Genomic DNA, 72,089 nt, shown 5'->3' on the forward strand with positions numbered 1-72,089 from the left:
CAAAACAGAGAGGAATGATAAAGAGTTAATTTCCAATCTGAAGCATTTATTGACACACAAGACAATTCCTTTTCACTGAGATGAAATACACAGGTGGATTTTTAGATTGTGTTGATGATTAGATATTCAAAACAAAACTAACTTCATGGAATTGGCAACTTAACTTGAGATTGGAACAAGTCACCTTTATTCAGTAAGTGAAATTCTGATGTGATTAAATGGAACACATGATGTTGACTTGGACTTGGATACTTCATTGCAGCTCATGCATCACCAGGTCGGATCAGGTGCTGATTTAATGCAAAAGGGAAACTTTTGGGCTGAGCACAGCCTGGCTGAGCCTGGGCCCAGGCTAGTGCTGCTTCTGCCACCAAATCCCTGCCCTGCATCCTGTGTCTCCCCAGGCTCAGTGTGATCAGAGAGCAACGTGGATGTGTGGAATCAGCTCAGGGTGGATCCACATTCCCTGCTTCCCACAAGCCTTAAGAACAAGTCAAAGACCATTCAATAGGTGGGAGATGATATGATGAATGTCCACTCTGCAGGAAGCTCTCTGACAACCTGAAAATCTGTGTCTCTGTCTATGAGGCTATTCCTTAGTGGGTCATAGAAACAAATCGCAGGCAAATAACTGGCTCCTCCCTTTGGGGGTGGACGTTTATCACACTCACATTCTGTGTACCCTCCTCTTGCATGGGTTGAGTATGGTACAAAGTGAGACCTTGGCTCTGCTGGATCCCATAGTTAAAATTTTGACCTTCTCTACTCGAGACACTTTATCAACCATAACAGGTAGGGAACAGAGAGGAGGTAGGAGCTGTGCTGGAATTGGCACCAAGGAAGGAAGGACCAGAAAGGGTGAGAATTTGGAGAGCTGGCTGGGTGCTCAGGAGTGCAAACAGGCTCTGATCTCATGAGGTTGGGATCTCACTTGAACAAATTTCCAATGCTAGATTTAAAATGTGTTCTCTCATATTAGAATTAAACATAACTTTCATTTAAGAGAACTGGTCTCATGAGATAGGGAAAGTATAAGAGAAATTCTCATGCTGTCCTCTTATATTAAAGAATCTTGATATGCAAATTATCATTCAAGTTACAGATTCAAATACTTCCTCTGGATGATGGGAGCTCATAGAACTCTCCAGAGACCTGGCTGGAAAAAGCTGAACCCCTGTCTAGAAAAGGAGCCTGCCAGGGTTTTCCTGTTCCTGGGGACAGCTTTCTGAGGTAAATATCAGTGTGGTCCAATGGACCCTGGTGGTCATAGTGAAAGCAGGGGACCACTACGTATGAATGACAATTGTAAACATGTGTGATGTCTGAAATGTAGCTACAGGAGAGTGAATCTGGCCTGTTGAAGCCCTTACAGCTCTGTCCTTTACCTGCTCAGTCTCTGGATTCCCCATCATATGCAGTGCTTACCAGTGGCACTGCATCAACCAGACTTTAGGGAAGAGGTGTTAGTGGACTGGAAAAACAGTTTATGATGGTGTCAGAAAGTACAGTCCTTCTCTCACTGGCTGCATCTTCACCTACAGAAAGAGAACCAAGAAGTGTTTTACCTGTAAATGACCCCTGGGGAAAGGTCCATACATTATGCATACATTATGCTGTGAGACACCCAGAGAGCTCCTCCTGGTGAGCCCAGAATCGAAATAAACTGAAGAGATGCTTGGGACCAGCAAGAGGTACCCAGCAAACATGGAGCACAGAAATAAACTTTTAGAGCAGGTGAGAAAAATTCAAGGATTGTCTGTCCACTTGATTGTTCTCTTCCCAAAACACTTGTGCTTAGAATTTCCAGGGAAGTCTTCTGTTTCTAATCCTAGAATGTTGTGTTTATGGAACTAGATTTATTTTTTTAACATCTAGCTCATAAGAAGATGCACTTAGTAGTTTTCAGTGAAATTATTTTGTGCAACCCAGGTGATTGAACTTTGTAACTCATTGTTTTGTTTAATAATACCTTATTATTAGTGATAGGGGCACATCCACCATCCACCATCAGATATAGCTCTCCATCATTCAGCCCTGGTGCATCAAAGCCATGTGCTCAGAATGTCTGGGGAACCATCTCTGTGTGGGTGTGTTGTACACACATTGCTGGAGGAACTTTTGCTTCCTCTGAGGACTTGACACAGGTCACAGAGCATTCAAAATGAGAAGACTCACCTGTGACTCAGTAACACCTTCCAGGCCATCCCCAAGCTCATTTTGCTACCTGTCTCCCCACTCCCTGAGGCCTGCTCTTTCTGACCCTGCCTTTCCCCAGAGAGTCTGTGGGCAATGGCCCGTCTTCTCCTGGCCACACTGCTGTGTAGATTTGATCAGCACTGGCATGCAGAAGAGATATAGAATTGCAAAGACAATTCTAAGTAGCAGAGTCAAGGCAGGAAGCACCACAATCCCTAACTTGAAGATACACTACAAAGAAACTGGTAAAATCAACATGATACTGGAATAAAAACAGAGCGGAAGATCAATGGAATAGATTAGAAGATACAGCCACAACTACAAACACACTCAACCACCTTATCTTTGATAAAGGGGCCAAACATGTTCACTGGAAGAACGACAGTCTCTTAAATAAATGGTGTTGGAAAAACTGGCTCTCCATATGCTGAAAACTAAAACTAGACTGATGCGTATCACCATATACTAAATTAAAATCTAAAGGGATCAAAGATCTGAATATTAAAACAGAAACCCTAAATATATTGGAAGACAAATTGGGTAGAAATCTTGAAGACATAGGAGTAGGTAAAGAATTCATGAACAGGAATCAAACTGCACGGGAAACACTTTCCAGAACCAATAACTGGGATCACCTCTTATTAAAAAGTTTCTGCATGCCAAAGGAAATCTCCAGCATAGTGAAAATAAAACCCACAAACTGGGAAAAAGTCTTAGTGAACTGTCCCTCAGACAAAGGACTTCTCTTTAAAACATATAAAGAATTAAAAAAGATCAGACCCCCAAAATTCAAAGATCCATTCCAAAAATGGGCATCTGAGATGAATATAAAATTCTCCGATGAAGAAATACAAATGGCAAGTAAGTACATGAAAAAATGTTCATGATCATTAGTCTTAGAGAAATGCAAATTAAAACCACACTGAGATTCCATCTCACTCCTGAAAGAATGGCCAGGATCAAGAAAACTACCAACAACAAATGCTGGAGAGGCTGTGGGGAAAAAGTTACTCTCCTGCACTGTTGGTGTGAGTGTAGACTGGTGCAACCATTGTGGAGGTCAGTCTGGAGATTTCTCAAAAAGCTGGGATTGGAAGTCCCATTTGTTCCAGTTATTTCACTTCTAGGCATATTCCCAGAAGAACTGAAAGCATCATACCACAGTGATATATGTGCACCCATTTTTATAGCAGCACAATTTGCAATAGCCAGATCTTGGAAACAACCTATGTGTCCATCAACTGAGGAATGGATCAAAAAGTTGTGGTATTTTTATACAATGGAATACTACTATAAAGAATGATCACATTGATATTACATCACACTTATATATTTATAAATAAATGTGTGCACTTTGAGACCATAATCATTAGCGAAATAAATCAAACTCACAGGCATAAATACTGAATAGTTTCTCTAGTGTAAGAAATGATAAGAATATGTAAAATTGTTTGGTAATCATGATTCCCCATTATACTGCTTTGAAGCCTTATAGTATTTTCTTTCATTAATTGGAATGGTTTTATTCTGTATTGTTTCATGTTATTGTCTGTGATGGTATGAACATTTATTTTGAAGAAAGCAAGACATCATAATAGCTAGTACTGATTTAATATCATCTTGCTTTGAAGTCCCATCAAGCTTTTGTTCTTCTGTTTCCATCAGTTTTATCTTACTGGATTTTATTATATGTGACAGTATAATAAAAAATTTTTATAGACAAAGAGATGATATAGAAACCATTGTTCATTTTCTGATAGCTGGTTCTAAATGCCCTGCAATACTTTCATTCTCTTGAATGGTTTTATACTGTCTTGATAAATTTGATGCTATAATATACGAAGTTATACTCAAATATTTCAAAGAAAGAGACACTATTAGTAACTACTGTTATGATGGGTTATCTTGCGCTGAAGCACTAAGTTGCTTAAATTGTTCTGATCTGTGTTGTTATGTTATTATGACCTCTTTTATCTTAGTCTAATTCTTTTTTTTATTTTTTAATAAAAAAATCATGCAGTCACTCCCTCCAACAGCACTCGCACGGGGCAGCACTGCTGTCATTTTCAGCTTGCTCACAGTATGAGGAGATTTAAATCAATCATGTATGTCCACATCCATTTCAATAAGTGAAGCCAAACTAATCAGGACATAAGCATTTACAGAACCATGAGGCTTATGGAATAGACCTACCTGAATGTGCATCCAATTATCATTTGTTTTAAACATTTCATCCAGTTTTTCTTATGGTTGTATTTTTTCTTGTAAAAATATTTTCAAGAAAATCTGCAGATTTCTTTTTACTAATCAAAGCGTGTAATTTTTCAATAACCATTAAGAAACCATTTTAAGAATTATACTGAAGTGTTTTCTCACCTTGTTCCTATTGGATTGCTCATATTCTGTTTGTTTTTGCCTCACTGGGAAAGAAAAGGCCTCACAGTCAATAGGGAAAAAGCATGCCACTCAGCTGTATCCCAGATCTCCTTTCATGTCTTGGGCAATTAATTAGCACAAATATCTAAAAATATTGACTCACATAATCACATGCAAATGTTTCCAATAAATGTCCTGTGTCTAGCATGACTGTAGTGATAGGGTATGTTGTTTTTTTAATAAATGTTGAAATAGGGAAGTTTATGTAAAGCAACCTAAAGATGACCAAAGCAGGAGGAAGTATTGGAGGGAGGGATTACAGAGACTCTCTGCTTGATTGGTGTAAGTGTTCACATGTGTTTATACTTCTCACATGTGTGAAATTTGTATATGGGCAGGTTTGTGTTACATCAATCTCAGATAAGCACTACCTCAGAATAAGGACATGGAACATAGTTCAGTCACACAGCTGATGCTTGGCAAGCTCAATGCCCTGCATTAGTCTTTAGGACCAGAAAAAACTCTCAATTTAAAAACACACTGAGTTAATGACAGGTGAAATTGAGAGGGTCTGATTTCTCTCAATAAACAGCAGAATGCAGCAGTCACCCATATTATCACCCACAGAAATAGGGGGAAGAGAATCATCACCAGGTGTGTGTGCTTTGTCCAGGAGCTAGAACAGGAAGAAGTCATTTGAAAACTAAGGGGAGTATAGGCCCCAAATCTGGGGGAACATTTATAGCACATCAACTCCTTTATAGAAAAGGACAGAATTTGTCACATTCTATAAATTTTTATTCTCAAAGCAGACCAATAAATTGCAAAACTGTATGTCATTTGTACATGAAAAATAAAGGCAGGCAAACAGATAGTTAAATACCACTGCATTGTCTCATAATCAGATTTCAAATTCTCTTGAATCAGACCATTAGTACCAAATTTCCCTAAGACACATCAGAGTTGAGCACTACCTTCTCTGAGGTTTCCATTTGCAGAACTGACTTTATAGCAGGAGGCCATGCATATAGGGTTTCCCTATGCTGATGAAAACCATCCCAGACTGACCAGGAGTCTCCGAATTAGAGTGAAGCCTCAGATGCCCAGCTGTTGCTAATTAGTTATCAGTGTTGAACGTAGGCAGCTCACCACAGAGCTTGGGCTGATACTGAGTGTGTGAGTGGACATGAGTGTGACAAACAGGGGACATATGTGATAGTTTCCTAAGTAAGATGCCTCTGTGTTTTCAGGAGTCCAGGCTGAGGAGCAGCTGATGGAATCTGGGTAGGCAGCTCACCATGGAGCTTGCCCTGAGCTGGGCTTTCCTTTTTGCAATTTTGAAAGGTAAGTTATTCAGAAACAAAATTTAGAGCTTGTCAGTGGACATGAATAGGATAAACAGGGTACGTCTGAGATGGTTTCCTGAGAAGGATGTCTCTTTGTTTGCCAGTGTCTTGTGTGAGGAGCAGCTGGTGGAGTCTGGGCAAGGCTTAGTGCAGTATGGGGTTTCCCTGAGACTCTCCTGCATAGCCTCAGGATTCACCTTGTGTAGCTACTGGATGAGCTGGAACTGCCAGGCTCCCAGGAAGGGGTTGGAGTGGATCTCAACTATCATGACTATAGTAGTTACATATAGCACCCAGATTCCATGAAAGGCCAATTCACCATCTCCAGGGACAACAGCAAGAATACACTGTATCTGCAGATGAGCAGCCTGAGACATGAGGACACTGCCATATATATTATTGTGTGAAAGAAACAGTGAGGTAAAGTCAGTTTAAGCCTAGACAAAAACCTTACTTTAGGGACCCTCAGGTCCAAGAGTGTTCACTGTGACCCATGGGGAAGCAGGCAGTGCCAAGATCAGGTTGGAATGAAGAAGGGGAGGAAAGAAGAAGAGGGCTTTCTGGGGCCCTCTGGGGTTTTCTTCTGTATTAAATCACAGGACTTAAGCAGACCCGGCAATGCATGAACTGCATTGAAGTATCCTAGCCCAAGTAAACGTCGTCTGTTCCATTTAATTGCATGGGAGTTTCACTTCCTGGGTAAACATCACTTGTACTAATCTGAAAATAAATTGTAAATGTTGTTAAGTTAGTTTTCCTTTGAATGTCTGATCCAATAATCATCTGAAAATGAACCTACTTCTTTTCCTTTTCTTGCTTTTGCTATTATTGCCTTTGGAATCTATACTGCCATAAACTGCTGCACTTCTGCTTTACCATCCTGTCTCAGAACCAGCTAATTATGCAACGAAACCTGCACAAATTGGTTTAGATTCAGCACTTGTTCCTAGTGTGCAAGACTGTGACAGAAACTCAGAGGCTGATGCTTGTCTACAGATTTGAATAGAATAACTAAAGCTTTTTGACAACAAGTTTCAAAGTTGTAAGTATGATAAACAGAGAAAGAGAGATTATACTTTCATAGAGACAACAAACGGGATGGTAGAATCCAGTAAACACTGCTTTGGGTTTCTGTAGATTGTTAAGGAGCAGAGTGATGCAGAGATGCATGCAGATGGACTTGTAGGTACCATGAATCCTGTGGAAGTGTATCACCTAATCCCTCAGAAGCTGTGATCAGTACACTCCTTTCTTGGCTGCCTCATATCCAGGCAGGGGACATTCACGCATAGTACCAGTCTGAGGTGTTCAAGCCATGTCAACTTGTCTACAAATACTTTCACATAGTTTTCAGGATCCAGCATGAAGGTCTCTTTGCTGCTGCTGAATTCCATCAAAGCTCCTCGTCCTTAGAGAGGTTGAGAGATTCTTCTGAATCTGCCTCAGTCTTGACCCACAGCAGCCTGGGAAATAGCCCAAAGCACCTGGACACCTCAGAGCCACAGAACTCCTCCCTGTCCAATGGGACAAGTGATGTGGACCTTTTTGATTTACCCAAGAAGAGATGGAAATGGGGAGGCTGGCTTGGTTCAGGAGCATAAGTAGTGTCATTATGCACCTCCTGTCACAGTTTAGGCTGGGAATGGACCTCACTAAGGCAGTTCTTCCAATGTTTATTCTTGAAAGAAGATCTCTTACAAAAACTTATGCAGACTGTTTGCATATTGGATGTGTGTGAGCGTTAGTGAGCAAAAGGAACCCAGCTAACAAATGGTTGACGTCATGAAATGGTACCTTTTGGGCTTCCATGTAGGAAGGAAAGTATCAGTTGCCAATAAGCAGTAGAATCCCATTTTTGTGCAATCTTTCAGGGTCACTGGATATTAACAAATGATGCTGAGGAGAACACAGAGCTATTTTCAGAAGGGCCAGGTCCTTGGGTTTTTAAACATAGTGTAACATTCATGCTGAACAGGTTTCCCTTCACCCATTAATCTCAGTATTTTATCCTGAGTGTTTTAAAAAGAAGATACAGTGTGCTTCTATCTGGGCCAAATTAAAATTCCTTAGGATGTCAGTTGGGTGTCACAACATAGGGTAGGTTTGTGTCTCATGTTCAGGCTACGACAAACATTGCGACCTCACATTCCTTAATGGTTGTGGAAGCTCTATCCTCACAGTGCTGGGGATAGTTAGGAGGAGGGTGCAATATTAATTCCTTAAAAATGGGATACAGTACAACTTTATCTTCCATACTAAACTTTTCTACAAGAAACAGAATTAGGGCTGACACCTTTTGTTAAACTGAAGGGAAAGAGAATGGTATAATGTATGCAAAATATACAACACAGAAAATACAGCCTTTGTGGATATTAACAAGTAGACAAAACGAAGACAAAAATGAGGTTGTTAGAAGGTCAGTATGAGTGTATTTCCCACTGCCTGTGGAATAAAGTCATTTTAAACTTCAAGTAAAGCCAGGACTTGAAGAAAGGCAAAGAGCAGAAGCCCGTGAGAGGAAGGAAAAAGATGTTCAGTGGGACATGAGGTTATTCCATCAAGATGGAGAATACTGGGTCTATGATGGACCTTTACTGAAATATTTTGGTGCTGTGAAGCTTGAGGCTGGGAAATGCTAATGTTACAGCTGAGAACAAAAGCAGGGGCCAAGGGAAGCACAAATCAACCTTCCTTTGGGAGAACCTATTGCTCTTGGCGACACTGGACTTTCTAATGCAGATGGACAATTAAAGCAGGAGGAGCTTCTGCTCTCCTCCATGGCTATTATAATTCTGAATTCAGTCCTCAGAAAATCTCTAGACGATGAAATGAGATATCTCACTCTTTTCAAATCTCATGCTTTGAAAAAAAATCTATAAGCCCAAATCTCATACTCTGCACTCCAGTTCTGTACCTTGGGTTCTGCATATATACACACACATGCACAAACAGCTATACCTTGATGGGAAGTTATTCATGAAGACTAATTGTCAGCACTGGGTCCTCAAGAGTTGTTTTAGACTATTAGTGTGATATATTAAAAATCAAGTGTTAGAAATTGTCATGAATTCATCTAAACAAACGTTTTTCAGATTGAAAAACTTAATTTTTAAAAAATAAAAATGAACCTATTAATTTAATCTTAACGAGAATGAACTATCTCTGCAAAAATTGATGCTTCATCTTAGTAAATTAAATCCTTCATCTCCATTTCCCCTCTATGTGAGCCCAGGCAGCAATTTCTTCCTCTGGAACAGCAGAGGATGTGGGTTAGGCAAGCTCAGCTGCAGCACTGAGTGGAAAATAATTTCAAATCCTAAGGGACTGAAAATATATTTCTCATCTGTTTCTATTTTGTAGAACTTGCTTTTAGCATTTCCAGTAAAGGACCTCCCCCCTTCCCTTACTGAATACTGTCTTGCTTATATTTATGAACTGGAAATATGAATTAATATGCAGGAAACAGACTCAGACAAGTTCTCAGGACAAATCATAAAGAACACAAAATGAGTAAACCAAGAGTGGGGATGTGAGCAGCCATAAGTGTCTCCTCTGTGTATCCCAGGCTCTGATTACTGAGGAATACAGCACTGAACAAGATTAGAATTTCAGAACTGAAACTGTGGTGTGGAATTCCAACATCCATCCTTCACTGTAATGCACAGTCTCAGCCTGAGCAGAGCATGAACCCCAGATCTCCTGTGTGCCCAGAAGAGGTAGGGAGCCTCCTGTGGTTCAAGTGCAAAACTCACACAGTTCCCATGAGACCTAATGCAGGACAAAGCATGGGTTTATCACAATCGTAAATAATGGGTCAGGAATTAATGAACCCACAGCTATTTTGTCTTCTTACACTGAGAAAGAATTATACTAGAATATATGATGTGTTCCATGTGTTGTTCAGGAAAGAACAATTCTGGGTGCTCATGGAGACCTGCATGAATCACTCCCTGTGATTAGATTTAGAAATTGTGTGAACAAAGACAGTAATTGTCTTATTCTCAAATCAATTGATGATGGATAGTATTTTAGTTATGGGAAAATACTGACTAAACTGCTCTCAACCACTGACTTTCCTTGAGGAAAGAAGGTTTTCATCAGCATATTCATAAATCCTCATGATATAAAAGCAGAGGATCAAAACTGGCTCCTTTAAAAATAGATGAGAGCAGCGCTTGGAGAACTGTGGAGTTTCCAGCAAGTAGGCGGGTGCACACTATCCCTGGAGCACAGCCTATTTGGGACTCCTGCACCTCACCATCGGTGTGCAGAGCAAGGGCTAGGCGGATCTGGGGCGCCTGCATCTGCCTCCCCGTGTGCCTGGAGGACTGTGGATATCTCAGCAAGCAGGGAGGCATCGCAGATTCCAGAGGCCCTGCAGCCTGTGGTAAGTGCTCAGTGCACTCTACACAAAGCCCAGACTGTTCGGGACCCTCCAGGCTTCCGGGTGCAGTGAAGTGGATAAGTGGGTTTGAGGCATCTACATCCACCTCCCCATTCCGGCTGCACTTGGAGAACTGTGGAGTTTCCAGCAAGTAGGTGGGCACACAGTGTCTCTGAAGCCCAGCTTATCTAGAACTACAGAGTTCTAAACAGGCAGAAGAGGGCCAGTGGTGCTACAGGCCTAGGGGCTTGGGGTAACTGGGTGCCAGAGTCTCAGGAGCTGCAAACATAAAAGGGGATTTCCAACAAAACCTGAGGAAGCTTTCAAATAACATTTGAAACACAGAAATATAGGAAAATGACAAAATGAAAGACCAAATTACAACTTCAAACCTCCAGCCCATATCAAGAAACCCTAGGAGCAGTGTATATAGAAGAAAATATATGCCATTCAGCTGAAATATCAGACATAACAGCTACTGAAATTAACAAGCAACTCCAGGAAGCTTTAAAGGAATTCAAACACCAAATAATCTCCCAGGTAAAAGAAGAAATGATAAAAGAAATGAAAGAGATTCTGAATATATCTAAAGAAAACACAGTTAAAAAATTGGAGGAACTAAACAAAAAGATAGAATCCCTAGATGAACAATATAAGAAACAAACAGAATACATAATGCAGATGCACAGGGATATACAGGAAATAAAAAACTCCACTGACCATTGTAAATATCGCCTCAATGAAAGTGAAGATAGAATTTCAGACCTTGAAGACAGGATTGCAGCTAGTGAACAGGAAAGATCTTTTAAAAATAACAAGGAATCAGGAAGCAACAATTCAACAACTGCAAGATGATGCAAAGAAAAATAACATAAGAATGATAGGGATTAATGAAAAAGAAGGAGACAACATAAAGGATGTCAAGAGGATACTTAGAGAATTAATAGCTGAAAATTTCCCAGGCATGAGATCAGAAACTGACATCAGGATCAGTGAAGCATATAGAACTCCAAATAGTCATAACCAAAATAAAACTACACCCAGACATATAATAATCACCATCAGAGAAATCCAACACAAGAATGGATTACTAAAAGCTGTCAGAGAGAAAAGACAGATCACTTATAAAGGAAACCCCATCAGAATCACAGCAGACTTCTCAGCACAAACAATAAAGTCCAGAAGAGCATGGAGTGAAGTATTCCAGATCCTAAAGCAAAATGATTTCCAACCTAGACTAATGTATCCTGCAAAACTATCATTTAAAATTGATGGTGAAATACAATACTTCCATGACAAAGAACAGCTGAAGAACTTCATGAACACCAAGCCAATCATGCAAAAAATATTGAAAGACAGTTTAGATACACAAAGGAAAAAACCACTAAGCAAAGCAGATAAACAGAACAGAGAGATAAAGATGCAACAGCAGAGAGATAACATGTCAACAATAAACCAGCATTTATCAGTAATAACCATTAATGTAAATGGTCTCAATGCACCAATCAAAAGAAACACACTAGCAGAATGGGTCAAGAAACAAAATCCAAACATATGCTGTTTACAGGAAACCCATCTAACCCAGAAGGATACTCACAGACTGAAAGTCAAAGGATGGAAAACAACACTTCATGCAGCAGGAATCCAAAAACAAGCAGGAGTAGCCATTCTGTTTGCAGACAACGTGAACTTTAAACCAACAATGACCATAAAGGACAAAGAAGGTCACTACATACTCATTAGGGGAAAACTCCAAGAGGAAGAGATAACTATCTTAAATACATATGCACCAAACTCCAGAGCACCCAGTTATATAAAACAATTATTAACAGAAATGAAAACTCAAATTATCAGTAACACAATTGTAACAGGAGACCTTAATACGCCATTGACACCAAATGACAGATCAACCAGACAGAAAATGAGCAAAGACATAACAGAACTGAATAACACCTGTGAACAAATGGATTTGATACACATATACAGAATATTCCTCCCAACAATATCAGAATACACATTCTGCTCAGCAGTGCATGGATCATTCTCTAAAATAGACCATATATTAGCTCACAGGACATATTTAAATAAATGCAAAAGAGTTGAAATCATCCCTTGCATGTTATCGGATCATAGCGCTCTGAAATTAGGAATTAATGATAAAAGATACTGCAAAAATCCCACAAACACATAGAACTGGATAACACACTCTTGAGTAATCAGTGTGTCACAGAAGAAATTAAAGAAGAAATTAAACAATACCTAAAAGAAAATGAAAATGCAGATACAACTCACTGAAATCTGTGGGATGCAATGAAAGCCATCCTCAGAGGAAAATTTATTGCACTGAGTTCCCACATCAGGAAAACAGAATGAATACAAATAAATAACTTGATGCTACACCTCAAACAGCTAGAAAAAGAAGAGCAAGTCAAGCCCAAAGCCAAAAGAAGAGAGGTAATTATAAAAATCAGAGCAGAAATCAATGCAATAGAGACTAAGAAAACAATCCAAAGAATCAATGAATCAAAGAGTTGGTTCTTTGAAAGAATAAATAAAATTGATAAGCCCCTGGCCAACCTTATTAAAAAAAGGGTAGAAAAAGCTCAAATTCATGCAATAAGAAATGAAAACAGTGAAATCATTACAGACCCAATAGAAATACAGAAGATCATTAACACCTATTTTGAAAACCTCTCCTCTCAAAGGTTTGATAACACAGAAGAAATAGACAGATTCTTAGAAACATATGAAGTACCAAACCTAGATCAGGAGGATGTAAAACTGTTGAATAATCCAATCTCTGTTAATGAAATTGAACATGCAATTAAGTCCTTACCTACAAAGAAGAGCCCAGGCCCAGATGGATTCACTGCAGAATTGTACAAGAAATATAAAGAAGACCTAATGCTGACACCCCTCAAATTTTCAATGAAATTGAAAGGGAAGCAATCCTTCCTAAGTCATTCCTGGAAGTAAATATTACTCTAGTACCAAACCCTGATAAAGACCCAACTAAAAAAGAGAACTATAGACTGATCTCCCTAATGAACACAGATGCAAAAATCCTCAATAAAATATTGGCAAATAGGATGCAGCAAATCATCAAGAAGATTATACACCATGACCAAGTGGGATTCATCGCAGGAATGCAAGGATGGTTCAACATATGTAAATCAATCAATGTAATCCACCATATCAATAAAGCCAAAAGTAAGAATCACATGATCATTTCTATAGATGCAGAAAAAGCCTTTGATAAGGTCCAACATTCATTCATGATAAAAAACTTTGCAGAAAATTGGAATAGATGGTCTTTACCTCAATATAATAAAGCCCATTTATGACAAACCAACAGCCATCATCATACTAAATGGCCAAAAATTCAAAGCCTTTACTTTAAAATCAGACACAAGACAAGGATGTCCTTTATCACCACTCCTATTTAATATAGCACTGGAAGTACTAGTCAGAGCAATTAGGCAAGAGAGAGAAATAAAAGGGGTAAAATAGGAAAAGAAGAAGTTAAATTATCATTGTTTGCAGATGACATGATACTCTACATAGAAGACCGCCTATATTGCATTGAAAGTCTCTTAGATATAATAAATAAATTCAGTAATGTAGCTGGATACAAAATAAATACTCAGATATCAATAGCATTCCTATACACTAACAACAAAATCACAGAGTGGGAAATAAGAGAAACCACACTCTTCACATTAGCAAGCAAAAAATGAAATATTTAGGAATTACTCTTATGAAAGAAGTGAAAGACCTATACAGGGAAAATTATAATACACTGAAAAAAGAATTTGAAGATGATCTCAGAAAATGGAAAGACATCCCTTGATCATGGATAGGAAGAACAAACATTGTGAAAATGGCCATTCTCCCAAAACTGTTGTACAGATTCAATGCAATCCCAATAAAAATACCATCAACATACCTTATAGAGCTAGAGAAATCACTCCTAAAATTCATCTGGAACCAGAAGAGACCTAGAATAGCAAAGGCAATTCTAACCAGCAAAGGCTAGGCAGGAGGCATCACAATCCCTGACTTGAAGTTATACTACAAAGCAACAGTAGTAAAATCAACATGGTATTGGAATCAAAACAGAGTCGAAGATCAGTGGAATAGATTAGAAGATACAACCACAACTACAAACACACTCAACCACCTCATCTTCGATAAAGGAGCCAAGCAGGTTCCCTGGAAGAATGACAATCCCTTTAATAAATGGTGCTGGAAAAACTGGCTCTCCATTTGCCAAAAACTACAGCCAGACCCATGCCTATCACCATGTACTAAATTAAAATCTAAATGGATCAAAGATCTGAATATTCAAACAGAAACACTAAATCTATTGGAAGACAAATTGGGTAGAAACCTTGAAGACATGGGAGTAGGTAGAGAATTCATGAACAGGACTCAAACTGCATGGGAAATACTTCCCAGAATCAATAACTGGGACCACTTCTTATTAAAAGGTTTCTGCATGTCAAAAGAAATCTCCAGCATAGTGAAAAGAAAACCCACAAACTGGGAAAAGATTTTAGTGAACTCTCTCTCTCAGACAAGGGACTCTTGTCTAAAACATATAAAGAATTAAAAATACTCAGACCCCCAAAATTCAAAGATCCAGTCCAAAAATGGGCATCTGAGATGAATATGCACTTCTCAGATGAAGAAATTAAAATGGCAAATAAATACATGAAAAAATGTTCATTATCATGGGTCTTTAGAGAAATGCAAATTAAAACCACACTGAGATACCATCTCACTCCTGAAAGAATGGCCAGGATCAAGAAAACCAACAACAACAAATGCTGGAGAGGCTGTGGGGAAAAAGGAACTCTCCTACACTGTTAGTGGGAGTGTAGAATGGTACAACCTTTGTGGAGGTCAGTCTGGAAATTTCTCAAAAAGCTGGAATTGGAATTCCCATTTGTTCCAGCTATTCCATTTCTAGGCATATTCACAGAAGAAATGAAACATCATACCACAGTGATATATGTGCACCTATGTTTACAGCAGCACAGTTTGTAATCCCCAGATCTTGGAAACAACCCAAGTGTCCATCAACTGAGGAATGAGTAAAAAAGTTGTGGTATTTCTATACAATAGAGTATTACTCAGCTATAAAGAAGGATCACATTGAGATATTTATCAATAAATGGGCACAGCTTGAGACCATACTCATAAGTGAAATAAATCAATGTCGCATGTGTGAATACTGAATAGTTTCCCTAATGTAAGTAATGTTTCAAATATATAAAAGTATGTGGTAATCATGATTCACCATTATGTGGCCTTGAAGCCTTATACAGTTTTCACTTATTAATTGGAAAGGCTTTATTCTGGGCTTCTTGAAATGGAAATATTTGAAGCAATAGTATATGAAGTTATATTTAAATATTTCAAGGAAAAAGACAGACACTATGGTAACTATTATTAAATCAGGTTATTTGGTGGTGAAGCACTAGCTTGCTGAAACATTCATACTTTGACTTATATTGTTATGTTGTTGTGTCCTCTTTTATCTCAATCTCTCCTTTATTCATTAAAAAATTAGTTATTTTTTATGGTTTTTCTAATTAAGGGGAAAATTAAAAAATTAGCAGGGTATATTATAGTAACTTTTTTTGATTTCCTATTAACTTGTTTTGAAGTCCTGTAATACTCCCACTACCTTGTTTTGACTGATTAGACTCTGCTCCATTCTGTATGATAGTATCAATTTTGGGGGTATAGGCAACTACTTTGAAGGCAGTAAGATTCACTAAGATGCCCATTCTGGTTTGACTGTTATCTCCTTTGGAAGTCCTGTAATGTTTACAATGTTTAAGTTTTATTGGTCTTCTTCTCTACTGTTTTGTTCAACTTTATAATATCTAATGAGATAGACAATTCTTTTTAAGGAAACAAGAGACATTATGGTAACCATTGTTGATAACCTTGTACTCTGTTCTTACATCATGTACTATGTCTATCCTTGGTTTTGACTGACAGCTTTGTTTTGCCATATTTGACTTTATTCTTTTCAAAAAAAATAGTAAGAACTAAGGAGTAATAAAACCCAAGATGTGTAAATTTTGTTGTAAAAAAGAGAGGGGAAAAAGTGCTCTAAAGGATACAACAGCAAGTGTGTTTAGGGGTGTTAAATAGCTGACCATATTAATGTTTTTGGTTGGATCATTGAACAGAACTGTTTGAAGTCTCTCTGTTTGAATGTTCACTTTGTATGCTTTGATACTGTGACTTGAACAACTATCTCTAAGACAATAATGTGTAATCTATTAACTGGTGATTTCTTACTTTTTTTTTTGTAGTTCTGTATTACTTGTACCCTTACACGGCTTTGTTTTGTTTTTTTCTCTTTTTCCTTTTAAATCAAATTTAAAAAATAGAGGAGAGCAGAGGAGATGAGGAGCACTGTCCTGGTGCTCAGGATTGCACAGGGGCTCTGCAGCAAAGGGCAGCTCTTCTCCTGTAGCTGGGATCTCACCTGCACAATCTTCTGACACTTCATTTACATCTTGTGCTCCTGTAACAAAGTTAAACACAACTTCAATTTAGGCAATCTGGTCTCACAACACACAGAGAGAATAAGAACAACTCTTACTCTTTCCCCTTGTATCATCGAATTCTCCTATGCAAATTATTACTGAGATTCTCTTGTTGGGCAGTGGGAGCTCACAGTCATCTTCTGAGACCTCGCTGGAGAAGGTAGAGTTCTGGTCTTGAAAAGGAGACTTCCAGGGCTTTTCCTGTGCCTGGTGACAGTTCCTGAGCTGATTATCAGTGAGTTTCAATGGATACTGGTGGAGTTTGTGAAATAATGACATTTGTCCACAGGTGTGAGGTGCCAGGAGCCGCTACATCAGTGTAGACCTGTCCTGGATACACACCATACCTCTCATGTATTTAGTCTTTGAATTCTCCTTCAAAACTTGTGCTGACTGGTGGTACTGAATTTGCCAGACTTCAGGGAAGAGGCTTCTTGGAGAAGTAAATTATTATGATGGTGTCAGAAAGTACAACCCTTCTCTCACTGGCTGCATCTTCATCAGCAGAGACATTCTGATGCACTTTTCCTACAGCGGAAGTCTCTGACCCGTGAGGATAGGCCCACTATCTCCACAGTGAGGGGTCCTCAGTGTGAGCCCAGACACAAAAGTCCCTGCAAGGATGCTTGGGATCAGCAGCGGATGCCAGGGCACAGGGATCAGAGAAATCAATTATAGAGAAGTTGAAAATTGTGAAGGATTTTCTTACATTTGATTGTCCTTTCTCCCAGGACACTGGGGCACAGAATTTCCAGGGGATTTGTCTTTCTCTAATTCTACAATAGTTTTGTTCATAGCTGTATTATTTTGCTTTTTAACATCCACCTTATAAGAAGATACACTTAGTTGTTTTGGAAGACATCCTTTTTTCACAACTCAGGTAACTACATGGAGTAATGCACTGTTTGGTCTAGAAATATTTAATGATTGTTGACCCCTTTAAGCACATCATCTGCCTTCCACCATCAGGTGAATCTCCACATCATGCAGTTCTGATGGAGAAAATCCCTGTTGCTCAGAATGTTTCTGTGATAATCTCTATGTTGATGTGTTTGTTCACAGATCATTGTGCTTTTGAAAAACTTCTGTGTATGGTGGGTAAAACTGAACCAGCTTTTTTTTGTCTGTTAGAAAATCAGATGAGGCAATTTGTGGTGGAATAGAAAATGGAGATAAACTTAAACCCCATGTAAACTGAGTGAGCATGGGACTGAGTGTAGCTGGTCAACCTGAGGAAATTTGCCAGCATAAAAAGAGATGTGCAGGCTGGGAGTTTAGCTCAATGGAATAAGCCCCTGCCTTGCAAGTGCTCAGTCACCAAAAGAGAGAGAGAGAGAGAGAGACAGACAGAGAGAGAGAGAGAGAGAGAGAGAGAGAGAGAGAGAGAGAGAGACAGAGACAGAGACAGAGACAGAGAGAGAGACCTGCAGTGGAAATGCATTGTGGGTTCTCCTAAGAGTTGTTGCTGTTTAAAGCGACTGGTTCTTCTGGAGGAGCTTGTCATGCAGGCTCACAAACATGAACTTGGCTGTGACTATCAGAGGAGCTCTGTACTTTGTCAGTTAGGATATCTGTTGTCCTTTTTGGGAAGTCCTGGTTTTTATTTTAAAGATCACTTCTTAGCTCCAGATTGGAACCCTCAGCCTAGTACCACAGATCCTTCACTGCACCTGCATAGATTTTCTAAGTTTCAAAACTGACCTTTGGGACCTCCCAGCACATGTCCATAAAACAAGCTTCTATGAGTCATTGTCATGGTCCCTAGGACCACAGTTGGGCATATGGTGGAAATGCTGATAGGACTTAGGTTTTCAGATGCACTCATGCATGTTATTGTCATGGAATCCAGGCTGTTGGCTGCACTTTTAGGTGTTTAGTGTGTGCACAGATTCCTTGCACTTTCTTTGTATTGACTCTTGGAGTGACTGTTATCAATAATACTATTATTGTGTGTCTTGTATTGTCTTGCCCTCCTTGAAAACTCTGAGCACAGCGCTGTGTGTTTTCTGGTGATAATCTCCTCCCCAGGTGCCTGTTTGAGCAGAGCTGATAGAGTCAGGCCTCAGGTAGGAAAAATGTTTTAATGGTTTCCCAGTTTTCTACTTTCCTTTAGGATCATTATTCAGGTCTTAGTTTTTAAAAAGTGCTGTAACCTCAAGTTGCTGTATTCACAACTTCTCTGACTTGTCACCTGTGAATGATGAGGCATGGAAAACCTGAGTAACTTGATGTAGTGCACAGATCTCTCAGATGCAGAACTGAAGTACCCAGTGTGTTTAACTGTGAGGACACAGCTCCACCCAGAGAACCTGGAGTATTTTTCTGTGTAAGTTCGTTATTCTGCAGGGCTCCAGTTTGTGCACACAGTGGTATTTCAAAGCTTTCTAATACTGAACAGAGGAGACAGTAAAATATTTCCTGTTTTATAGAGATCTGTCAAAAATATAAGCTAGTGTGCACGTTGGTGAACAGTGTAGAATGCAACCATCAATTATATCTTTCGAAGAGGAAATCAAGAAACCATTTTTTACAGTGCCATTCCCTGGGCCATGCATCCTCCTCCATACTGTGAGTAGGAGCCCATACAGGCATAGTACTGAAATGGAAATACAGGTTAATGAGCAAGAAACACACTAACACATGGTTTTAAGCTAATCCATAGAAAACAAAGGGCAACATGTAGAGCAAAGCTAGGGGATGACATGGTGTTAGCATTACTGGTGTCATACCGGGAGTCCTGTCTTGCCCACAGAGGACTTGAGGAGGTGAACAAATTACAGAGATTTACACTTGAGAGAAGGGCCCAGGTTTGCAGTCCCACACATATCCCCTCTCTGAAAACCATGGACACACATCTGCCTGTGTCAAGGGCTTGGACACTAGTGCTCACAACAAAAGAGGAAAAAGGCCCATCATCCATTGTGAAGATCCCAGACTGAAATTATTAAATGTTTTCCTCACAACACAGCACATATTCTAGGTGTTTCCTGCACACAAGTGCAGGGATTGAAGATGCCTCACTAATAGTTTATTGACAATGTGAGTATTCTTCATGTTATTCCAGAAGGAAACATCAAAATCTTTCATGAAAATTTGCTGAAATAAGTCAGACATGAGCTGTTTGTTTTGGTTCGGATGTTCTGTATATCTATAGAGTGAATGTCTGTTCTTCAAGGCTCCTAGATGGGATGAATTCTGTTAGTCTTGTTGGTGATGAAATCATTAAGTGGATCACTCCTATCCATCCCTGAAGATTCTCTCTGTCAGATTTGTGTGGATCCTGAAGCTGTTGAATGTGGAATAGAAATATGGAACATAAATGTAAAAACAGAGCTTTGTCGCCAGGGTCTAGAACTAAATTTGTAATGACTACTAGAAGAAGATGAGTACTGCCACTAAACAGGGACACTGGGACACATGCACATTATCAGCAAATGGAAGTGTGAGGAGACAGAAGCAGAAATCCAAGACTAGGATGAACTTTTGAATTTGAAACCCCTATCCCCAAGAAAGAACAAATAACATATACATGTTGAGCCATGCATGTTGTGACAAGCAACTAGTTCTGGCACTTGGAAGAATAAGAGAAGAGAATCATAACACATTTCAGGCCAGGTTTGGCTACCAGAGGGCAGCCTAAGTCTTAGCTCCTGGACTTCAGAGTGGTGCTGTCTTTAAAAAATGTGAATCAACATAAATAATGATGAAGATAACATGGTTAGCAAGTTCTAGTTGAGGTTGAATTTTAGGGACAATGTCATTGTGTTCAAAGTTTCTGTATGACATTATCATTCATAATTTAAGGTTACCATGAGATAAGCATTTGAAGTTTAGGAATAACCTCAGAGAAAAAGATGGGAAGCTGAGCCTAGAAAGCAAGTATTCATCCATCAGCTACAATTGGTCATGTGAGGACATGTCCTTTCACATGAATATCCTTCTTTTCCTCTCCAATGAGTTAAACTGTCTTTCTAAGGTAAGCACAGACCACAAACTCCTTTTATAGTTTATGCTGGGTATGATTGGGCGGGGCTTGGATCACAGGATGATTTAGAGCAAGGAGCAATCACTCTCCTGACAGCAATCACTTTGGAGTAAGTTCTCAAGCAGCATGGATGGTCCTGAAGGAGAGAGGTCAGAGAGACACAAAGGACTATATGCTCTTGTTCATCCTGAAGTTGCAGCAGCACAGGCTGAATGGGGAGTGACTGAGGCTGGGGCACAAGTAGGGAGAAGAGGCTGGAAGACACTGATCTTGGATCAGGAGGCTGAGGCCATCATTGCCCACTTCTCTTATTCTTCTGAATCAAATTCCCACTTATCACAGTTTCTAACCCAACCAGAATTCAGCATAAAAGTTTTCTCTCGGCACAACAGAAGAACAAAAAATGTCCTGACATCAGTTTCCCCTTCACATAGAAAATGGGCTCCCACATGCAAATTCACCACCCAACACTAGATTCGATATCCACTCAAGGGCTGTGGGAGCTCATAACTCCATCCCCAGATAGGGATGAGATCTCTCAGGAAGGCAGGGCTATGCGGTAAAAGATGAGATTGCTGAATCCTCTCCTGTGCCTCACTAGATTCTCATGGTGAGTGTACTTAGTGTGGGACTTGGTTCCACGGGAACTCCTAAAAGCAATTATCTGACATGAAGGTCTTTTATATTCTCTCCAGGTGTCCTGTCCCATGTGCAGCTGCAGGAGTCGGAGGCTGGCCTGGTGAAGCCCTCACAGACCCTGTGCCTCACCTGAAGTCTCTAGATTCTCCATCACAACCAGTGCTTATGACTGGAGCTGGATCTGTCAGCCCCCAGGAAAGAACCCAGAGTGGATGTGTTACATAATCTATGATGATAGCACGAGGTATAACTTGTCCCTCCAGAGCCTCATCTCTATCTCTGGAAACTGGGGCAAGAACTAGTTCTCCCTGCAGCTGAACACTGTCACCATGGAGAACACAGCCACCTATCACTGTGCAAGAGACACAGTGATTTCTTATAACTGAGCCCAGACATAAACCACCCTACAGGGAAACATAGGATCAGCAGGTGATGCTCAGCACACACTGCTGTAGGGAACTAACTTCACAGATCTGTGGTGACAGGGATAGAAGGTTTTCTCTCCACATGATTAACATCTCCATCACTAGCCCAGTAACAGAAATCCCAGGGATCTTTTACATGTCTGATCCTACAGAGTTACATTTTCATGAATCAGGCTTTTGTTTCCCCATCTGTTTCCTTACTCATTGCACAATACATTTTTCTGTGGAACCATTTTTTACAACTCAAGAAATTACAGTCTGATGATTTTAGCTATGGATTTATTTCTGTGTTCACTGCCTAGTCTTTCCCCCACCATTGGAGGCATCTGGAGGATATGTTATCTAGAAGGTCACTTCCCAGTTCTTGTTCATGCAAAGTCTTCTTCTCCAAATGCCTGGACACCTTTGTAAACATTGATCTGAGTGCTCACCTATTATTAGAGCTGTTCATTTCCTCACCCTTGCTGATATGATGCAATGCCTCAAATCGCTTTGGCAGACAGCACTTCAGAGTTTTTACAGTAGACACCATCGTGCTCTTACACAATTTACCATCACATTTCACTGCCTGAGCAAGTATTTCTCATGACCTATATGTCAGTACTGTCCAGTCTCAAAATCTCTGATGTACATTCTCAATCACTGTATCTAACTGTAACTGAAAGAGGATGTGTTATATTTACATTACTCTCAATATAATTGGGACATCTACAAGTTCAAGTTTCAACATGATTTGGGGTGCTGTTTTCTAATTCATATTCATCTGTTAGTTTACCTTGGAACAGGAAGTGCAAGTACCATGACTCCATAAAAGAACAAGATACAGAGCAGAGAGCAAAGCAGAGTGAATTCCAAAGTCTTCCTACATTCGAGCAAAATGCCAATGCTCTCTTCTCTCCTGAGGCTGTGAGGATGATACTAGACTAGGACTCCAGCTTTGTGTGAACTGACAGACATCCTTGGAGTCACAGGGATTGGACCATTGGAAAATATTGTTGAGATGATTTCCTGAGATGCTCAAAACAAGATAGAATCCACAAGATGATTCCCTTCTGATTGATTTTCTCAAGTCAGTCAACTAACAACACTCCACTGCAGAATTTGCTTTTTCTAAAAAAATTAATCTTGCATGAAAAACACAACCTAATAGTCTTTTCTGTGAGTATTTTCTATAGCAGAGTAACATTTGATGTTTACTCAGCAGCCCTGGAACACAGTATAATATTCGTGTAGAAAACTAGAAACAATTCAAATGTCTTTCCAGGATGCAGCAGTGTATAAATTGGAAAATGTTCAGAAAACATTCATTTTAATGCTTCCAAAGCAGACCAACATATTAGAAAAATACATGTTATGCGCACATGAAAAATAAAATTAGACACACAGCTAAAAAACACTGCATCACCTCACAATGAGATTTCACACGGTGAGCTACCAAATTACAGCTACCAAACTTTGCCAGTGCACTCAGAGTCCATTTGAGCATTGTTCTCTCTGAGCAATCCATTAGCAGAACTGGCTATATAGCAGGAGACCATGCAAATAGGGCCTCCCTCTGCTGTTATAAATCAGGCTGGCTGGGCCCTGCAGCTCTAAGTTAGAGCGCAGCTTTGGATGCCTGCTCTTGTTCATTAGCGGTGAGAGCTGAACACAAACGGCTCACCATGGAGCTTGGGCTGAGCTGGGTTTTCCTGTTTGCAATTTTGAAAGGTAAATTATTCAGAATAAAAGATATTGAGCTTGTCAGTGGACAAGAGTGGGATAAACGGGGGACGTCTGAGATGGTTTCCTGAGCAGGATGTCTCTGTGTTTGCAGGTGTCCAGGATGAGCCGCAGCTGGTGGAGTCAGGTGGAGGCTTGGTGCAGCCTGGGGGGTCCCTGAAACTCTCCTGCGTGGCCTCAGGATTCACCTTCAGTAACGCTGGCATGCACTGGATCCGCCAGGCTCCAGGGAAAGGGCTGGAGTGGATCTCAGTGATCTGGTACGATGGTAGTAAAATGTACTACGCAGACTCCGTAAAGGGCCGATTCACCATCTCCAGAGACAACAGCAAGAACACGCTGTATCTGCAGATGAGCAGCCTGAGACCCGAGGACACCGCTGTGTATTACTGTGCAGCACAATGAGGGAACATCAGTGAGAGTCCAGACAAAAACCTCACTCTGGGGACGGTCCCGCCAGCAGGGGTTGCTGTGGTTCAGGGAGAACCAGGCAGGGCCACAGGAACAGTTGCAGAGAAGGAAGCAGGCACGGGGTGAGGGCTTCCTGGGGACCTCTGAGGTTTTCCTTCTGCCTTAAATCAGAGGATCTGAGCTGATCCTGCAGTGCATGAAGTGCAGTGAAGTAGCCACGTCCACGTAAACATCATCAATGCCATTTGTGTAGGAATTTCACTGAATACCAATCTCATAATAAATTGTAAACTTTGAGTTAGTGCTTTTTGAAACGTCTAATCAAGGTCATTATCTAAAAATGAACCTGCTAATCTAATCTAATGGATAAGGCATTGCTTCCTGCAAATTAAACGTTTCAGATTAATAAATTAAAACTTCTGCATTCCTCTCCATTCTGTCTGAAACCCTGCAGATTTCTTTTCCCCAGAGCAACACAGATCAGCTAGGCAGCTCTGGCCTGGCACCACATGGAAGATATTCCAAATCCTAAGGGACTCCGGAAATCACCTTGTCTCTTTCTATTTAGCAGACTGTGCATTACAGAAATTTTTATGGAAGAGGCACAAGTGTCGCTGTCACTGCCCACTCTCTCTCCACCCCACCATCAATATGTGCAGCCTTGATGGCTTAGAGGACAAGAACATTGCTTGGAGTCCTGACTTGGTTCAGTCCAAAAATGCCACAGCAGCTGTGTTAGGGAATGAGATGGTATATGAGCCATTTGTAGTTGTTGATTTGGAACTCAAGGGTGTGAGAAGGAATAATGAGAAGCAAACATTTCCTCTGGAGGTTTGGGCACAAGTTAAGGAGGGAGGAGGTCATGTGTTACTGGACATAGGTCCTTCTATTCAACCAAGTTGACAGGGGGCTGTGTTAACACGATGCACTGAGGAAATATTTTCTGAATACAACTTGCTTTCAATCTTCTGACTGTTGTCTGGAAGATCTTCTGTAACTTTAGCCCATTTATTCCAGGAGCCCTGAACTTTTGTGGAGCAAGTCCATTCCTCTTTGTGCACTGATTGTAATCAAGCTTTGTCCAGGGTCTCCCTTCAGTTTACTCTGTTTCATTTCATAGTTTAGAATAGGCAGACCTGGGAAGAGTACAAGGGAGAGGGTGTTGGGTTTGATGCAGGAAGTATGTGATGTCTTCTCCAGGAAGGGGCCTTTGGATACACACACAAAGGAACCTTACAACTGCAAAGGTTATTCTAATATGTGTAAGAGTGCAAATATGAAGACTGAGACCAAGATTAAGCAGGAGTCAGTCTCATCAAGATGATCCAGTGTAATGCTGTGAGCCTCCATTTGAACATCCTGAGGTTGGGCCTGAAGCCAACCCTGGAGATTTGCAGTCTCCATCGAGATTCTTCTGAAAGGCACACTGGAGTACACAAACTCGTCCCAATACTCAGAATGACTAAAGGAAACAGAAATAATGCACATTTATGCAAAGCCCAGTATCAGAGTTAAATTGACTGTGTACTCATAGGATTCAGTGTTTGTCAAACCAGTTGACAGTAGGCTCAAAGGTGAAAAGATTTTTTATAATTTTTTCATCAATGTGTGTTGCAGTCATTAATTCTAAAGCAAGATTTTGGAAGTAGCCAGTCATAGCTTGAGCACTTTTGATTCAGGGAGTTAAGGAAACCACTGTAGTCATTAAAACATTTAATGTAATTTAATGTAATGTAATTAATGTAATGTAATATGTAATTTAAACATACACTAATATAATACATATTTTTAAAGCAGCAATCTGACTCTGTCTCTGATCAATAATGTATTTGACATTGCTCATTGCTCATGCTTTTCACCAATAATGCTCTGATGTTGTCTTTGCCTAAATTCCAACTTTAACTCACTGTACCACTAGGGATCCCCCCAGCACCTCCCCCACACCTGCCTGTCCCCCTCTCTGCAGCCTGTCAGCCCAGCTTTGCCTTTCTAGGCTTGACACTGCCAGGCTGAACCTGGGCTCTGGCTAATGTTGGTTCTGCACCAAGGATGCCTGCTCTGCATTCTGCATCTCCCCAGCCTCAGGATCATGCTGGGGATCAGAGAGCATCACAGAGGCGTGGAATCAGCTGAGGGCAGATCCACAACCCCCGCTTCCCACATGCCTGAGAAACACCAAATGTTCCACTGAGAAAAGGTGTATTTATCAAAGCAGCCACTGAGTGGGGGAAAGGCTGCAGAATGTGATGAGGGACTCAGTGAAGAAGGGCAGCGTGGGGCCATGGCTATACCTGTCAATGGAGTAGCATCAGTGCTGGTCTTGTTCTTGGAAAATCCTGACTTCAGCAAGGATCACAGTGGAGCCCAGCACTCTGAAGCTCAGGAGAGGAGAGAGGCCCCAGTGCTGGTTCTCCCTGAAGGGCCCTACTGTGAGGCTCCATCCTCTCCACACACTGCAACAGGCAGTGACTGACCCCACCAACATGTGAGACTGAGATGGGCCCTCCTCCAAGCCATTCCCTGCAAAGGAATAATGGTCTCACCCCTTCCCTTAGGGAGAATCACCTTTACTGTATTACTCAACTGGAAACATGAATTAATCTGTAGAAAACAGATTCCACAATTTCTCAAGAGAAATCATGAAGGACACAGAGAGTAAATCAAGGGCAGTGAAGTGAGCAGCCCTGTGACTGCTTTAGGCATCCCAGGCCCTGATTTTCAAGAAAATATACTGTCAAACAAGCTCAGAACTTCAATCATGAGAGAGTGGTATGGTATTTCACCATTCCTCTTTCACTGTAATGGATACATTCCTACTTCATCGGAGCATGAATTCCAGCCCTTCTGGATGCCCAGGGCAGGGGAGCCTCTCTCAGTTCAAGTCCATTTCTCTGACAATTCCCATGTAACCTCAATGTGCAACAAGCATGAGGTTACCAGAGTCTCCAATCCCCCATAAAGAATTAATAAACCCTCATCAATTGTCTCTACTTCATTTTGAACATGAATTAAACCATGATGGGTGCAGGGTGTTGTTCTGGAAAAACTATGCTGGGTTTCCAAGGAGACCTGCATGAAACATGGTAGAACCACTTCCAGGGATTTGATTCATAAGTTATCCGAATGTAAACAGAAAACATGTTGTCTTCAAATCAGTTAGTAATGATTACTACTTTAGTGTTCTTAGTGAAATATTGAAATATGCTTTGCAACCAGTTGATTTCCTTGCAGAAAGAATGTTTTCATTAGGATTTACTTCAATTCTCATCTGCCTAACCCAGAAAATCAAAGTTATCTACTTTGAAAGCACAAGGAATGACATTGAGTGGCATGGAGGCACATTGCTTGCTTTAATTTAAAAAAGAAGAGTGAAGCTACTATCTAAGGTTCTTGGCTAAGGGCCAATTTTAGGTTTTAGTGACATTATCACTGCACACAAGGTATGAGTTCTGAGTGAACTTCCAGATACTTCAAACTATGTTAAATGAATAAGTTTAAATTTAGGATGTCATGTGTAGAAGTGAAGTTGAACTTTGAGTTGAAATTCTTCATTAGGATAAAAAAGTGGCATCTGTACAACAGAGCATTTAAAAAATTACTGCTTTTTCTTTCCAAAATGTCTGTGATTATATTTCCTGGTGAAACTCAGGACAGGCCTATTCTATCCAGCTTGTCTTCTGTTCAGAATAAGTGTCACAAATAACAGGATGTGATAGTGAAGGAGAAATCCTGGATTTTCCATGACAACAGCCAAGTGACAATAGAAGAGGATCTCTGTGTACCTGAGGACCAGACTATATGACAGGGAACAAAGAGAGGGCAGGAACTGTGCTGCCATCAGCACTGAAGATGCAAGGATCAGAACCAGCAAACATATGGAGAACTTGACTGGGGTTCTGGACTGAAAGAGGCTGAGCCACAAGGAACTCTGATCTCATCAAATGTGATATCATTTGACAGTCTTCCAAGACTGTATTTTGAACATGTGCTATACTGTTAAACACATCTTCAATTTAAGAAAATTGGCTCTGAGAGACAGGAAAAGTATAAGAGTAAATCTAACTCTTTTCTCGTCTATCAAAGAATACACATTCTCAAATTATTATTCAAGTTCTAGGTTCAGATCCCCATCTTGAGCTGTGGGAGCTCCCAGTCCTATGTCAGGTCTGGAATGGAGGAAGCAGAGCTCTGGTAAGAGCTTGCTGAGGTGAATATCAGTGAAGTCCCATGGTCACAGGTAGAGGTGGTGAAGCCAGGTGACTCAAATGTACTAATGAGGCTTGTCCACAGTTGTGATGTCCCCAGTACATCTGCAGCAGTTTGGACAAGAACTTGGGATGTCCTCAGAGACCCTGTCTCTCACTGGCTCTATCCCTGGATTCTGCACCGACAAGTGTGTATTTGTGTCCCTGCATCTGCCAAACATCAGGAAGGAGGCTTGTGCAGATGTGAGAAATAGGTTATGAGGGTGTCAGGAAGTACAGCCAATCTCTTCTTATGGAGACTGCATCTCCAGTACAGAGACACAGCCAATAGTAAGGTCTCCTATGACTGAACCCTGTCACCCATGAGAAACATACAGAGGTGTCTTCATGTTGAGCCTTGATGCAAAATTCCCAGTTCCGGCTGTGATTGGAGAACTGTGGAGTTCTAAGCAACCAGGCAGGTGCTCACTTTCCCCAAAGCCCCGCTTGTTTGGGGCTGTGGAGTTCTAAGCAAGCAGGCAAGAACCACTGGTTCCAGAGGCCTGGCAGGCTGGTGGAACTGGTGCCAGAGTCCCAGGAGCTGCAGGCATAGAAGTGGATTTCTAACAGACCCTGAGGAAGCTTTTGAATAACACTTAAAAGACAGAAATATAAGAAAATGATAAAATGAAAGATCAAATTACAACCTCAAATCTCCAGCCCATCCCAAGAAACCTTAGGAGCAATGTATATAGAAGAAAATATATTCTATACACCTCAAATATCAGACATAATAGCTACTGAAATAAACAAGCAACTCCAGGAAGCTTTAAAGGAATTCAAACTAGAAATAATCTCCCAGGTAAAAGAAGAAATGACAAAAGAAATGAAAGAGATGCTGAACATATCTAAAGAAAACACAGTTAAAAAATTGGAGGAACTAAAAATAAGATAGACTCCCTAGATGAGCAACATAATTAACAAACAGAATACATAATGCAGATGCACAGAGATATACAGGAAATCAAAAATTCCACTGAAAGCTGTAAAAACTGCCTCAATGAAAGTGAAGATAGAATTTTCAGACCTTAAAGACAAGTTTGCAGCTAGTGAACAGGAAAGGAAAGATCTTTTAAAAATAAGAATCAGGAAATAAAGATTCAACAACTGCAAGATGACTCAAAGAAAACCAACATAAGATAGGGATTAATGAAAAGGAAGGACGTGACATAAAAGGATGTCAAGAGAATATTTACAGAAGTAATACCTGAAAATTTTCCAAGCATGACATTGGAAACTGAAATCAGGTTCAGTGAAGCATATAGAACTCCAAATAGTCATAACCAAAATAAAACTACACCCAAACATATAATAATTACCATCCCAGATATCCAACACAAGAATAGATCATTAAAAGCTGTCAGAGAGAAAAGACAGATCACTTATAAAGGAAAACCTATCAGAATCACAGCAGACTTCTCAGCACAAACAATAAAGTCAAGAAGAGCATGGAGTGAAGTATTCCAGATCCTAAAGGAAAATGTTTTCCAAACTAGACTGATGTACCCTGCAAAACTATCATTCAAAATCGATGGTGAAATACGATACTTCCATGAAAAAGAACAGCTAAAAACTTCATGATCACCAAGCCTACCCTGCAAAAAATATTGAAAGATAAGTTTACATATACTTAGGAAAAAAACCACTAAGCAAAGCAGATAATTAAACAGAACAGAAAGATTAAGATGCAACAGCAGAAAGATAGCATGTCAACAATAAGCCAACATATAACAGTTATAACCATTAATGTAAATGGTCTCAGTGCACCAATTAAAAGAAACAGACTGGCAGAATGGATCAAGAAACAAAACCTAACCGTATGCTGTCTACAAGAAACCTGTCTAACCAAAAGAATACTCACAGACTAAAAGTCAAAGGATGGAAAATAATACTTCATGCAACACGGACTCCCAAAAAAGAGGGAGTAGCTATTTTGTTCACAGACAATGCAAACTTCAAACCAATAATGATCAGAAGGTATAAAGAAGGTCACTACATACTGGTTAGGGGAAAAAGAGGAAGAGATAACTATCTTAAATATATATGCACCAAATTCCAGAGCACCCAGTTATATAAAACAAGTATTAACAGAAATGAAAAATCAAATTATCAGTAACACAACTGTAACAGGAGAACTTAACACGCCATTGACACCAAAGGACAGATCAACCAGACCAGAAAATCAGCAAAGAAATAACAGAACTGAATCACACAAATGAACAAATGGACTTGATAGACATATACAGAGTGTTCCATCCAACCTCGGAATACACATTCTTCTCAGCATTACATAGGTCATTCTCTAAAACAGACCATATGTTAGCTCACAGAACATATTTAAATAAATGCAAAAGAATTGAAATTATCTCTTGCATGTTATCGGATCATAGCACTTTGAAATTAGAAATTAATAATAAAAGATACTACAAAAATCCCACAAACACATGGAAACTGAATAGCACACTCTTGAGTAATCACTGGGTCACAGAAGAACTTAAAGAAGAAATCAAACAATACCTAAAAGAAAATGAAAATACAGATGCAACTTACAGGAATCTGTGGGATGCGATGAAAGCTGTCCTCAGAGGAAAATTTATTACACTGAGTTTCCACATGAGGAAAACAGAATGAATACAAATAAATAACCTGATGCTACACCTCAAACAGCCAGAAAAAGAAGAGCAAGTCAAGCCCAAAGCCAAAAGAAGAGAGGAAATTATAAAAATCAGAGCAGAAATCAAGGCAATAGAGACTAAGAAAAAAATCCAAAGAATCAATGAATCAAAGAGTTGGCTCTTTGAAAGAATAAATAAAATTGCTAAGCCCCTAGCCAACCTTATTAAAAATGGGAAGAAAAAGCTCAAATTCATACAATAAAAAGTGAAAAAGGCAAAATCACTACAGACTCTATAGAAATACAGAAGATTATCAACAGCTATTTTGTAAACCTCTACTCTCAAAGGTTTAATAACACAGAGGAAATAGACAGATTCCTAGAAGCATATGAAGTACCAAAGCTAGATCAAGAAAATGTAAAACTGCTGAATAACCCAATTTCTATTAATGAAATTAACAATGTAAACAAGACATCATAATAGCTAGTGCTGATTTAATACCATTTTGGTTTGAAGTCCCACCAAAATGTTGCTCTTCTGTCTCCATTCGTTTTATCATGTTGTATCTTACTGGATTTTATTATATGTGATAGTATAAAAATTTTCTTATAGGCAAAGTGATAATATAGAAACCATTGTTCATTTTCCATTAGCTGGTTCTAATTACTCTGTAATATTTTCATCCTCTTGAATGGTTTCACACTGTCTTGATATGTTTGATGCTATAGTATACCAAGTTATATTCAAATATTTCAAAGAAAGAGACACTATGGTAACTACTATTAAGTCAGGTTATCATGTGGTGAAGCACTAGGTTGTTGAAATTGTCATTCTTTGATCTGTATTGTTATGTTGTTATGTCCTCTTTTATCTCAGTCTCCCCCTTTTTCATAAAAAAGTATTTATTTTATTATTATTATTTTTTAATTAAGGGAAAAAATTTAAAAATAGCAGAAATATTATAGTAACTTTTTTGGTTTCCTATTAACTTGATTTGAAGCCCTGTATTATTCCCACTATATTGTTTTGACTGATTATACTCTGCTCCGTTCTGTTTGATAGTGTCAAGTTTGAGGGTATGGGCAACTATTTTGAGGAAGCAAGAGGCATTATGGTAACCATTGTTGATAACCTTGTATTCTGTTTTCTCATCATATGTTATGTCTATCCTTTGTTTTGACTGATTGCTTTGTTTTGTCATATTTGGTTTCATTCTTTCAAAAAAATAATAAGAACTATGGGAGTAATAAAACCCAAAATGTGTAAATTTTGTTGAAAAAAGAGAGGGAAAATGTGCTCTAAAGGACACAACTGCAAGTTTAGGTGTGTTAAGATAGATGACCATATTACTGAGTTTGTGTTGTATCATTGAGCACAACTATTTGCAGTCTCACTGTTTGAATCTTCACTTTGTATGCTTTAATCCTGTAACTTGAACAACTATTTCTAAGATGACAATATGTAATCTATTAACTAGTGATTTCTTACTGTTTTTTGTAATTCTATATTACTTGTATCCTTATAGTGTTTTTTTTTTCTTCTTTAAATTAAAAAAAAAATTCCCTACAAAGCTGCTTGGTACCAGCAGAGGTGAACAGAACATATGGAGTGCAGAAATCAAATTTAAGGAAGCTAAAAAAAAATAAAATATTGTTTCTTCACTTGACTGTTCTTTCTCCCAGGATACCAGGCACTGAATTTTGATGGAACTTCCCTGTTTCTAATCCTACAGTGTTGTGTGTACATGGATGTAGACATTTTGTTTTTTAACATCTACCTCATGACAAGATGCACCTATCATTTTTCTATGAAATCCTTCTTTATAGCTCAGGTGAGCACTGAGGAACTCATTCTTTGGTTTAGAAATACTCACTGATTCTGACTCCCCGTGACTTGCACATCTGCCATCCACCATCAGGCGCATCTCTACCTTATCTTGTCCTCATGCATGCCAAACCCTGTGCTCAGAATGTTTGGGTACCAATCCCTCTGTTGATAAGTTTGTCCTCACATGACTGGAGGTACTTTTCTGTCCTCTGAGGCCTTGACTGAGGATATGGAGCACCCCAATGAGAGTGTTCACTGCCAGACTCAACTGTACCCTCCCAGACATCCCCATGATCTTTCTTCTCCCAACCTCCCTCTTGTATCCTCTTCATCCTAGTTCTGCTCCTCATCAGTGCAACAGTGGAACGTGGTCCATGTGCCCATGGCACACTTCTCTTTGCATATGGTCAACACTGGGAAGAAATAATCCAAACACTCCCTCCAATAGCAGATGCATGTGATAGGACCACAGTCATTTGAAGCTAATTCAAAATATGAGAAGAGTTAAATCCACTGTGTATGTCCTAGTCTGTTTTAATCTATGAGGAAAAACAAGCAGACAAACATTTCAGCAATTTCGAAGCTGATGAAGAGGATCTGCCAGAATTCCTTATATCAGACCTAGTGTTAATCTGCAGATGCAGCCTCAGGCAGTGCATGCATTGAGCCCACGCAGAGCATTGGGGAGCCCTGTGCTGCAGATCAAAGGTTTGCATTGCATGAAAGCCTCCTCCACATAGCAGTGTGGGCTCTGCTTTACCTCACCAGGTTCTGCTCATCCTTGCTGACAGTTACTATACCTGTGCTTGTGAAAAAATTCCCTGTGTGGTGGACCAAATAGCAGTGGCAGTGGCTTCTTTACTGCCCATTTAGAAAAGCATATGGTGCCGGGTGTGTTTCCTGGTGAGGATCCTACCCAGGAGCCCATCTAGGTAGTGCAGCAGGATTCAGGCCTTTGGTAGGACACACAGATTTCAATGCTTTCTCACTTTTCCATTTTCCCTTTGCCTCATTATGCACAGTTTACATCAAAGAATACATTGTACCTTTGAAGTATTCCACAATTTCTTTGATTCATGACTTGTGACTTCCAGGGCACAGAAAGATACCTTGATGTAGTGCACAGATCTCTCACATACTTACATGAAGGACCCAGGGTATGAAACTGAACATACAGCTCTGCCCGGAGTGCCTGCGTTGCCCTCCTGTCCACACTTTCCATGCTGCAGAGCCCTTGGCTTGTCTACAAATTCTCATTACATTGTTTCCTACAAATGTATACAGGGAACAATAAAATAATTTGTCTTTAATGTACATCTGCCTAAAAGCAAAAACAAGTGTATGTGTAAGTACAGTGCAGGATGTGCCAGTTATGTCAGTTGAAGTGGAACTGGAGTAACTATGTCCTACAGAGTGATTCCTTGTGGCCATGCATCCTCCTCTGCACTGGAGTAGCAGCCCATCCTGGGAATATTACTGAAATAGAAGCCTTGGCTAATGAGCATCAAATGTACTGCCTCATAGTTTCAAGGAAAAGTGTAGAAAACAAAGGGCAGAAGGTGAAGCATAAGATAGGGGCAGACCTGGGAGTTAGCATTGCTGATCTCACACAGGGAGCCCTATCCTACCCACAGAGGATCTGAGGAGAAGAAAAAACTCCAGAGTCTGAAACTTGAGACCAGGGCCCAGATCTTCAGCCTCCCTCACATCTCCACTTTCTAAACTATGGACAAATGTCTGCATGTGTGGGGCCTGGAAACTGGTGCCTGACAGGAGAGGAAGAAAGACCAGTCATCCTCTGTGGAGATCCCCAATGAAATCACCACATATTTCCCATCATGACCCAGCAATTATCCTGGGTGTTTGCTGTACACAAGGGTATGGAATTGTGGTGCCTTGCAAATTATGCATCATGTTCTCTGAATGGGATATGGAAGTGACATTATCAGTGTTCCTTGTGTTCACCTGGAAGGAAACATCAGAGGCTTCCAAGAAAATCTGCTGAGAGAAAGCCACATCTGAGCACTTTGCTTTGGTCCAGAAGTGATGCACACCTGAACAATGAGTGACTTGTCCCCAGTGCTCTTGAATGGGATGAGCTCTGTTAGTCTGGTTAGCAAAGAACTGATCAAAAGGACGTAATTTCCCAATTCCTCAAGAATATCATTATCAAGTTTAATTTAATTCTGAAGACATTAAATTGGAATAGAAATATGGAACTTAACAAGAAGAAAAGGAAAGTCAATGTGGTCTGTAACTAAATTTCTAAGAGTGATTAGAAGGAGAAGTATGGAGCCACAAAACAGGGGCACTGGTTCCTAAGCACAGAGCCAGAAACTGGAAGTCTGAAGAAATATAATCACAAAGCAAAGCGTAAGGTGAATTTTGAAATGAAACTCATTTTTATAAAAGAAAACAAGGCAAACCCATGTTTTTCACCAGACATTGTGATACCAGCCTCTAATTCTGATGCTTAGGAAGATGAGGGGAGAGTATCACCTTACATTTGAGCATTGGCTACCTATGAGTTCAGGGTCAGCCTCAGCCTTAGTAGCTGGACTACAAAGTGGTGCCTTGATGAAAAAGCTGAACCAACATGAAGGATGATGGATACAATGTGATTAGCAAGTGAAGATTTAGGTAAAATTTTAGGTGTATTTTTATTGTGTACAAGATGTCCATAATATATAATTATTCCTAAATGGATAGTTAGCATGAGGTAGATATTTTGTATGTAGGAATAACATCCAGAGAACAAGAGGAGAAGCTGCAACTAGAAGGGGAGTGACCACCCAGTAGCTTCACAAGGTTATGGGAGGACAAGACTTTCACACAGACATCTTTTTTCTTCAATGACCCAGAACATCTCTGTGAGGAAATCACAGAATACTCATCCTTATTTCCAGTTCCTGATGGATCTGGTCAGACGGAACTGAATCACAGGACATTTCAGAGCAGGTGGCAAATGAACCTCTGTAGACAGCAATAATGAGGGTGAAGCAAGTTCTGAAGCAGTATGAATGGAACCGAAGGAGAGAGACCGGGGAGACATAGAGGGACACAGAGGGAGAAAAGGTAGAGCTGGACTATGAGTCAGGAAAAGAGGTTGGAAGACACTGATCTAGGATCTGGTAGTTGAAGCCATCACTGCCCTGCTTCCATTATTTCTCTGAATCAAATTCTCATTTATCTAGATTCTAACCCAACTAGAATTCAGATTAGGAGGTTGTTCCTCCAGCACAAAACAAAGAAAAGTGGCCTGACATCAGCTTCTCCTTCACATATGAACTGTACAACCCTACATGGAAATTCACACTGGAGCTTGAGACTTAAAATTTGCCCGTGGACTGTGGGAGCCCACAGCTCCATCTCTGGACAGGGCTGAGGTCTCCCAGGAAGATAGTGGTTTGGTCTAAATATGAGACTTCTGGGTCTTCTCCTGTGACTGGTAACAGGTCCTCATGGTGAGTATCCTTGATGTGGGACACGGGTCTATGGCAAGGATTGGAAATCTAGTGGCTGACAGGAAGGTTTTTATTATTCCCAGGTGTGTCTTCCCAGGTGCAGCTGCAGGAGTCCAGACCTAGCCTGGTAAAATGCTCGCAGACTCACCTGCTCAGTTTATGGATTCTCTATCACAACCCATGGTTACTATTGGAGCTGGATCCGTCAGCCCCCAGGAAAAAGCCTGGAGTGGATGGAGTACATATGTTCCAGTGCTAACACTAAATACAGCCCATCTCTCCAGAGCCACATCTCCATTTCCAGAGACACAGGCAAGAACCAGTTCTCCCTGCAGCTGAACTCTGTCACCACAGAAGACACAGCCACTTATTACTGTGCAAGACACACAGTGATTTATTACAACAATGAGCCCAAACATAAACCTTCCTGCAGGGAAACTCAATATCAGCATGTGTCATTTGACACACACTGCTGTAGGAAAGCAGCTTCTTGAAGCCCTGCGGTGATAGCCTGCAGAGTTTCTCTCCACGTGATCAGCATCTCCACCACTAGCCCAGGAACAGGATCCCGGGGACCTTTTACATGTCTGATTCCAAAGGATATTGTTCCCTTGAATGTGGCTTTTGTTTCCCCATCTATTTCCTTATGACTGCACAATAAATTTTTAATGGAGGCTTTTTTCACAATTCACCTGATGACACAGTCTCATTAGTGTTTAGGTGCAGAATTATTTAACCATGGAAATTACCTCTATTGATGGCAAGTCTGCCCTCCACCCTTAGATGCAATCATATAGTGTTTTCCTCTGAGGTCTCTTCCCAGTTCTTTATGCAAAGATCTGTTTATCTAAATTGCTAGACATCACTGTGTATGTAGAATTGAGTGCTCACTTGTAACTGGAGCTGTTCCTTCTCCCACTCAGGGGATGGAGCTCACTGTCTTAGAGATGTGGGTGGATTTCTCTGCGGAGGATGTTGTGTGGACAACTCGTTGGTGGAGACCTTCATGCTGTCCATATCTTGCAATCAAAGGGCACTGCCTGAGTAATTCTCTGGAGCTAGATATGAATAGTACTCAGTCTCAGAAATTCTGATGCAATGTCTCAAACTTTCTGTGTATCTGTATTAAAAGTAGATTTGCTATATTCACAGTGCCCTCAGTAAAATTTGGAGATTTACAAAATTTGGTCTCAGCATTTTGGGGGACACTGTCATCCACTTCTTGCTCATCTCTTAGTTGGCTTTGGAAAAGTTAGTATAATGGCCATACATGCATGAGAGAGAGAGAGATTCCGATTGTAGAGTCAAGGTCAGAGAGAAGGCCAGAGTCTTTCCAGACTGCAATGAGGACATCAACTCTCTAAGGGATGGTCAGCTCTCTTGCAATGGGACAATTCATAGTGGGCTATGACTCTTCCCTCGCATGAAATGACTGACAGCCTTGGGATTAGGAACACTGAAAAAATTCCCTGAGAGGCTCAGAACAAGACATAATGTACAAGGCCACCCCACAGTGACTGGTTTCCTCAGTACAATCAACTGACAGAACTGCACTGGGGAGATTTTTCCTTTGTCTCAAAAACTTCATCTTATTCTTAATATGCAGCCTAGAAGTCATTGTCCTAAGTATTTAATACAGCAGAGTAAAATTTCATGTTCTGTCAGCAAACCTGAAACACAAGGAATGTAATATTGATTTTGAAACCTAGAAAGGGTGAAAATATCTTTCAAGATATAGCAGGTGCACAAGCTTGAATAGGCTCAGAAACTAATTACTCATTTTCTGTAAAAACAATATTTATTAATGCATATGAATATCTAAAATCTGATAAAATTTATGACTTGTGTGGTTTCTGAGACAGTTTTGTGACCAAATCAGTGAAATGACAGCATGAACTGTTGGCCAAACCTTAGAAAATGCCACTTTTAAAGAAAGGAAATGGGGAATGAAAATTGATGGAAGGCAGGACACTGACATGCATGTGTGTACATGCACATACCCTGTGATCTGAGCTGTGTGTCATGCACATGCTCCAATGCACTTGTGCTATCTGTACATCATAGTGCTTTAACCCAGGAACTGTGTCAGGATTTTCATATTTCAAAGTTGTTTTTCATCTGCAAACACACTCAGCTATCTGGCTTGCTTTCCCATTGCCTGTTCTGTCCTGGAGTGGAAGAACCTGGCCCTCAAGCAATGAACCTCATGGTCCCCACTGAGCTCTTTGGGGGCTGTCCTGGTTTATGTTTGTGTCCCCCAGGCCTCATGAGTTTGCATTGTGCATTTGTGATTGGTTCATTGTCTAATGCTTTGATTGATGGTGTCAGTACTACACCCACTTAGGGGTAGAGCCAGGATGTGATGTAATGGCAGGAAGGTCTGTTTTTCTCTTTGCTGGTTCGAGCTTGCTGTCGGTGGCCACCATGAACTGTGGTCCACCCATGCCTGCCTGTCTTGGAGCCAACTGAGTGTGGACTGAAACCTCCAAAAACTGTAAGAAATAAACCTTTCCTTTCCCAATTTGAGCATCAGGTATTTTGTCTCAGCGATGAGCATAAAGCTACTAAGACAGAAATTTGGTACCGAGGAGTGAGGTCGTTTGCTGTGACTATACCTGACCATGTTTTTTGAGAGGTTTTGGAAATGGCTTGTGGGCGGAATTTGGAAAGGTTTGGACATGTCGCCTGGATGCATAGAGCTGGAGCAGCTTAGGCTGTTCTGTAGAGGAGATACTGGTCAGAGCACAGGAGACCAGCAGGCTGATAGAAAGCCAGATGGTAAAGACCAGGCTTGGGAGGTTTCTGCTGGGAAGGACTGCATTGGTCATTGGACTCCACATGATGTGTGTTATGGCTTGGCAGAGAGTTTGTCTGCATTTTGCTCCTGCCCAGAGACTTTGCCTGAGACTGAGACAAAGGGCAATGGACTGATTAATCTTGAAAAGGAAATTAAAAAGCAATCAAACATTGAGGCTGTTGCATGGCTATTGTTGGGGGCTTTCAGCCAGCTTTATGTTTCAAATCAGGAGCAAAAAGCCCAGCAGGATAATGTACAATGCTGTGCATTTGGCCCAAAGGAAAATTCCAGGAAGGCTGTGGATTGTAAAGACAGAGTTGAGATTTTGATTCCTGAGGAGAAACAGGGAGATAAGAAAGATGGCCCCAGGGCATCCCAGGAAGCAGGTTCCCATCCTGTGCAGCCTCACAGCAAATATGAAAAAATTTGCTTAGAGGGAAAAGCTGCAGAGTGCCATGTTCCAGAATGGCGACGGCAGCCAAATGAGGTTCCAAAATGGCAGCAACATAGAGAAGCTTTTTCTCACAAACAGGTAGACAGAGCCCTACGATTCAGGCAACTGACCCCTACAGCCGAGAAGGAGAATAGCCTGGCGACTGCTTCAGCTAGCAGCAAACCTTGGCAGCATCCACAAGGTGCTGATTTTAGGTGCAAGGAAAATGCACAAATTCTGAGGGTAAGACAGCTTCCACCTTGATTGCAAAGGACCTGGCTGGCCAAGCCAGCCTGAGAGGGCAATTTGTGAAGATGTATGTGTGAAGCCGAAGGTGCAGTGGAGACCCCAGAAGTTTGGGAAAGCCAGCAATGTGCATGATCCAAGGGAAGCAGCAAAAAGTGAGCAGAGAAGATTTAAGAGAAAAGCTGTGGGAGTTGAAATCGCTGGAAGTGTCCTGGGGGTGGAATCACCCAAGCCTTTTGGAGCTTGCAACCAGATTGCTTCAGATGCTGAGTGTGGAACTCTAGGACTTAATGTTTTCCCTGCTGAATGTTGGACTTGCTTTGTTTCCAATGCTTTATATTCCCCTGTTTGTAACTTTTGGAATGGTAATGTTTATCTTGTGCCTTTGCATTTCAGAAATGTTTAACCTTGTTTCATTTGTACAGGGGGTTACAGTTAAGAGTTTGCCATAGATCTTGGAGGAGACTTGGGACTTGGACTGTTCAGCAATGCTGAAACTTAGGACTTTGGCAACTTTTGGAGGTGGACTAAATGTCTTTTGTGTAAAGGATGTACATGAATCCTGGGGGGCCAGGGGTGGAATATCATGATTTATGTTTGTGTCCCCCAGGCCTCATGAATTTGCATTGTGCATCTGTGATTGGTTCATTGTCTAATGCTTTGATTGATGGTGTCAGTGCTACACCCACTTAGGGGTGGAGCCAGGATGTGATGTAATGGCAGGAAGGTCTGTTTTTCTCTTTGCTGGTTCGAGCTTGCTGTCGCTGGCCGTCATGAACTGTGGTCCAGCCATGCCTGCCTGTCTTGGAGCCAACTGAGTGTGGACTGAAACCTCCAAAAACTGTAAGAAATAAACCTTTCCTTTCCCAACTTGAGCCTCAGGTATTTTGTCTCAGCGATGAGCATAAAGTGACTAAGACAGGGGCTCAGTCAGTATCCTCCACCCAGAGGAATATCCCAAAACTTTCTCATCTCCTTTAGACCTTCCTAAACAAGAGTGTATCATACATGCAGATGCTTCACAAATTATCAGATAAACTCTTCTTGCATATTGGCTTAAATTCCACTTGTAACTCTATATTTAAGATGATGTCAGAGATTCTAAAGTCTTTAATGACCTAGGACTGTGCTGTCTCCTTCTTTCTCTGGTAGAGTTCCAAAATGTAAGTGTTAGAAATCCCAGAGGATGATAGGTAGATATTGCCTCTGAGTTCAGTACTCACTGTGTCCTCTCATTGTCCTGTCCCAGGTGCAGCTGCAAAAATTAGACCTAGCCTGGTGAAGTCCTCATGGCACTTGTCTCTGAAGTCCTAAGTCAACTCCTACACCAACACTGGCTATTCCAGTTGTGACACATTGTTTCTTGAACTGTATGTTTTGACCCACAGGAAGACAACTGAGTGAATGTAGCAAGATGATAACAGCAGTGATGCAGAATAAAATTCAAACCTGAATAGAGTTAGAATCTCTAAAGAAATTGGCACACTCCATTTGTTCCTGAAATTGTCCTCATTATTCATAGAAATCACAGTGGTGCAGTATTGTCCAAGACATACCCTTAGGGGATACCAGTGTACACCCAGGCACAAATGTAATCACTGGTTCCTGGGAAGCAGCATGACATCATAAGGACCAACTGGTGGAACCCAGGACAAAGAACGTGGAGTTGCCTGAAAGCAGGAAGGGATGCTCCAGGTCAGTCCATGGAGCTCTGGTACAGGACAAGGACCCAGGAAACTTCACAGGATCAGGAGTGGCCTGAAGAGAAGAAGCAGAACAAAAGATGAGGCTGGAGCCTTCCCATCCATCTACCTTTCCTCTGTTAGCATCATATGTATGCTGGGGGGTACTTACTGTGTCTTCACCAATTCTCACAGGACATTTTCAGGCTCCAGAGAATAGAAGGTGTCTGTACATCTTCATCTCCTTCACAACCTGTACATCCTGAGAGGAAGACTGAATCTTAAAATCTCAGATGCTTTGGTATTCCCACTTATCATGAGCATCACCATCATCATCATCTAACATTAAATTGCTAAATTTCTTCCCACAACAAGGCACAGACTCATGTAGTAAAAAATGTCTTAATTTAGGAAAAGCTAGAATTCAAGTTACAGCAAGGGTGTTTGTGGAAAATCACCAGATAATTTATGAGTATGGCTCCATTCCATATCATGAACAAAGTCACAATTTTGTCAATAGTTCATAAATTGTGCACATATGTTAGAATATCTATCTTGGATTTTACACTCCCACTGACACATATTAAACCATATATGTATCATGCAATTTGCAGTATAGTGTTGAAAGTTGAGGTAAGAAGAGATGCCCAACTCCTGAACACAGTCTTGAAAAGGACGCTGTTGGTCTGTTCACTTAGGAAGATACTGCAATGCAGGACGGTAAAGACTCCCTCAAGGACCAACTCACCACCTCCAGAGCCATCAGCAGGAGCACAGGAGTCTGAGATTGAGCCATCTGAGACCTGATGATTGGTCCCTGCACAGCAGTCAGTGTCAGACACAACCAGGGAAACCTCTGTGTGACAGGACATACCCTTCATGCAAGAGGGTTATGACCAGCAGAGAGAAATCACAACCAATAGTCGTGCTGGGCATTTAAATCACAAAGTTGGGTCAGGCACATAGCTCAGTGGCAAATGAGCCATTCTGGCCAAAGCAAGGCTCTGAGTTTGATTTCCAGTAAAAAAAGAAAAAAATAGAATAGAGTGGAATGAAATGGAAAAGACAGAGTCCACCCCAAGAGCACATTTTATAAAACATTTTTAGGTTTGATTTAATATTTATTACAACAATGCTATGAGGTAATGGAAACAGCAAAGAAGGAAGGAATTAAAATACATACCAAGTAAAATCATAACAAAAAATCTCAAAATGAATGATTCCTTGGCTAACTAAATGCTCCCAAAGACAAGAAATCTAGTATAATATAATAGTGCATAACAATTACAGTTTTCACTTACCAGAATTGGGAATTTTGCATTTTGTATGATTTTCTCAGTAAAGAAAAAGTTACTTTCATATGTTACATAATATTCATAAGTAAGAAGATAGAACATTACAATACAAACTTGTGGTGATATATGCAAATACACTCTCTTACATGTTTTTCAGCAGAAATTTGTTTATCAGAAATACAAAACATGAAACAATTACACTAGCACAGAATCCACAAACTGCGAATCAGCTATAGAAAAATATAGCAGAAGCAACATTCTCATCCCCTACACTGAAATTTTACATAAGACTCTCATTTAAGGCTTTAAAACTCCTCATGTTAATAAGAAATAAATTCAATACAAATGATGACACTGAGAATAGGAGCTTTCAGAGATTTCCATGTTTATGCCTTTGTTTCAGTTGATCTAAAAATTTGTCAACTGATTTTCAAAAGTTTATTTTGAGCCAACATTACTTTAATCAGTCATGTTTATTAATTCATACCTTTATTTTCTTTCTCACACAAGAACATAGATCAAACATCTAAAATATTCAGTTACATGAGGGCTCAGATGAAACTGGATCAAACATTTTCACTATCACCTCTAGTTTAGAATGTCTCAAATGTACTCAAGGAAACATGATAAAAACACAATGGCACAGCATATATTGTAAATAAATCAAAACAACTCTATTCATGACAGAAAGACAAAACAGTCATACATGAAACTAAAGCTAGCTGAGTAAAAAACAATGACTGTCTATGCAAACCAAGAGACAGTGGTTCTAGGGGAGACAAAATAATCGTGAGGCTACTATGGAGGTGAAAACCTTTAAGACTATTATCTCCAACTGAGAAAACTCCCACTGCATCCCTCTTCTGCAAATAGAATAAAGCTCCCATTACATCTATAATATTTGTTATGACATTCAGGTCTTACAGAATTCTTATATCAGATTCGTTTAGACTAACACTAACGTTTGTAGCAAATCAAAGTTATCAATCATGATGTTTAATAGAAGAAGATTTTAAAACTAACTAGTCTGATATTAGAAAAGTTATCAAATTTGAGCACAGCAGCAGAATTGCCAAATTTCCACTAAGATAACATGGCTAAAGGGTCAACTCATTTATCCCACTGCTATCTTTGTTCACACATAACTGTGTGACTGAGTGACCTGTGTGAACTTTGATTCTTAGAGAGGAGCCAATTTCATGGACACTGAACTAAATGACCAGCAAGGAAAACAAGGCTCTTCTTTTTCGTCAGAATTATTGCAATACTTAAAAAGTTTAAAAAGGAAGACCACAGACTCTTTTGGTCTTTTTAAAATAACTACCAGAAAACTTCTTTTAAAGAGATAGGTTTTTCTTCAATAACATTTGGAATTATAAAGTATTGTATTTTCATTATACATATTTGTATTTTAAACATACATATGTTTTTCTTCAATAGAAATATCCCATAATATATATATACCTTTTTCTCATTTGTTTCAATGCACTCCAATTTATCTCCAATTTCACTCCACATGTACAGCCCAGAGCACATTTAAAGGAAGATGAAAGGTAGTTTCCTGTCAGGATTAGTTTCCTGTCAGGATTCATATTTCTCCGTGTGATACTTTTTGCCAATGCTTTGATTTTATTTCTTTCCTTATCTTTGAAGTGTCAGCTCATTTTTAAAGGAGATCATGTTCTGAACTCTGCAAGGATGAAATCATCATTTCTGTGAATTAAGACTGTGCTATGTTCATCTGGCCCAGATCCAGGTGAGGCTCAGGGAACCCGGTAACAGTCGGGATTGAAGCTGGATCCACAGTGAGGAGCTGTCAGTGTGAGCCCAGCCACAATCCTCACCTCTTCAGGGATCAAGACCCACAGACCCTGTTCTCATTCCCAGTGTAGTTCCTTCAGTGCGAGCCGAGGAGCACTCACGGGATCACACTGCCCAGGAGCCAGCCCTTCCAGGTCTCAGCACAGGAGCAGCTGCATGGAATCCCTGAGGGAACTTAGCTGCTGAGACCCTGCTCCTCCTCACTCCTCATCATCCTGTGACCCACTTTCCACTATGTTTGTAGAGTAATAATGGTCCCTGTGTGTCTTTCATTACATCTTCTTCATACAAGTGAGAATATATAATTTTTTATAACTATAAATCTGAGAATCTCGTTTGCCAGCAATATGTACATGTACGAACAACCCTGTTTGGTGGCCCCATTCTTCTTCTTCTAAAGATCCTAGGAAAATTAATGCCATCTGCAGTGACTTCCCTCTGTTTTCATCTTTTATGCTCCGTGTTCCTATTTCACATTTAATGTTTTCAGGGTTTAGGCAAACCTGCAATGATATTCATCAGGAATGGAGAACTGAGATCCATTTAATGAATTCCTCACCAGCAAGACTAACAGAGCTCATCACATCCAAGAGCTCTGAGGACAGTAGACTCACTATTAAGATGCACATAACTTCTGGACCAAAGCCAAGTGATCACACGTAGCCTTCATTAAGCAAATTTTCAAATTTTCAGGAGTCTTTGATGTTTCCTTGTAGAACAGCATGAAGAATAGTTAGAATGTTATTATCATATCCAGTTCAGAGCACAACATTCAGAGCTAGCTAAGGACCTTGAGGCTTGACCCTTTTGTGCAGGAACCTGCTCGTATATGTTCTGTGTTGTGATGAGAAATATCTAGTGAATTTATTTTGGGAATTACCCAAAAGCTGAGGGAGTCTCCCTATCTGTCTTTAGGAGCAACCCACACCTCTGCTCATGCCCCACTCTGGCAGATACTTTTCCATGGTGTGAAGAGTTGGTGGTGGGAGGAGGAGTGAAATCCCAGGTCTTTGTTACACGCCTAAAGCTTTGCAGCTTGCTCACTTGCAACTCGATGCTCAGGTGTGAGCATCCTGTGCGTGGTTTGCAAGTGTCACACACATGTCTGCTCCTTTCCTGTGCTTGACCCGTGCCAGCAAATGAGATTCTGAAGAGACACAATCATGATAGCAAGACTAAGATTAACTTCAATATTAGAGCCATTTTCACAAAACAAAAGAAAGCCAATATATATTTTGAGCCAGCCATGGTGCAGTAAGTCTCTAATGGTGGCCTTCAGGAAGATGAAGGGAGAAGATCGCAATACATTTTAGCATAGCCTCAGCTACCTTGTGAGTTCAAGGTCAGCCTCATGCTCAGTACCTGAACTACAATGTGATGCCCTCAGGAAAACAAATGAACCAACATGAAGAATAATGGACACAATATGATTAGCAAGTGCAGGTTCTGATTGTACTTCTAGGGATATTGTTATTGTGTGCAAAATGTCTGTAATACATAATTGATCATCAATGGATAGCTAGTGGAAGATAGGCATTTTGTATTTAGGAATAACCTCCAGAGAACATGAGGTGAAGCGACCTAGAACGGCAGTGACCACTCAGTAGCTGCACAAGGTTATGGGAGGACAAACCTTTCACACAGGCATTTTTCTTCCCCAATGATTCTAAACATCACTATAGAATGTGCACAGAACTCACATCCTTATTTCCCATCCCTGCCAGATCTGGTCATGTGGGACTTGGATCACAGGGTTTCTTAGAGCAGGTGTGAAATGAACCTCTGCTGACAACAGCAATGATAGTGAAGCAAGAGCATGGATGGCCCTGAAGGAGAGAGACCAGGGAGACAAAGAGGGACCTTGCAGCAACACACCCTGGATGGGGAAAGACTCAGGCTGGGGGAAAATTTGGGAAAAGAGGGGGATACTGATCTGGGACAGGAAGTTGGAGTCTTCATTGCCCTGCTTTCGCTACTCCTGTGATATCACTTATCACAGACTCTAACCCAACTCGAATTCACAAGACAGGTTGCTCTCAGCAGCACAAAAGACTACAAATGTCCTGACCTTATTTTCCCTTCAGATATGAAGTGTGCATCCCATATGCAAATTCACCCTCCAGCTCTAGATTGAAATTCACTCATGGGCTGTGGGAGCTCACAGATCTATCCCCAGTCAGTGCTGAGGTCTCTCAAGAAAGAAGAGCTATACTGTAGATGAGACTTCTGAGTCTTCTCCTGTGTTTGCTGACAGGTCCTCGTGGTGAGTATACTCTTTGTGTGAATTGGGTTATTTTGAAGGTCTGGAAAGCAAGTGACTGACAGGAAGGTTTTCATTGTTGCCAGGTGTCCTGTCCCAGGTGCAGCTGCAAGAGTCAGGGCCTGGCCTGGTGAAGCCCTCATATACCTTGTCCCTTACCTGCTCAGTCTCTGGCTACTCCATCACTAGTGGTTACTACTGGAGCTGGAACTGTCAGCCCCTAGGAAAGGGTCTGGAGTAGATGGAGTACATAAGCTACAGTGGTGGCACTAAATACAACCCCTCTGTCCAGAGCTGCATCTCCATCTCTAGAGACATGGGCAAGAACCAGTCATTCCTGCAGCTGGACTCTGTCATGCCAAAAGACACAGCCATCTATTACAGTGCAAGAGACACAGTGATTTCTTACAATAGTGAACCCAGACATAAAATGCCCTGCAGGGAAACTAAGGACCAGCATGTGGCGCTCGACACACTACTGTAAAGAACCAACTTCACAGCCTAGTGGTGACAACCTGGAGGATTTTCTCCCTGGGTGATCAGCATCTTCATCACTAGCCCAGCCACGGGATCCCTGGAATCTTTTATCTCTCTGATTCTCAAATTTTATGTTTTCCAGAACTAGGGTTTTGTTTTCCAAATATTTCCTTATGGATTGCACAATAAATTTTCAATGAAACCATTACTCAAACGATTGTACAGTCTCATTAGTTTTTAGTTGTAGAAACACATAGCCATGAAAATTATTTCCATGTTCACTGCAAGTCTTACTTCCATCCTCAGATGCATCTGTATGTCACCTTATCCTGAAGGGCACATGCCAGTTCTTGTTCATACAAAGCCCTTTTTCTGAATGGCTGCACATCATTCTCTATGTTGATCTGAGTGCTCCCCTGTTATTGGAGCTGCTTAATCCCTCAACTCTGATGACATAGGGTGACGCACTGGATCATGTGACTGGATTCCTCTGTGCAGGGGCCTCTGTAGGCCACTCATTGGCAGAGACTGTCATGTTGTCACACATCTTGCAATCAAATGGCCCTGCCTGAGCAAGTTTTTCTGTGGCCCTCAATGTTAATAACTCTAATGTAATGTCGGAAACACTGTCTGTTCTATAACTATGTTTCCCTGAATACTATTTGATTGTCTACAAATCCTCATTTCAGCATGACTGGGAGCACTATTGGCCAATTCTTTTTCATCTGTTAGTGGATTTGGGAGTGGTGAGAAGAATGACCATACATCCATGAAGGAGGAAGATGTCCATAATACACTTAAGACCAGAGACAAGGCCAAGATCTCCCCATGTAGGAACTAGGATGTCAGGTCTCTCAATCCCTGAGAACAAGGCTGGGTCAAGTTGGACCAGGACTCCCCCTCTATGTGAACTGACTGAGGTCCTTGGGATCACAAGGATTGTGCCAGGGGAAGCTGCTATTGAGGAGATTCTCTAAGAGGCTCAGAACCAGTGTAGTAAAGGCCACTCCCCAGTGATTTATTTCCTCAAGTCAACTGACAAAAATAGTCATTACTAAAGTCACAATGCAGTTCATGTCTGATGATACAATGAATGATAACAGCAACAGCTTAGGGTGGAATATTAACTCAAAGGAAAAGAAAAACTTCAGAAATTTCCCTCACTATCCATGGTGTCATAGCTATCCATGAAATTTATGGGAGTGAATGCTGATGTCGGGTGAAGAGAGCATGTGATGAGGACAGTGGCGGAGACTGAGAAAAGGCAGGTGCTGCTCAGCAGAAAAATAGAATGATCCCAATTGTATTTAGCATCTGTCTTTCTCGCCACCTGCCCAGAGTGCAGCGACTGGAGGGCCAATCAGGGCCAGAGAGGGCCAATGTGTGACCTTGAGTCTCATTTCCCAGAGTGTGCTCAGGAGTCAGCCCCATTCATTTGGGGCCATCTTCTTCATGGATGACAAGTGTAGCTTCAAGGATGAGCAGTGTGAGCCACAGTGGTGACAATGTAGAGAGTATGGACTGTCTATGTCCTCAGTTTCCATGGGCTCTCACTCTCCAGATACAGGAATTCCAAGGGGTATGGTACATAGATGGCTCCATCTGGCTTCCAAAGCAAGCCCAAGAAACCTGCAGGTGTAGGCAATGAGCTCTGCAAAAGTGAAAGCTTCAGAGACTACCCAAACAGGCAGCACAGCAGAAGGGTGGGTGAAAGGTAAACAGGGAGGCCTCTTAGCCCCAGACCTTGAAGACCTGTGTTCACCCTTTTGCCAGGACCCCAGGCTGCAGTGCCATCAGCAGAAGAGGGAGTTCTGTGGGCTACAGTTCACTCCCATAGTTACACTGTGTCCCTCAAGACCTGTGGATGGGATCTCCATGACCTTATGAAGCTGTGAAATAAAGTTATGATGACACAAGGTCCAAGGAGGTTAATCAGAGTCTTTATTAAGTATAATGTTGATCTCTTTAGTCTATTTTTTTATTTTGAAGGTAGTAAAAATACAACAGAACAGAGCCATTCAAGACAATGCAGTGAAACTGTTACAGAACTTCACAGCAGGATACTAGGATAACAGTAATAAGTACTATAGTGTATCTCATTATCTTCACAATAGTTGTCCAGTCGGTTAGGTACAGCAAAATGAAACAAAAAATGGAACATTATAAAACTATTCAAAAGAGAATATTTAAAAAACAATTAAGCATAATAAAACAAAACAGTGATATAAACATTTACTTTCAAACAGAAAATGGAAAGAGATTCCCATATTTGCCATGTTGCATATGGGTGAACCTCTCAAGTCATGTTTAGACCCCAGTTGCTAACCTGGGCATTGGGGGTTTGTGATGTTTGATTTCTGGCCCACATGCTGGTAGGCTCATGGGAGCTGCTGACTGGGTCTGGCAAGTTGCCTTCTTCTGCAGCTGCCTGGATTCCACCATGACTGAGTCTAGTTTGTTTAAGGTTTTTGTTGTCACTTTTTACTTCTTTGCATCATTCTTTCTACATTGAGAGTGTCCACCCTATGTCCAGCCAACCATTGTATATTGGAAGCACTTAATTTGTTTAATTTTATAAATGTATACTGCAAAGTCACACCTCAATTCTCACATCTAATGGAATGTATACCAGACTTTTAAATTAGCACGGAAAAGATTTAAAAATTTGGGACTATTTCCAGGGAGTAAAATGACTTTTATGTGTGATCTAAAAAGGACAGATGACAGGATGGAAAACTATGATTTGAGGCCAACAACTCCTCTGTGTTTCTACACACAAACTCCTCTGTGCCCTGGAAGGTTTCATGAACACATGACCTTTTGGGAAATTCACTTGGAAGGACCTGTGTTCCTTTTAGAGACTAAGGCTCTTGAGACAGGAGCTGATCCCTTTAATTCACTTTCTGCAGTGGAAGGACACAGTGTGCATCTTTTCTGCCACCTGAGCATGCAGAGAGTAGACAAGATCTGGAGGCACGCAGGCATCCATGACAGACACCAAATCTGTTGCCTGTTCCTGAAACTTGGGAGATTCAGAAATATGAAGAAAATCTGTACATGGTAAAGTAAATTGTTCCTTGTGGGTGTATTTGTGTCAGCAGTAGCAGACATAAACACCTCTCTGTTTGCGGTATGCTGTATTTACAATCTGATGCTTCAACACACACAGACTTTAGAAGTCCTTGGATTTCTTACAGGAAAATCTTCCAATCACATGGCACAGGCTGACCTAGATTTTGGGCAGATGAGTCTTGATGTTGTTTAGGGAAGCCTGGTGTTCCACATTATTAATTTTTGTTTGCCTTGCAACTTCATTCATTTTATGAGCTTTAAATTTAATTTTACAATTTATTTGCTTTAAATATTGAATCAAATTTTTAAATTATTGTTTTTGTTTGTTGTAAGAATTGATCATCTTTTTATCATGTGTCTACACTTTCCAAATGATGAGCAGCTTCCTTTATGATAGCAGGAACTTATAATGTTTAAATAAACAATAACAGACATACTGAAGAATTAAACTGAATTGCATTATGTCTCATTTCTGTTCGATGGTTCATTTTCTTTTTGGTTTTTCCTTACAGGGAATGAAAAGGTCTCACAATCAATAGGCAAGTAGCCTGCCACTGAATTGTATCCCCAGCTTCACACATTGGTAAATGCATCAGCATAATTATCCAGGAATGCTGACCCACATAATTATATGCAGGTATTTCAAAAAACATTCTGTGTCAAACATGATCAACATGATAGGTGGTGTGAAATAGAAAAGTTAGTGCAAAGTGACATGAGGATGGTCACAACCTGCCTGAGGATGGGGTGCAAGAGGGAATCAGGGGATGGAAAGACTGCAGAGGAGCCTCAGGGCACATTAAGGATGACACATGTCATCAACCACAGACAGTGTCTCAACGTAAGTGCCAGGGCTTTAGGTCAGTGGCACAGCCCCTGCTAGAAAAATACAATTCTCTGAAGTGGATTCCTAGTAAGAGAAAGAAAATAATCTCCTTACAGAAACACAGTGAGAAGATCTATGACAGCAGACACTGAAAGGGTCACTAAAAGATACCCACATGAACTTCAGTTCTGTTTTCTTTCAGCAAACAGCAAAATGCAGCAAAGAGATGCATGTTCTCAATATAGGAAGAAGGGGAAAGAATCATCATCGGGGCGTCTGCTTGGTCCACAACCTGCAACAAGAAGAAGCCTTATAACACTTAGAGGAGCATAGGCCCAGAGAGTGGAGAAATATTTACAGTACACCAGCTCTCCTATAGGAAAGGAAACAGTTTTTCATGGTTACATAATTTTTGTGCTTCCAAAGCAGACATATTTATTAGCAAAATACATGTTCTGTATACATGGAAAAATAAAGGTACACCAATAGATTGATGAATACCCCAACACCATCTCACAATATGGTTTCCCATTTTCTTGAATCAAATCACTGGTTCCAAAGGTCCCCAGCACACAGAAATCCGATGTGGAAACTGCCCTCTCTGAGTTGTTCATTAACGAAACTGGGTATATAGCAGGAGGCCATGGAAATAGAACCTCCCTCTGCTGATGCCAACCAGCCCAAGGTGGACTCTGGGACTCTATGTTAACGCTCAACCTTGCATGGGCACTGTTCCCACTGGGTGACCCAGAGTGAGCACAGATGGCTCAACACTTGGGCTGAGCTGGGTTTTGCTGTTTGCTGTTTGAGATTTGGAAAGGTAAATTGGTTAGAACAAAAGATACTGAGCCTGTTAGTGGACATGAGTGGGATAAACAGGGGACCACTGTGACAGGTTCCTGAGCATGATGTCTCTGAGTTAGCAGGTGCCCAGGCTGAGATGCAGCTGGTGAGGTATGGTGGAAGCTTGGTGCAGCCTTGGGGTTCCTTAACTGTGTGACCTTGGAGTTCCCCTTCAGTATCTATGCCATGGGCTGTATCCATCAAACTCCAGGGCAGGGGCTGGAGTGAGTCTCCCTCATCTATCACGATAGTAGTAAAATAAACTATGCAAACAGTGTGATGAGCCAATTCACCATCTCCAGAGACAATGGCTGGAACATGCTGTATCTGCAAATGCACAGCCTGAGAATCAAGGACACGGCCCTGTGTTACTGAGCAGCCTACACTGTGAGGAGACCTCAGTGTGAGAGACAGATAAAAAGCTCTCTGTGGTGGCACTCACATCCAAAAGGGGATGCTATGATTAATGGAGAACCAGGCAGGGCCAAGGAGCAGGTGCAGAGCAGTAAGCAGGTAGTTGGTTAGGGCTTCCTGGGGCCTCTGTGCTTTCCTTTCTGCATTAAATCAGCAGCTGAGCTGACCCTGTCATGCATGAGCTGCAGTGAAGTATTGAAGTCCAAGTTAACATCATGTGTTACATTTAATTGTATAGGAACTTCACTTACTGGGTAAACATGACTTGAATCAATCTCAAGTTAAGTTGTAAATTTTGTGAAGTTAGTTTTTTTTTTTGAATATCTAATCATCATCGCCATCTAAAATTCCACCTGTGTCTTCCATCCCAGTAATAAGGAATTGTCTCATGCATCAGGAAATGCATCAGATTGGAAATTAACTATTTCACATCCATTTCCGTTTTGAGAGCTTGCAGCTCTCTCGTTCCTGAGAGCCACAAAGGAGATCCATGAGGCAGGCTCAGCCCTAGCCACACACAGAATATGACTTCAAGCCCTAAGGGACTCCAGAAATCACCTTGTCTCTCAGTGTTTTAAGATATGCTTTTAGAGAAGGTTTGTGTGGACAGGTGCTAAGAAGAGGCACAGCTGCCCTCTCTCCACCTGAGCTGTCACAGTGTTCAACCTTGGCTGCTGAGAGGACAAGAAAGATTACTTTTGGACATGACTTAGTTTAATCCAAAATGCCCACAGCAGCTGCTTATGTTCAGTGCAGCCTTAGGGAATTGCATGTGATCTGAACCTCTTATAGTTGTTGATTTGGAACTCAAGGGTATGAGGAGGAAGAATGAAAAGCAAACATTGCCTGAGGAGATTTGGGCACAAGATGGGGAGGGATCAAGATCATCTGTTCCATGCCATAGGCCCCTCTAAATCTTGCTGGATTATTGGAGGGTGTGAGGACACACTGGCTGAAGCAAACAGTTTCTGAAAATAACTTGCTTTAATCACTGAATGTCATCTTGCAGATCTGCTCTAAAGCATACGTTTTCATTTGATGAGTCTGAACTTTCGTGGACAGAATCTTTTCCAGTTGTCATACTCACTTTTGGCCACTTCCCCCCACAATTTCCCCTTTCTTTTTATAAATTGTTCAGATTGGAAAGGAGGAAAGGTAGAGAGTAGAGGGGTTGATGCAGGAAGGGTGTCATGGATTCTACAGGGAAGATCTATTAGAACATAACACAAATGACCCTTGGACTGCAAAAAAAGAGCTGAACAAAGGTTATCCTAATTCCTATAAGAATCCAAAGGTCAATGTTAAGACCAGGAACCGATATTTAGGATGTGGCCAGTAGACAGCATCACTTAACTCTGTGAGTCACCATTTGATGATCCTGATGTTTTTCCAGAAGCCAACCGTGGAGCTTAGCAAAGTCTCCATCCAGATTTTTATGAAAGGCCCCCTGGAGAAGACATTGTAACTCCTCCCAAGACTGAATGATTAAAAGACATAGGTATAATGTACCGTAAATAAAATTCAGTGGCAGAGTTAGATTGACTGTGTGTCCATTGGATTTAGTGTTGTTCACCAAGCAAGTTGACAGCTGCCTCAAAGGTGAAAAGAGTTTGCAACATTTCGTTGTGGATATAAGTTGGAGTCATTCATTCTAAGGTAACATTTTGAAAATAACCAGCCATAGTTTGGGCAGTTTGGAGAGTGTATTGAAGTGACCTCTGCAGCCATAAAAGCAAATAACGCTGAATTTAATTGTTAAATATTTTAAATATGTGCTAATATGATACATTTTTTTAAAAATAGCAATCTAACTCTATGTAATATTTAGTGCTGTATTTCACATTGCTGATGGAACTTTAAACACATATTTCTGCCAACAACCATTTCATGTCATCTTTGCTTAAATTCTTACTTTAACTCACTGCCTCCAGAGGGAGCCTCCTGCCCCTTGCATTACACCCCCAATCCCCCTCTCTGCACACTGTCATAGGGGCTCTGCCACTCTAGGCTAGGCACAGCCTAGCTGAGCCTTGGCCCAGGTTAATGCTGGTTCTGCCCCAAGGATATCTGCTATGCATCCTGCGCCTCTCCAGACTCAGTGTCATGGTGGGGATCAGAGAACAGTGTGGTTCTCACGTGGACAAACTTCCAACACAAGACGTAGAATGTGTACTCTCTTATCAAAATTAAACAACTTCCATTTAACAGAATTGGTCTCATAAGACAGAGTAGGTATAAGATCAATTCTCACACTGTCCACTTATTTTAAAGAACCTTGATATGCAAATTGTCATTCAAGTTCTAGGTTCAGAAAGCCCCTCAGGGCTTGGGAACTCATAGAACTTTGCTAAGATCTGGCTGGAAAAAGTAGAGCTCTGATCTAGGAAAAGAGGCTGCCAGGGCTTTTTCAGGGCCTGGTGACAGCTTCCTGAGGTGAATATCAGTGAGGTCCAACAGACCCGGGTCATTGTACTGAAAGTAGGGGAACGATATGTATGAATGACACTTGTCTTTATGTGTGGTGTCCCAGGTGTAGCTACAGGAGTGTGGACCTGGCCTGGGGAAGACCTCACAGCTCTGTCTCTCACTCTGGATTATGCATCACAACCAGTGCTTACCAATTTTCCTTGATCAGCTAGACTTCAGGGAAGAAGGGTGAGTAAATTGGAGAAACAAGTTATGATGGTGTCAGAAAGTCCAACCTTTCTCTCATTGGTTTCATCTTCACCTATAGAAAAAGAGCCTAGAAGCACTTTTCCTTTAAATGACCCTGGGAAGAGGATCCTACATTACCCTGTGAGACGTACAGATTGGTCTTCAGTGTGAGCCCACTATCGAAATAAACTGAAGAGATGTTTGGGACCAGCAGGGGATGCCCAGGACACATGGAGCACACAAATCACTGTAGAGAATTTGAGAAAAATTGAAAGATTGTCTGTACACTTGATTCTCCTCTCTCCCAAAACACTTGTGCACAGAATTTCCAAGGAGATTTCTGTTTCTAATCGTAATATATTGTGTGTTCATGGAGCCTTATTTATTTTTAACATCTAGCTCCTGACAAGATGCATTAAAAAGTGCTTTGTACAACCCAGGTGACTGCACAGTGTAACTCAATGTTTGTTCTAAAAATACTTAATGATTAGCTATCCCTCCATTAAGTGCACATATGCCATCCACCATCAAGCACATCTCCACATCATCCAGTCCTGGTGCACAAAAACCATTTGACTCAGAATGTTTGGGGTTAGAGTACTGTGGATGTTGTTTGTCCACACACTGCTGGAGGAGCTTTATTTTCCTCTTAGGGCTTGACACAGGTCACAGAACATCCCAAATGAGGAGGCTCACCTGTGATTCAAGAGCACCTTTCCTGCTATCCCTAAGCTCATTCTGCTTCCTATCTTCCTTCCCTCCCTGAGTCCTGCTCTTTCTGAGCCTGCCCTTCCCCAGGAAGATTGTGAACCCTGGCGTAACTTCTCCTGGCCATGTGCTGTGTGATCCACACTGGCTAGAAATCAGCAGATACTGCCTCCAACAGTACTTGCATGGGGGAGGACTCTTGTCATTTTCAGCTTGCTCACAGTACAAGGAGATTTAAGTCAATCATGTATGTCCAAGTCTGTTTTAATAAATGAAGCAAAAATAATCAAATAAAGCATTTTCAGAACCATGAGGCTTATGGAGTGGAACTGCCTGAATACGTGGCCTGAAAACCAACATGGAGCTGCAAATGCAGCTTTGGGTGCCTCATGGGTTGGGAGGCCGAGCTATGGGTCAGAAAGGGCTGGTGGGGTGACAGTCTTCTCCTGATGACAGTGCAGCGTCCACATCAAGACACGGATGCAAGCTCATACTTGTTGACAATGGTTATACTTGTGCTTTGGACCAAGACCTATGTGCAGTTTGCCAAATGGCAAGCAGCAGCAGTGCCATATTGTCTGTCCAATTTAAGAAAGGCAGATGGGACCCTGTGTGTTTTATGGTGTTGTTATCAAAAAAGAGCCTGTCTGGGAGAGCTACGGGGATTAGGCCCTGGGGCGGGTGTGACAGTTTCAATCCTTTCTATCTTTTCTACTTTCCCTTAGAATGACTGTGAAGGTCTTACTTCAGAGAGCATGTTGTGCCCTCTATGTGTTAGCTCCATGATTTCTATGACTCGAGACCTTTAAATTCTGGGGAACAGGAAAGCTGAATAACTTGATGTAGTTCAAAGATCTCTCAGATGCAAGCCAGTGCATCCAGTGTATGACACTGTGAGGGCACAGCTCTGCCCAGAAGCCTTGATTTACCTCCTTTCTCCACCTTTTATTCTGCAGGGGTCTGGCCTGCTCACAAGGTCACATTTCATGGGTTAACATTGGTCTCAGGTAAGTAAATATTTGCCCTTTCTCTTTATGTCAACCTGGCATCTCCAGGTTCCTTATAAGTACTGGCCTGGTGACTCCATTCATTTTATGTACTATAAATGCAATTTTAAAATTCATTTGTTTTAATCATTTAATCCATTTTTGTTATAGTTCCATTTTTCTTGTAAAAAGATTTACAAGATAATCTTCAGCTTTCTTTTTACTAATCAGATTTTATAACTCTCCAATAACCATTAAAAACTATTTGAAGAATTAAACTATTGTTTTCTACCTTGTTCTTGTTGGAATGTTCATTTTCTGTTTGTTTTTGTCTTACTGGGGATAAAATAGCCTCATAATCATAGGCAAATACCAACCACTCAGCTTTAACCCCAGTTCGCTTTTCATGTCTTGGGAAATTAATCAGCACAAATATCTAAAAATGATGACTCACATGACCACATGCGAATATTTCAAATAATGTCCTCTGTCTAACTTGACTGCAGTGAGAGGATGTGTGCTTTTTAATAAATGTCAAAATAAGAAAGTTCATGTAAAGCAACCTAAAGATGACTAAAGCAGGAGGGAGTAGAGGGGAGGATTGCAAAGGGGCCCCAGGACGCACTGAGGATGACACCTGTGTTCCCTGCTTGATTGGTGCAAGTGTCTATGTGTGCTCACACTGCTCAGGTACACATTTTGTATAAGGGCAGGTTTGCATTACATCAGTCTCTGATAGATACTACCCCAGTATAAGGGCCTTAAGCAAAGCTTAGTCACAGAGCCTCTGACTGGCAAGCACAATGCTCTGAATTTGGTTTTAGGACCAGCAAAAAAACTCAATTTAGAAACAGATTGAGTTAATGACAGGTGAAAATGAAAGGTTCTGATTTCGCTCAGCTAACAGCAGAGTACAGCAATGTCACCCACATTCTCACCACAGGAAGAGGGGAAGAGAACAATCGCCAGGTGTGTGTTCCCTGTCCAGGAGCTGGAATGGAAAGAAGGCATTTGAAAACTTAGGGTAGTATAGGCCCCAAATCTGGGAAGAACATTTAAATTGCATTAGCTCCCTTATTGAAAAGAATTTGTCACAATTATATAAATTTTGCTTCCAAAGCAGACCAATGCATTACAATAATGTATGTCATATGTATATGAAAAATCAAAGTAGACAAACAGATAGGTAAATACCACTACACTGTCTCATTATCAGATTTTCATTCTCTTGAATGAGATCTTGGTACTAAATTCCCTATAGCACTCACATCAGATGTGCGCCCTGCAATCTCTGAGCTATTCATTCACAGAACTGGCTTTATAGCAGGAAGCCATGCAAATAGGGCCTCCCTCTGCTGATGAAAACCACACCAATCTGATACTAAGTCTAGATTAGAGTGCAGCAGACTTGAATGCCCAGCTATTGCTCATTAGCGATCAGAACTGAGCAGATGGCTCAACTTGGAGCTTGGGCTGAGCTAGGTTTTCCTGTTTGCAATTTTGAGAGGTAAATTATTCAGAACAAAAGATCCTGAGTGTGTGAGTGGACATGAGTGTGATAAACAGTGGACATATGTGACCATTTCCTAAATAAGATGTCTCTGTGTTTGCAGGTGTCCTGTGTGAAGAGCGGCTGGTGGAGCCTGGGGGAAGCTTGGTGCAGCCTGGAGTGTCCCTGAGCCTCCCCTGTGTTGCCACAGATTTTGACTTCAGTAGCTATGCCATGGACTGGATCCACCAGGCTCCAGTGAGAGGGTTGCAGTGAATCTCAGTTATCAGTTATGATAGTAGTTATATAAACTATGCAGACTCCATGATGGACCAATTCACCATCTCCAGAGACACCCAAAGATCGCTCTGTATCTTCAGATGAGCAGCCTGAGACACTCGGACACAGCTGTGTATTACTGTGCAGCATACACAGTGAGGTAACCTAAGTTTAAGCCCCGACAAAAACCTTTCTGTAGGGACCTTGAGGCCCAGCAGAGGTCAGTGTAAACCAGGGAGAAGTAGCCAGAGCCAAGAGAGCTGAGGAGGAGGAAATAGGAACAGGAGGGCTTCCTGGGGCTCTGGGGTTTCCCTTTCGTACTAATTCATAAAACCTTAGCAGACCTGGAAATGCATGAGCTGCAATAAAGTATCCAAGTTCAAGTAAATGTCATCTGTCCCATTTAATTGCACAGGAATTCCACTCCCTGGATAAACATGACTTGTAGCAATCCCAAAATAAATTCTAAACATTGTGAAGTTAATTTTCCTTTGAATGTCTAATCACAATAATCATCTGAAAATGAAATAATTACTTTTTCTTTTGCTGCTTTTGCTATTGTTGCTTTTGGAGTCTATACTGCCATGAACTGTGGACCCTCTGCCCCACCAGCCTGTTTCAGACCCACCTGATTATGCAATGAAACTTCTACAAACTGGTTTAGATTTAGGATTTGTTCCTAGTGTGCAAGAGTTTGACAAAACTGACAGAGGCTGATACTTACATACAGATTTTGATACAACACTAAGTTTTTTAAAAACAAGCTTCAAAATTATAAAGATGATGAACAGAGAAAGAAAACCAAAACTCTCCAACAGACAACAAACAGCATGAAAGAATCCAGTAAACACTGCTTTGGGTTGCTGCAGATTGCTAAGGACCAGAGTAACACAGAGATGCACACAGATGGACTTTTAAGTACCATGAACCCTATGGATGCAATGTATCCACCTAGTCCTTTGGAACCTGTAATCAGCACAATGACTTCCCTGGCTGCCTCACCTCCAGGCAGGGGCCATTCAGCCCCTAGTAGCAGTATGACATCTGCAGGCCATGTCCACGTGTTTATGAATACATTCCCATAATTCTCATGCTCCAGCATGAAGATTTGTATGCTGCTGCTGAATTCCATCGAAGCTAATCCTCACAGTGGTTGAGACATTCTTCTGGATCTGCCTCAGTCTTGACCCACAGCATCCTGGGAAATAGCTTGAAGCACCTGGAAACCATGAGCTACAGAACTCCTCCATGTCCAATGGGACAAGTCATGCTGGCATTTTTGATTCACCCAGTGACAGAGGTGGAGATGGGCAAGCCAGGTTGGTAGAGAAGCACAAGTTGTGTCATTATGCACCTCTTGTCATAAGTTAGGCTTGGAGTTCAAGTGCATTATCCCACTGAAACATCTTGGTGCAGTGAAGCATGAGGTTGGGAAAGGCCAAGGTTACAGCTGAGGACCAGGGTAGGGGCCAAGTGAAGCAAAAATCAATCTTTCTTTGGGAAAAACTGTAGCTCTCAGGGACAGTGAACTTTGACACAGATGCAATTAAAGCAGGAGAGGCATCTGCTCTCCTCCATAATTTTGACTGAGAAAATCTCTGTGTTTTGAAGTGAGCTATCTGCTCCTTCCCAACTCATGCTTTGAAAAAATGTATAATGCCAAAACTCATACTCTGACTCCAGTTCTGTGTCTTGGGTTCTATATATATGCATATATGCACAAACAGCTATACCTTGATGGCAAGTTTTTCATGAATGCTAATGTATAAACACTGGTTCATCTGAGTTATTTTAGAAAATTTGTGAGATGTATTACAAATCAAGTGTTAGAAAATTTCATGAATTCATCTATAACACACTTTATTTGGGTTGAAAAACTACATTTTTAAAAAATAAAAATGAATCTGCTAATTTAATCTTAATGGTAATGAGTCATCTCTTACATAAATCAATGTTTTATCTTAGGAAATTAAATCCTTTCCCTCCCTTTCTTTTCTGTCTGAGACAACAAAGCACTTTATTCCTTTGTAACAGCACAGGAGATGGGTTAAGCAGGCTCACCCCCCTCACTGCATAGAAGTAATTTTAAATCCTAAGGGACTACATACATTGTTTCACCTATTTCTATTTTGTAGACTGTGCTTCAGCATTTACAGTAAAGGATCTCTTGCCTTCCTTTAATGAGTATTGTCTTGAATGTATTTGTGAACTGGAAATGTGAATTAATATGGAGGAATGGACTCAGACAAGTTCTCAGGACAAACCATAAAGGACACAAAAAGAGTAAATGAAGGGCAGGGAAGTGAGCAGTCATGTGCATCTCCCTGTGGATCACAGGCTCTGATTATCAAGGAATACAGCACTGAACAAGGTCAGAATTTCAGACCTGAAACTATAATGTGGGATTCCAAACATCCTTCCTTCACTTGAATGGACAAATCTCTGCCTGAGCCGAGCATGAACCCAGACCTCCTGGTTTCCCAGAAGAGGTAGGGAGCCCTCCCGAGTTCAAGTGCATTACCCCAACAGTTCCCATTAGACCTCAGTGCAGGACAAAGCACGTTGTTATCAGACTCAAGAACTGATGAATCCTCCTCCACTTTGTCCACTTAATTTAAGGAAGAATTACACCATGATGTGTGGGGTATTCCATGTCAGTAAAGAACAATTCCAGGTGCTCATAGAAACTTGCATACGTCAGGGAAGCCCCACCCTCTGTTATTAGATTTAGAAATTGCCTGAGTGTAGTCAGTAAAGTCTTGACCTCAAATCAATTTATGATAGTAATATCTTAGTTGATGACAAAACACTGACTAAATGGCTCACAACTACTGGATTTTCTTGTGGAAAGGAGGTTTTCATCAACCTTTTCATAAATCCTCAAGATGTCAAAGCAGAGAGTCAAAATGGGCTGCCTTAATAACAGGAGCAGTTTTGTCTGAGTGGTTTGGGAAAATTTTTCTTTTTTTTTTAAAATTTTATTTAAGAGGAAAAAGAGAAAAACACAAAACAAAACGAAGCAGTGTAAGGGTACACATAATACAGAACTACAAAAAAAATAACAGTAAGAAATCACCTGTTAATAGATTACATATTATCATCTTGAAAATAGTTGCTCAAATCACAGTATCAAAGAATACAAAGTGGACATTCAAACAGAGAGACTGCAAACAGCTGTGTTCAATGATCCAAAAACATTAATATAGTCAGCTATTTAACACCCCTAAACACACTGCTGTTATATCCGTTAGAGCTCTTTTTTTTCCCCCTCTCTTTTTTACAACAAAATTTACACATTTTGGATTTTATTACTACTTAGTTCTTATTACTTTTTGCGGGGGGGAGAGAATAAAGTCAAATATGGCAAAACAAAGCTGTCAGTCAAAACCAAGGAAAGACATAGCACATGATGTAGAACAGAGTACAAGGTTATCAACGATGTTTATCAACGTTGTCTCTTGTTTTCTTAAAAAGAATTGTCTATCTCATTAGATATTATAAAGTTGGACAAAACAGTAGAGAACAAGACCAATAAAACTTAGGCATTGTAAACATTACAGGACTTCCAAAGGAGACAATAGTCAAACCAGAATGGGCATCTTAGTGAATCTTATTGCCTTCAAAGTAGTTGCCTATACCCTCAAACTTGATACTATCATACAGACTGGAACAGAGTCTAATCAGTCAAAACAAGATCGTGGGAGTATCACAGGACTTCAAAACAAGTTAATAGGAAATCAAAAAGAGTTTCTATTATATATCCTGATATTTTTAAATTTTTCCACTTAATTAAAACAAACATAAGAAATAACTAAATAATTTTTTTAAAGAATAAGGGAGAGATTGAGTTAAAACAGGACATAACAATATAACAATATAGGTCAAAGCATGACTGTTTCAGCAACCTCGTGCTTCACCACCAAATAACCCAATTTAATAGTAGTTACCATAGTGTCTGTCTTTCTCCTTGAAATATTTGGATAAAACTTCATATACTATAGCTTCAAATATTTCCATATCAAGAATCCCAGAATAAAGCCTTTCCAATTAATAAGTGAAAATTTTATAAGGCTTCAAGGCCACATAATGGGGAATCATGATTACCACATATTTTTATATATTTGAATCATTACTTACATTAGGGAAACTATTTGGTATTCATACATGCGAGATTGATTTATTTCACTTATGAGTATGGTCTCAAGCTGCGCCCATTTATTGATAAATATCTCAATGTGATCCTTCTTTATAGCTGAATAATACTCCATTGTATAGAAATACCACAACTTTTTTATCCATACCTCAATTGACGGACACTTGGGTTGTTTCCAAGATCTGGCGATTACAAATTGTGCTGCTATAAACATAGGTGCACATATATCACTGTGGTTGATGCATTCAGTTCTTCTGGGAATATGCCTAGAAGTGGAATAGCTGGAATAAATGGGATTTCCAATCCCAAATTTTTGAGAAATCTCCAGACAGACCTCCACAAAGGCTGTACCAGTCTACACTCCCACCAGCAGTGCAGGAGAGTTCCTTTTTCCCCACAGCCTCTCCAGCATTTGTTGTTGGTTTTCTTGATCCTGGCCATTCTTTCAGGAGTGAGATGGTATCTCAGTGTGGTTTTAATTTGCATTTCTCTAATGACCAATGATGATGAGCATTTTTTCATGTATTTATTTGCCATTTGCATTTCTTCATCTGAGAATTGCGTATTCATCTCAGATGCCCATTTTTGGATTGGATCTTTGAATTTTGGAGGTCTGAGTTTTGTTAATTCTTTATATGTTTTAGACAAGAGTCCCTTGTCTGAGAGAGAGTTCACTAAAATCTTTTCCCAGTTTGTGGGTTTTCTTTTCACTATGCTGGAGATTTGTTTTGACATGCAGAAACTTTTTAATAAAAGTGGTCCCAGTTATTGATTCTGGGAAGTATTTCCTGTGCGGTTTGAGTCCTGTTCATGAATTCTCTACCTACTCCTATGTCTCCAAGGTTTCTACCCAATTTGTCTTCCAATAGATTTAGTGTTTCTGTTTTAATATTCAGATCTTTGACCCATTTAGATTTTAATTTAGTACACGGTGATAGACATGGGTCTAGCTTTAGTTTTCGGCAAATGGAGAGCCAGTTTTTCCAGCACCATTTATTAAAGAGACTGTCGTTCTTCCAGTGAATCTGCTTGGCTCCTTTATCAAAGATAAGGTGGTTGAGTGTGTTTGTAGTTGTGGTTGTATCTTCTAATCTATTCCACTGATCTTCGGCTCTGTTTTGATTCCAATACCATGTTGATTTTACTACTGTTGCTTCTTTTTAAGGAAACAAGAGACAACATTGTTAAATTGTGCTATAAACATGGATGCACCTATTACACTATGATATGACCTTTTCAGTTCTTCTGGGAAAATACCCAGGAGGGCAATAGCTGGGTTGAATGGAACTGCCAATCCTAGTCTTCTGAGAAATCTCCATACTGATTTCCATAGTGCCTGCACCAATCTACACTCCCACCAACAGTGGAGCAGTGTTCCTTTTTCCCCTCAGCCTCACCCTCATTTGTTATCAGTTGATTTCCTGATGACAGCTATCTATTCTTTCCAGAATGAAATGAAACCTCAATAGTGTTTTAATTTGCATTTCTCAAATGACAAGTGATGGTGAACATTTCTTCATGTATTTATTTGCCATTTGTATACCTTCATCTGAAAACACGTTCATCTCAGATGCCCATTTTTGGAGAGGATCTTTGAATTTGGGAGGCTTGATGTTTTTCAATTCTTTATATGTTCTGGATATAAGTTTTTGTCTGAGGGGTTGCTGGCTAAAGTTCTTTCCCATTCTGTGGGAAAGATGCCCATTTATTTTCCTTTGTTGGTGATTTCTTTTAAAGTGCAGCAACTCTTTACTAATATGAGATCCCAGTTGTTGATTTGTTGAAGTGTTTCCCATGCCGTTTGTGTTTTGTTCATGAATTCTTTACCTACCCCTATGTATACAAGATTTCTACCTATCTTGTCTTCCAGTTGGTTCAGAATTTTTGTTTTAATATTTAAGTATTTGATCTATTTAGACTTTATTTTTGTGCATGGTGATAAGCATGGATCTCGTTTCAGTCTTCGGCATATGGATAGCCAATTTTTCCAACACCATATGTTAAAGAGGCGGTCCTTTATCCAGTGAACATGTTTAGCCCCTTTGTCAAATATCAGGTGGCTGAGTGTCTTTGTAGTTGTGCTTGCATCTTTTAATATGTTCCACTGATCCCCAGTCTATTGCTTTGCCAGTACCATGCTGATTTTATCACTAAGACTTTGTAGTATGGTTTCAATTACAGAATTGAGATGCCTCCTGCCTTGCCTTTGTTGCCCAGAATTGCCTTTACTATTCTAGTTTTCTTTGATTTTCAAATGAATTTTGGGGATGTCTTCTCTAGATCTGTGAGCTGTGTTAATGGTATTTTGATTGGGATTGCATTTAATCTGTATAACAGTTTTGGAAGTATGGCCATTTTCATAGTGTTGGTTCTTCCTAGCCAAGATCAAGGAATAGCCTTCCATTTTCTAATATCCTCTTCAATCTCCTTTTTTAGCATAGCATAATTTTCATCATATAGGTCCTTTACCTTCTTACTTAGGTTGATTTCTATTTCATTTTTTGATGCTATTGTGAAAGGTGATATTTCCATAATTTCGCTCTCAGTGAGCATTTTGTTTGTGTACAGGAATGCTATTGATTTTTGAGCAATGATTTTGTATCCAGCTACACTATTGAATTTGTTTATTACCTCTAGTATTTTAATGGAGCTTTTTGGTTTTCTATATAGAGCATCATATCATCTGCAAATAGTGATAATTTAACTTCTTCCTTTCTTGTCTTTATTCCTTTTATTTCTCTCTCTTATCCGATTCCCTGGCTAGTCTTTCCAGAACTATATTGAATAGGAGTGGTGATTGTGGACATCCATGTCTTGTTCCTGATTTTAAAGTGAAAGCTTTCAGTTTTTGTCCATTTAGTATAAAGTCGGCTGTTGATTTGTCATACATGATCTTTATAAGATTGAGGTAGACACCATGTATTCTGAGTTTCTGAATGGTTTTTATCATAAACATGTGTTGGACTTTATCAAAAGTTTTTTTGCATCTATTGAGATGAACATGTGGGTTTTTTGGCTCTGTTGATGTGTGTATTACATTTATGATTTATGTATGTTAAACCATCCCTGCAGTTTTGGAATGAATCACACTTAGTTGTGATGTATAATTTTCTTGATGATGTGCCTCATTCTATTTGCAGTATTTTATTGAGAAAATTTGCATCAATGTTCATTAGTGAGATTGGCCTATAGTTCTCCTTTTTGGTTGGCTCTTTCTCTGGTTTTGGTATGAGAATAATACTTGCCTCCAGGAATGATTTAGGGAGGATTGCTTCCTTTTCAGTTTCATCGAAGAGTTTAAGGTGTATTGGCATCAAATTTCCTCTGAATTTCTTGTAGCATTCAGCCATGAATCCATCAGGACCTGATGAATCCATCCATCAATTTCAATAGCTAATATTAGGTTATTTAAAATTGCTATATGTTCTTGGTTGAGCTTTGGTAGTTCATATGTTTCTTGAAATCTGTCTATTTCCTCTGTTTTCCACTCTATGTGAGTAGAGATTTTCAAAGTAGATATTCATGATCTTTTGAATTTTCATGGGATCTGTAATAATTTCCCTCTTTTCAGTCCTGATTGCATGAATTTTGTGTCTTCTTTTTTTTTCTTGATAAGGTTAGCTAGAGGTTTGTCAATTTTGTTTATTCTCTTAAAACAGCTTCTTGATTCATTAATTATTTGTATTGTTCTTTTAGTTTCAATTGCATTGATTTTGGCTCTAAACTTTACAATTTCCTCTCTTCTATGAGCTTTGGGCATAACTTGCTCATCTTTATCTAGAAGCTTCAGATGAAGCATTAGGTTGTTTATTTTTGCTCATTCTGTTTTCTTGATATGACAATTTATTTCTATATATTTCACTCTTAAGACCACTTTCGTTGCACCCCACAGATTACAGTATTTGTTTCTACATTTTCATTGAACTGTAGATATTGTTTTATTCCTTCTTTAATTTCATCTGTAGCCCACTGGTTGTTCAGAAGGTTGTTATTTAATTTCCATGTACTTATGCAGGTTTTGCAATTTCTTTTGTCCATTAATTTCCAATTTCAGTGCACTATGATCAGATATTATGCAGGGGATAATTTCAATAACTTTGCGTTTACTTAAGAATGTTTTATGGGATAATATATGGTCCATTTTGGAGAATGTATCATGTGCAGCTGAGAAGAATATTTATTCTGATGTGGTTGGGTGGAATACTCCGTAAAAATCTACTAAGTCCAATTACTTGCAGATATGATTCAGTTCTATTATTGCTTTGCTAACTTTTTATCTAGTTGATCTATCTCTTTGTGACAATGGGGTGTTAAGTTCCCCTGTTAAAATTGTGTTCTTGTGTATTTGTTTTTTCATGTCCATTAGCATCTGCCTTATATAGTTGGGTGCTCTGTATTTGGTGTATATATATATTTATAATTGTTAGTTCTTTCTCTTAAATTTTTCCACTAACAAGTATGTAGTGATGTTCTTTATCTCTTTTAATCATTTTAGGTTTGAATTTCATGTTGTCTGCAAATAGAACAGTTAGCCTTGATTTTTTCTGGGTTCCTATGGCATGGAATGCTGCTTTCCATCATTTAACTTTTAATCTATGAATTTCCTCTTGGGTAATATGTGTTTTTTGTGTACAGAATATTGTGAAATCATGCTTCTTGATCCATTCATCAACCTATTTCTTTTGATAGGTGAATTGAGGCCATTTACATTTATGGAATCACTGATATGTACCGGCTCGACTTTGCCATGTTATGTTGCAGTTGTTTGCTTTCTGCTTTTCCCCCTTGTTTAATTGCTTGTTCTACCTGCTGGTTCCTTTCTGTTGTTGTTCTGGGGCTTGTGGTCATTTTTATCTCTATCTAGTATGTCTTTCAACTTTCTTTCCAGGATTGATGTGGTGGACACAAATTTCTTCAATTGTTCTTTGTCATGGAAGTGTCTTATTTCTCCATTAAATTTGAATGAAAGTTTTTCTGGGTACATGAGTCTAGGTTGAAAATTGTTTTCTTTCAGGTATTCAAATATCTCACTCCAAGCTCGTCTTGACTTGAGGGTTTGTGCTGAAAAGCTTGCTGTGATTCTAATAAGCTTTCCTTGATAGGTGAGTTGTGTCTTTAACAGCTTTTAATATTCTACTTTTATGTTGTATGTCTGGGATCTTAATTATTACATACCTGTGTGTAGATTTATGTTGCTTGTGATTGGCATACTATATGCCTCACTTATATGCATATCAAATTTTTCCCTATGTTTGGGAAATCCTCTGCTATTACTTCTGTGAATATTTTGGTTAGGCCATTTGCACTGACTCCTGCATCATCACTAATACCTATTAATCTTATATTGTTGCTCTTGGAATCATCTTGAAGCTGCTGGATTGTCATTTCATGGTGCTTTGTTATTTTTAAAAGTTCTATCCTTTCATGTTTGCTCATTGTGATCCTGTCCCCAAGGTCTGAAATACTATCCTCAGTTTCATTTAAACAGTTTTTCCAAAGTGGCTCTCCATTTGCCAAAAACTAAAGCTAGACCCATATCTATCACCATGTACTAAATTAAAATCTGGGTCAAAGATCTGAATATTAAAACAGAAACACTAAATCTATTGGAAGACAAATTGGGTAGAAACCTTGAAGACATAGGAGTAGGTAGAGAATGCATGAACAGGACTCAAACCGCATGGGAAATACTTCCCAGAATCAATAGCTGGGACCACTTCTTATTAAAAAGTTTCTGCATGTCAAAACAAATCTCCAGCATGGTAAAAAGAAAACCCACAAACTGGGAAAAGATTTTAGTGAACTCTCTCTCAGACAAGGGACTCTTGTCTAAAACATATAAAGAATTAAAAAAAAAACAACTCAGACCCCAAAATTCAAAGATCCAAACCAAAAATGGGCATCTGAGATGAATACGCAATTCTCAGATGAAGAAATGCAAATGGCAAATAAATACATGAAAAAATGTTCATTATCATTAGTCATTAGAGAAATGCAAATTAAAAACACACTGAGATACCATCTCACTCCTGAAAGAATGGCCAGGATCAAGAAAACCAACAACAACAAGTGCTGGAGAGGATGTGGGGAAAAAGGAACTCTCCTGCACTGTTGGTGGGAGTGTAGACTGGTGCAGCCTTTGTGGAGGTCAGTCTGGAGATTTCTCAAAAAGCTGGGATTGAAAGTCCCATTTATTCCAGGTATTCCACTTCTAGGCATATTCCCAGAAGACCTGAAAGCATCATACCACAGTGATATATGTGCACCTATGTTTATAGCAGCACAATTTGTAATCGCCAGATCTTTGAAACAACCCAAGTGTCCATCAACTGAGGAATGGATAAAAAAGATGTGGTATTTCTATACAATGGAGTATTATTCAGCTATAAAGAAGGATCACATTGAGATATTTATCAATAAATGGGCGCAGCTTGAGACCATACTCAGAAGTGAAATAAATCAATCTCGCATGTATGAATACCGAATAGTTTCCCTAATGTAAGTAATGATTCAAATATATAAAAATATGTGATAGTCATGATTCCCCAATATGTGGCCTTGAAGTCTTATAAAGTTTTCACTTATTAATTGGAAAGGCTTTATTCTGGGCTTCTTGATATGGAAATATTTGAAGCTATAGTATATGAAGTTTTATTCAAACATTTCAAGGAAAAAGACAGACACTATGGTAACTACTATTAAGTCATGTTATTTGGTGGTGAAGCACGAGGTTGCTGAAACAGTCATGCTTTGACCTATATTGTTATATTGTTATGTCCTCTTTTATCTCAGTCTCTGCCTTATTCATTAAAAAATTATTTAGTTATTTTTTATGTTTTTTTTAATTAAGGGGAAAAATTTTAAAAATTATCAGGATATATAATAGTAACTTTTTTTGATTTCCTATTAACCTGTTTTGAAGTCCTGTAATACTCCCACTCTCTTGTTTTCACTGATTAGACTCTGTTCCATTCTGTATGATAGTATCAAGTTTGAGGGTATAGGCAACTACTTTGAAGGCAATAAGATTCACTAAGATGCCCATTCTGGTTTGACTATTGTCTCCTTTGGAAGTTCTGTAATGTTTACAATGCTTAAGTTTTATTGGTCTTGTTCTCTACTGCTTTGTTCAACTTTATAATACCTAATGAGATAGACAATTCTTTTTAAGGGGACAAGAGACATTATGGTAACCATTGTTGATAACCTTGTACTCTGTTTTTACATCATGTGCTATGTCTATATTTGGTTTTGACCTACAGCTTTGTTTTGCCATACTTGACTCTATTCTCTCCCCAAAAAAGTAATAAGAACTGAGGAGTAATAAAACCCAAAATGTGTAAATTTTGTTGTAAAAAAGAGAAGGAAAAGAAGTACTCTAAAAGATACAACAGCAAGTGTGTTTAGGGGTTTTAAATAGCTGACCATATTAATGTTTTTGGTTGGATCACTGAACACAATTGTTTGCAGTCTCACTGTTTGAATGTCCACTTTGTATGCTTTGATACTGTGACTTGAGCAACTATCTCTAAGATGATAATATGTAATGTATTAACTGGTGATTTCTTACTGTTTTTTTTTTTAGTTCTGTATTACTTGTACCCTTACATGGCTTTGTTTTGTTATTGTTTTGTCTTTTTCCTTTTAAATAAAAATTTAAAAATTTAAAAAATTTAAAGGATATTACTGCATATATATTTAAGTGTATAAGATAGATAACCATATTACTGAGTTTTGTCGGATCTTTGAACAGAGCTGTTTGAAAGTCCACTTTATATGCTTTAATTTTGTAACTTGAACAACTATCTCTAAGACAACAACATGTAGTCTATTATCTAGTGATTTCCTACTGTTTATTCTTTCTGAAATTCTGTATGTTATACCCTTTTTGTTTTTTTCTTTTTCTCCTTAAATAAAATTTAAAAAATAAAAATAAACAGTTTTTCCAGCTTTCAATAGAATTTTTTGCCTCTTGAATGTCTCTCTGAGTTTGTTTCTTGAATTCTGCTTGTTTTCTATATTGTCAATTCAAGGTTTCAATCATTTCCCCATGCTCCTGTACTCCTTTTTATCTATTTTTTTAGCTGCACTGAGCAACTCCTTTAGTAAGATTGTTATTTCTGTCTTTTCATGAGAGATTACTTCTAATTTTTTTTTTCACCCGCTATGTTTTCAGAGATTTCTGGTGTGTTACTTTTGAAGTCCTCTATTTCAGTGTCTCCTGTACTCACTCTAGGGGGAACTAGATGTTTGATTTTTTGTTTGGCCACTTTCCCTTTTTGAGTTACCTACAAGAAAACAAAAATACAAATACAACATTACACCTGTGGGATGCAATGAAAGCAGTCTTCATGGGAAAATTTAATGCATATCAGGAAAACAGAATGAAAACAAATAAACAGCCTGATGTTATGCCTAAAATATCTAGAAAAAGAAGAGCAAGTGAAGCCCAAAGCCAAAAGAAGTTAGGAAATTATAAGAATCGGAGCAGAAATTAATGCAATAGAGACTAAAAAAATAATTCAAAGAATCAATGAATCAAAGAGTTGGTTCTCTGAAAGAATAAACAAAATTCATAAGTCCCTAGACAACATAATTTAAAAAAGGAAAAAAAAGCTCAAATTCATGCAATAAGGAGTGAAAAGGTGAAATCACTACTGATTCTGTGGAAATACAGAAGGTCATCAACACCTATTTCAAAAACCTCTACTCTCATAGGTTCAATAACACAGAAGAAATGGAAAGATTCCTAGAAACATATGAGGTACCAAAGCTGGGTCAAGAAGATATAACTGCATATATATTTAAATATATGCATAAAACTGCTGAATAACCCAATTTCTAGTAATGAAATTGAAAATGTAATTAAGTCCTAACCTACAAAGAACCCAGGGCAAGACGGATGCACTGTGGAATTCTATAAGAAATGCAAAAAAGACCTAATGCCGACACTCCTCAAACTCTTCAATGGACTGGAAAGGGAAGCAATTCTTCCAATGTCATTCCAATGTTTTCAATATTTGAAGCAAATATTACTCTAGTACCAAAACCTGAGAAAGACTCAAATTAAAAAGAGAACTACAGGCTAGTCTCCCTAATGAACACAGATGCAAAAATCTTCAATAAAATATTGGCAAATGGGATGCATCAAATCATCAAGAAGATTATACACCACAACCAAGTGGGATTCATCCCAGGAATGCAGGGATGGTTCAACATATGTAAATCAATAAATGTAATCCACCATATCAATAAAGCCAAAATTAAGAATCACATTATCATTTCTACAGATGCAGAAAAACCTTTTGATAAGGTCCAACACTTCTTCATGATAAGAACCTTACAGAAAATTGGAATAGATGGTCTTTACCTCAGTATGATAAAGGGCATCTATGACAAACCAACAACCAGCATCATACTAAATGGCCAAAAACTGAAGATCTTTACCTT

At 39.9% G+C, this 72,089-nt stretch overlaps 1 pseudogene and 1 gene segment (V, D, J or C); both read left to right on the top strand.

Annotated features, from left to right (window-relative positions):
- The first annotated feature begins 5,870 nt into the window (after nt 1-5,870).
- Nucleotides 5,871-8,019, top strand: LOC101787501 (oxysterol-binding protein-related protein 9-like; annotated as a pseudogene).
- A 15,512-nt stretch (nt 8,020-23,531) lies between these two features.
- Nucleotides 23,532-24,047, top strand: LOC100735727 (immunoglobulin heavy variable 3-33-like). The segment is given in 2 exon segments: nt 23,532-23,630; nt 23,737-24,047. Coding segments are annotated over 2 exon segments (357 nt in total).
- The last annotated feature ends 48,042 nt before the right edge of the window (nt 24,048-72,089 follow it).

Source organism: Cavia porcellus, unplaced genomic scaffold (assembly GCF_034190915.1).
Source record: "Cavia porcellus strain 051 isolate PalLab524CR breed Dunkin Hartley unplaced genomic scaffold, mCavPor4.1 scaffold_8, whole genome shotgun sequence".
NCBI classification, from domain to species: Eukaryota; Metazoa; Chordata; class Mammalia; order Rodentia; family Caviidae; genus Cavia; species Cavia porcellus.